The 72,089-nt window shown below is 36.4% G+C and overlaps 1 protein-coding gene across 1 annotated transcript; it reads left to right on the top strand.

Annotated features, from left to right (window-relative positions):
• Window positions 1-30,290: 30,290 nt before the first annotated feature.
• Window positions 30,291-32,033, top strand: Tusc1 (tumor suppressor candidate 1). Its single transcript, XM_075945699.1, has one exon. It carries the CDS (start codon window positions 30,714-30,716, stop codon window positions 31,341-31,343), a length of 630 nt encoding a protein of 209 aa, XP_075801814.1. The 5' UTR covers window positions 30,291-30,713; the 3' UTR covers window positions 31,344-32,033.
• Window positions 32,034-72,089: the final 40,056 nt, after the last annotated feature.

Genomic DNA, 72,089 nt, shown 5'->3' with positions numbered 1-72,089 from the left:
TCTGCATTTCTCAGTGAACTGTCTCCAGAAGTGACAGATCTCACACATGATCTTAACCTGGACATTAATTTTCCATGTTTTGTCCTTGTACAATTTCCATATTTTTATTTAAATCTTGTCTAGCAATTAATTAAATACTTGATATAGTTTCATCATTGGGAGCTCTTTTCACCCATGAGACTTTTTAAAGTTGTCCTTTATGGCATTATTTTCTATCAATTAGTAGTATTCTGAACACACTTGCACTGGCAAGATAATTTCCTAGCTTGGTAATCAACAGTTTTTTGAGGATTTCTACTTGATTTTATTGAAGAATCGCCACCAGGTGTTTGGGGTCCCATTACTCTTGTAAAGAGAAATAGGCAGTATATATGTGCACAGTAGCACATACCTCTGCATGTATGCATATGTTTATCTATATACTTTTATAATTGAAACCATGACTATCAGCTAATACTAGGAATACCAGTTCAGTAACACAGAGCTCATTCAGGACTTTCCATCAACTCTTTTGTGAGTCTCCTCCACGACAGTGAGCACACTGTGTTATCACAGTCTCCTCCCTGGCAGTGAGAACACTGTTATCATCCATCGCCATCTAATTCTTCAAGATGTTTTCACATACAGTTGTTCCAGAATTGCTAGTTCACAGGATGGTGAGAAGAAAATATACAAACTGGGATTGATTATATGTGTATAATTGCTTTAGTATTTTGTTTTTACAGTGTCTTATCAAAACATTTTTTTTTTTTTTTTTTTTTTTTTTTATTTTTCGAGACAGGGTTTCTCTGTAGCTTTGGAGCCTGTCCTGGAACTAGCTCTTGTAGACCAGGCTGGCCTCGAACTCACAGAGATCCGCCTGCCTCTGCCTCCCGAGTGCTGGGATTAAAGGCGTGCGCCACCACCGCCCGGCTATCAAAACATTTTTTATAAGTCGCTTAATTTAGGTATGTTTCTCTGACCCTTTCAGTGAGTTAAATTATTTGTAGAAGACTTAGACTTACTTGCTAATGTTTGTTTTTCATTTTTGCAACATATCTATGCATGTATTTATTTGGGTTTATTTATTGAATTTGTATATAAGACTTTGCTATAATCCTAAAAGTACAAAAAGTGTATTGTGTGCATATGTTTGTTCATGTGTGTGTGTGCTATTTAGTTATTTTTACTGTGTGTGTGTGCATGTACATGTATTCCTGTGTACATAGAACATTAAATCTCTCTGAGCTGCAGTTTTTAGGACATATAGTTTGTTATGTGTATGCTGGTCCTCCTAATCTCAGAGCCATCTTTACAAACTGTTCTCTGTTGACAGAGGTTTCTGTCATGCTGGTCCCACCATTCAGCCCCAAAGAAACACACAGAGGTCTACATTAATTTTAAACTGGTTGGCCTATTAGCTCTGGCTTCTTTATAACTCTTATAACTTATATTAGCCCATGATGCTTCTCTGTGTTAGCCATGTGTCTTGGTAACTTTTGTCAGCGAGGGAATCTCATCTTGTTTTCTGTGTCTGGGTGACAACTGCAGACTGAATCTTTCCTCTTCCCAGAATTCTCCTGTTCTCATTGCCCTGTCTCTACTTCCTGCCTGGTCGTCTTGCCTATACTTCTAGCCTGGCTGCTGACCAATCAGCATTTTATTAAACAAGTACAAGAAACAAATCTTTACAGGGTAAACAAATATAATCATTGTCCCACAGCACTACCTCCCTTTTATTGTCCAAAAGAAGAACTCTGAATAGAATCTCCCTTGTTTTGGCTTTCTTCTTGATCATTATCCATACAAATTGTAACCAACATTCTAAACAAAGATAAACATCTGTAATCCATAAATATTTCTGACTTGGAATCACCTGCGCTGGCTGGTACTTATCACCTCTTTCCCATTGCTTTTTACTTAATTTAGTTCCTGCTTCATCTTATGATCTCACGTTTAAAACTCATTACTGAGTTTCTGGTTTCCGCATCCTGTGACTCTGGAAATCAATCATGCCATTGATACTAGCCCTCTCTTAGCAGGAACGTGACTTCCAGTCTCAGAGTTGGCCAGTTTCAGAGCAGATGCCCAGTCACTATAGTCTTACTTTCACACTTCCGTGTCTGCTTGGAACAGATGTAGGTGATTCTGCCCCAGACTCTTGTCTGTTGTCCATAACTCTCTGTAGCACTTAAACACCAGAAATAAGATAACTGGTATATTGTCCAGTTTGAAGAATAAAGCTAGGGCTTAAACTTTAGCTTACTGAAACAAAGAACTGTTTCTTTTATGATTTTGCAGAACTTACCTACAACTGTTTAGGGTACCATTCAAACATCTCACTGATGAAATTCATTTATAGTGAGTGCCTCCTTCACTTCATGGGAACCTGTTGAGATGGAAAGGATTCTGAAAATAGATGAAATAGCCTATTTTTGACAACTATAAAAGGAGAGATTCAGCAAATGTTGATGGGTTAAAATTCTAAACACTTTAAAAGGAAGAGTGGGATATATATATTTCATATGTATATGCACATACACATGTAACTGGAAACTTCTTGCTTCTGAAAATAGCCTTATGTTTACTAACATGGTGATTAACACCTGGAGCAGTTGCCAGAGAGACTAAACTATCTGAGAGTAAAAGTTCCCAGTCACCCAAATAACTCTGAACACCACAAATAAAAACGTCATGGGATCTAACCTTCCCTTTTCTGTTATCAAACATAAACAATTCAGGCTCTGGGATGTAGGGTATGTGAAAATCAAAGGACAAGCATTAGTAAACACACATATAAAAAAAAGCATGATGCAAATGTTTGTGACAAAACAAGACATTTCATTATCCACTCATAGATGGAACCTCTGCTGTTCCTTCCTTCCTTTTTTCCTTCCTTCCTTCTTTCCTTCTTCCTTCCTTCCCTCCATTCCTTCTTTCTTTTTCTTTCTCTTCCTTTTTCTCTTCTTCTCTGTCTTATCTTCACCAAAAATCAATTTGACTATGTAGTACGACAAAATAGTATTTCGTAGATGAACTAGGCATGGGTAATTAAGAGACATTTTTTTTCATTAATGCAAAGCCAGTAAAGCCCTAAAGAGGAATTATCAGTATGCAACTTTTATTCATTTACAGGACTTTTTTATTATCTACAGAAAATAGAATGATGCTCCATTTAGTGTGGTATTATAGGTTGAAGTTGATCTGAAGATTCTAGCATGGGAATAAAGGTTCTAAAGATGAAAATAGCTCACAAGTCGTCAAGGCTGAAGGGTTTCTATTTTCAGATCCAGTTTAAATCGGCTTGTAATATGAAAGCATGCACACGTATTTGCTTTTCTAAAAATACACTGTGTATATTTGCTTCCCACAGATGTCTGATGAATCACTGCACAGTGTTTGCAATAGGTAAAAAAGATTTGAGCATCTAATGGGATTGCAACTGCAATAAATATTGTATTTAAAAATAACATGCACAAGGTTACCTGGGCAACAGGTTCTGACCTTGTTAACTTATAACACAAAACAAAAACAAAGAAAAAATCTATATAAACAAAGGATAAGAAAACAATATCACAGAGGTAAAATCTCTTGAGACATTTAAGGTTAGCATTGTCTGGTTAGCGACTAGAAAGGGCATCTGACTTTTTCCTTCTATTTCTCTTTCAAGATGTTGGAAGATGTAGGCTAGTTGGGAAGTGAACCATCTTCCCCCCCAATCTGTCAACTATCAAGTAGCTGGGGACTCATCCTATTATTAGTAGAGAGTGAGCTACATGGTCCTTAGAGACCAGGAATTTTGCCGTGGATGGTAAGATTCTGAATAGTAAAAAAGAATATAAATTATAGAACTTAATTTCACAGAGAACGTAACCAGTTAATTAATGCAGAGCAGAAATCTAATGATATTTCCAAAGGATGGATAATTAACGTGCAATTTAGCATTTTTATTCATATACAAGACATGTGGTCTACCCTTCCCATTGTTGGGTATTTTTAAAAGACATTTTAAAAGAAATGCTTCAGTTTTAGTTAAGGTCTCTTTGTGATATCATACGTTAATTCTGAAATAGCTTGACATAAAGAGATGGCTGAGCAGTTAGGAATGAGTATTGTTCTTCTCATAGAACCAAGTTCAGTTCCCAGTATCCATGTCAGGCTATTTCTATTATTATGGAGTAATATGTAGTAGTACTTGCAATCCAATAATTGTCATATCTGCAGCAGTGTTCTAATTATTCAAAATTGCTTTTTCTGAAGTCTTTTATTCTTCCATGTGGTTCTGGAGTACTTTATACTACTTATTTAAAAAACTAAGTTGAGTTTTGACCAAGATTGCATTGAATTTGTAAATTTTCTTTGTTGGAATCACCATTTTTTAAAATATTAGTTCTACAAGTTCACAAGCAAATGGGAAGTCTTTTCATCTTCTAGTGTCTTCTTCAACTTCTTTCTTTTGTATTTTAAAGTTTCCAATGTAGAAGGTTTTATTTTGTTCTTCTTTTTTTAACTTTCGTTGCTAGGGTTTTTCCAAGATACCTTTCCTTCCTTCCTTCTTCCCTATTTCCCCCCTTAGCTATCATTGATGGTATTGTTTCCCTGATCTCTTCTTTAGTATGTTTTTCTTTGGTACATAGTACAGCTACTAATTTTTATATGTGTAAAGGTTTCAAAAGTTCATGCCAGGTCCAGGCCCTCTCTTTTTGCCTCCAACTTGCAGATAAACTCTAAGATCTAAGCTAATGCTCTAGCACCATGCCTGCGTGCCTTCCTTCTGTCGCCTTACTCACCAAAACTCATCCTCTGAAATTAAAAGTAAGCCTTTAATTAAATGCAACTATTTACATTGCCTTGATAGAAATACAAATGGGGCTAAGACAATGTGTTAATCTCTTGGCTTGTCATTTACTGAAAGTGTTTATCTGCTTTGAAATTTCCATTAGTGTTAGTTTCTCTTATGTAAAGCATCATGCCCTTTTCAAAGAGAGATATTGATCTTCTCATTTCCTAGGTGTTACCCTTTCAATTCCTTCTTGATGTGGGATGTCCTTTTGTAGATGTGTTGCTTTTATTGGTTGATGAATAAAGCTGTTTGGTCAATAGATTATTTGTTTTCCTTGCTAGCCTTACATCTTGAATTAACCTTTCTCTTAATCTGTGTATTGCCACATGTCTGTGCCCTACAGGTAGGGTTCCATTTTGCTTCTGTCTCCTTAGGCAGCTACATGGCATCTCTCTGACTCCACCTACTCTCTATCTCTGTTTTGATTTTCCACCTGGATTTTCTCTACTAATCTACTGGCCCAAATGGCTTGGCTCCTGAACAACTGGGGCTAACAGGCATGGCCTGCCACCCACTTCAGTCAGGGTCCTTGTACACTCGCTCAGGGTTAGGAAAAAAAAAACAGCTGAGAGCATGCCAGCAGCTCAGCACTCTCTGCCTGGGCAACCAGCTGGATTGGGTCTGCTAGGTGTGCACAGGCAGGAGAGCATGGCTGATTCCCACCACCATACACAGACATATTTCCAGGCCACACAGTGTGCTGCATGGCAGATTTAGTTTTAACTCAGATAAAAAGAGTTTATGTGCTGGACACTCCTTTCCAGAGTTGAGGTGGTGAGCATTGCTCCTACCCAGCAATCCCAGAGCGGGTGGTAATGGTACCTCTGCCATATTGAAAGGTTGAAAGAGGCAGAGCCAGCATTCAGGGCCACTGTGACTACATTGCTTATTATTTTTAAATACTTCTTGTCAGAAAAGAGTTTCAGATACAGAATAAGACAGATTCAGACATAAAAGACCTCTAAACAAGACACAGTGTGTTCAAAACATGCACATAGACTTGGGAGAGAGAAGAAAAGGAGTATAGACTGTTATAAAAAGAAGTAAGTAGTTTTAAAGAGACAGTTAAGGTAATAAAAAAGAGTACAGACAGTCATAGATTAAAGGAATAAAAAAATAAGCCACTTAAAGATGGAAAATACACAGAGTCTGGATTATGTATATTATTTATTGTGTTTTCTTTGAATTTTTTAACTGTGATTAAGCTAACTACAGACAAAAATTTCATTGTATGGGCCAATAAGTTAAACCAACATAAAGGTATCTTGACTTAAATATTTGACTCTAAGGATGTGTTACTTTGGAAAAGAAGTTCTGCTTTTGTTTCCACAGAGGATGAGAATCTGTGAGGTCTTTTGAGGCTAATGTAGTTTGATGGAACAAGACCCCCTGAAAGGTCTCCATGAACCCTAAAATACTTCTCCCAAAAATATCAGGAAGTAGTTTGGAGAGAACTATGCCCAAAGTCCCAAAATGATTGTTTGTAAATGTTTGCTTTTATTTAAAGGGGGTTGGGCATAAATGGTTAAATGGTCACAGTCAATCTCTTTCTAAATGAGGGATATATATATATATATATATATATATATATATATATATATATTACAAAGATAAATAATGTACATTGGTATGGATCTTGGTCTATAAATACATATTTAAGGTTGATTTTGTTATACTGTGTATGAGTATTTCTGCTCTTGTGTAAGGTATTGTGTTTGTGTAGCTCATTTTAAAATGTAACTTATAGTTGAGAAATGAAGATTAATACATAGTCATTTATAGTATGCAAACTTGTAGTCATGATAGTTAGGGTTTTCTAGATGTACAGAGATATATTCCAGACGGATAGGTATTCTTCAAATCTTTCAAAGACCTACAGAACATGGTATTTAAAAGGTTTTAAGAACTTAGAGTTTTCTCGACAGTGAGACATGTCTTCCACTGGCACCACCAATTATTTCAGAGAAGTTGATGGACATTAAAGAAACTCATTATAGAGTTTGCCTTTAATGTAGCAAGGCTAGCCATTTGGGCAGGAATCAGCTCTTTCCTGGTATATATGTTATGCTGTATAAACTGGATATGCAGAACCACCCACAGAAAAGTGACTGCTGAACTTTGCAAAAGACCTCATGATCCCTCAGGGATTGCTGAGTGGCAGGCATATTCTCAGCTACCTTTCTTCTAACCCAAAGTAGGCATAAAAGCACCCTGACCCAAGTATGTGGCTGGCCATGTGGGTAAATCTTACAATGGGCACCATTTTGTAGGTGGAGACTGCTCGTTTGTTTCCAGGCCCCAGGCCCAAATAATCACACAGAAACTATATTAATTACAGTACTATTTGGCCAAAAGCTTAGACATATTCCTTACTAGCTCTTATATCTTTAATTAATTCATTTCTATTAATTTATGTAATTATGAGTTTGTGGCCTACTGGTAACGTTCCTTCTGCCATTTGTCTCCTTTGGCAGCTACATTGTGACTCTCCAATTCCACCTACTTTTTCTCTCTTTCTCTGTTCTGATTTCCCACCTGGCTTTACTCTACTAAGCAATTGGTCCAAATAGCTTTATTCATCAGCCAATAAAAGCAACACATATACAGACTGACATCCCATATCACCTTCATTGTCCAATTACTCTAGCTATGACTTCACTCTTTCAACAGGAGTTGGGAGAGTGGGGAATCATTTTTGTTGTTGTTGCTGAACTTAATGGGGATGTTTAGAAGTTTTTCTGCATTTAATATGATGTTTGCTATAGTCCCTCCAATGCATCCCCTAAGCTTTTGTCGTGAAGCATTGTTAAATTTTGTCAAAGACCTTTTCTGCATTTATGCAGATTATGTCATTTCCATAAAAAGCATTTCTGTGATGAATTACATCTGTTGATTTCTGTATGCTGAACCATACCAGTTTGTTTAGAATCAAGGCAGTATGATCATGGAGAGGACCCTTTTGATGTATTCTTGAATTCAGTTGCAGGTATTTCACTGAGATTGTTTCCACTAAAACTCCTTAGGGAAATTGTTCTACTGTGTGTGTTTGTGTGTGTGTGTGTGTGTGTGTGTGTGTGTGTGTGTGTGAGAGAGAGAGAGAGAGAGAGAGAGAGAGAGAGAGAGAGAGAGAGAGAGAGTCTGTGTGAATGTGTGTGTGTTTGATTGGTTTGGTTTCAAAATCAGGATATGATTATTTTGTAAAAAGAGTTTGGAAGCCTTCCTTCCTTTTCCATTTTAGTTTCTATTAATTTGAGAAGTACTGGTGTTTTCCTTTGAAAGTCAGATAGAAGTTGAGCCCAATCCAGCTATAGCCAAACTCTTTGGAAGTTTATAAATCACTGCTTACTTTTAGTTCTTGCTATATGTCTGTTTTAAGTGATCATTTCATCTAGGTTTACCTTTCTTATGATATATGCACATGTTTCTTTTAGATTTTCTAGTTTGGTAGAATATTTTTATGGATTTTATTGGTATCTGTAGAAGTATCTTCTTTTACATCACTACTTTATGAATTCAGTTTCTCTCTCTTGGTTAACTTGGATAAGGATTTATTGGTTTTGTTCATCTTTTAAAGAACCATGTCTGTGTTTAATTTGTTCTTTGAATTATTTTTAAATTTATGTTTCATTAATTTCTGGCCTGATCTTAGTTATTTCTTCCCAGTTGCTGATTTGGGGTTTGGATTATTTTTCATTTTTAATTCCTTAAGGTGCAAACTTAAGTTGCTTATTTGTAATCTCTCAATACATTTTTTAAAAATAGGCCCACCTATAATTTTTTAGAAATTTCTAGACGTTTTATGTAATTCTTATTAATGTTTTTCTTTGTCATTATCATATACGCATATAAAGTGTTTTGACTACTCTTGCCTCAGAACCTCTACTGTCTCCTGCACACACCTGTCAATACTTCTCTCCAGCTTGTAAGTCCCCTTTTCACATCTATGGTTTTGATTTTTGTCTTGTGATCCAAGGGCTGTTTGTAACCAGGAGTTTCAAACTATTCATTGGAACTGATGGCCTTACTTGTGGGTATAAAACTGAAAACAATGACTGTGTCTCCTCATAATTCATCAGCAGATAGTGGTTCAACAAGGTTGAGTTGTATCTGCGGGTCCCTCCCTGATCCAGGATTGACTGAAGAATAATTTAGTTCTGTGTATCTATGTGTTTGTACAATGTGTGTTCATGCATTCTTATGCAAATGTCTCCATGAATGTGCTATGGCTTGCACGAGGTAGTCAGAAGTCGGCCTGGGTATCAGTTATTACCTTCCACCTTGTTTAAGAAGACAGCCTGAGGGTCAGATATTACATTCCATCCTGTTTAAGAAATGCCTCTTTGTTGTTTTGTCACTTGTTTGACAGACTAGTTGGCCTCAGAGTTTCTCAGGAAGCTTTGGTCTCCACCTCCCATCTCCTTGTAGGAGTGCTGGGATTACAAACACTTTGCTGTACTTTTGTGTGGGTTCTGAGGGTTTAAACTCAGGTTTTTCATTCTTGTATAGCAAATATTCTGAGATATAGACTCATCTTATGAAGTAACTATTTCTTTTTTTTCTTTTTTTCTTAGTTTTCCAGTCATCACCTACTCATTATATGATGTAATTATAAACCCCTTCTTTTCTTTCAAATGTTTCAAAGGGTTTTTTGTTTGTTTGTTTGTTTTGTTTTGTTTTTCTTGGTAAAAAGTACCTGAAAATTTTTGCTTGTTTTCCTGACATGTTTCCCATATAAAATACTGGGCATGCACACCCTTTTGCCCAAGTAATCTTTTAAAATCTGTTTATGCAGGTCCTCCTACCTCATATCTCAGTTCTTTATTAACAGTTTAACCCTTCAATTTGTCTTCTCTTGTAATTTGACACACTTGTAAAGGACACCTCTCTTCGACATTGGGTTTATTTTTATCTTACAAAATGATTTCTCAAGGCTTAATCATTTAAGGTTCTTCTGTGGATAACTTTTGCAGGACTTTTTCCATGTTCTTTACATGAAGAGTTAAAATATATAACTTCACAGACTAGGGGGATTACTCTTGACCAACATGCTTTTCATGAAAGCATGAGAAGCTGGGTGGCTATTGAGCAACCAAATTAAAGTCTAACATGGAAGCACATGCATGAAGTTCTTGCAGGTTGGAGGCAAGGATAGAAGAATCAATGGGGCTTGAATAGCCCACAGTAGAATAGGTGAGCACCATTTTATGTTTGAGAATGTGTCTCAAAAAATATGGTGAAAAGCAACAGAGGAAGACACCTGATGTTTATCACCCCCCAAACACACTCACAGGCACATCCAGCACACACAGACATACACACACACCAACACATACACATGTACACACACACACACAATTTCCAGTAACATAAGAATCAAACAACCAACAAATTACAAATATTTGCCAAGATCCCTTAAATTCCATGACAAACCTAATTTTTCCAGGTATTTCCAATTGCTTGTCACTTCACCAAACTTAATCTAAGAGATTTTTAAAAATTTCAAATGAAATGATTAATCAAGAAAAAAAGAACACACTGAAAATAATCATTCTTATTCTCATAATATATTTATTAAACCACAATATCTATATTCATAGTAAACTACAAGTAAGTAGTTTATTTACAAAATAAATATAAATCGTATCACTTACATTGTCTATTAAAATATACTTTATATTGTAGAATCATCTTTGCTACTAGTTACACAATATAATACAACTCATTGTATACCTGGTATAAGGTTTTAAACTTGGGGATTACAATGTGTTAGAAGACTTTAATGAAATATTTTCTTTGACTAAAATTTAAAAACATCCAAGAGGGATAATATATGAAAGGCTTAGCATTAGTTTGTGAAATTTTTGTTTAAGTTGTGTGCTCACATTTACTCCTTTTTGGTATGTATTTTGGTATTTCATGTACTATGAATGTCATATGGGGTAATATTGTAGTGTGTACTATGTATTACTCACTGTTGTACAAAACTAATTCGTTTGGGATGTTAAATAAAAAAATGAATGTGGGTCATGCAAATATGGAAAAGGAAATATAAGCATTAATTCAATGGGCTGTGATTTGTGTTTAGCCCTCCAGATATCTAAGGCGAAGACCACCTAGTATTAGTCCCGGGAAGTAGACTCTACTTAAAGTACATATTTCAGTGTGGCCATGAGAGGGTTAACTAGGTTCAAAACATTGCTCAGTACCGTTTACGCCCAACATTTCACACTGGTGTGAAATGCCATTCTACCCTGTCTACTGTAAGCATCATGAAACAGAGACAATACTTCTTTCTGAAGACAAAATCAGTTTATTTTAATTGGTGGTGGAAAACTTGGGTATCTCTGCTGGGTTCATTACTTTTCTTTCCATAACTCACACCTATAAGGAGAGGAACCAATTAAAAGTTCTTGATTAGCAGGTATGAATGTTAATGAATACGAAATAAACCTTCATTACTTGAAAGACCTATTTCTTTGTCACATCTGTGTTGGACCGGACATTCACAGCCATATGTCATGTCTAGAGCACAAGATGAAACACAACTGGAAGAGCTAGATGCTAATCAATGCTTGCTGTAAAACTGGACTGTGACTTGCCAGGGTCACGAGTGACAAAGGCAGCTGGAATTTTTCGCGCATTTCAGTTGAACTCCCAGAAGTGCCACTAGAGGGCATGCTGATTATGCCAGGGCAAATGTGAGGACTGTGAGCTCATACAAGAACCTCTTTGCATAAAAAGTGAATAAAACTCAGGCTTTCTTTTTATACTCCCAAAGAGAACATATTTACATTGGCATGTTAAATATCCATCTCTGATCATTCCAACATTACTTTCTTCTTAAGTGTAAATGGAGGCTGCTCTTTCGTTTCCTGGCTACCTAGACCCAAATAATCACACAGAAACTATATTAATTACAACACTATTTGGCCGATGTCTCAGGTGTATTTCTAGCTTTCTCTTACATCTTAAATTAATCCATTTCTATTAATATATGTGTTGGCATGAGGCTGTGGTTTACTGGTGTATGGCGTGGGTCTCCTTTGGCAGCTACATGGCATCTCCTTGACTCTGCCTACTCTCTCTCTATATCTCTTCCAATCTGGCTGTATTCTGCCCTTCCATAGTCTGAAGCAGCTTCTTTATTTACTAATGGTAATGAAACATATTCACAGAATACAGAGGGATGTCCCACATCACTTAAGTATTTAGATTCCATATCTAAATTATTATTTTTACTGAAATTTTTATCCAGAATTATCAAAACTCTTAAAATTGAGTTTCTGTTTAGTGGTAATAGAAATGCATGGAAACTGAACAGCAAAATTAAAAGATTTTAAAAATACACTAAGGCAGTGATCATGGCTAAATGAAAGAGGAAAATTAATTTTCTACTTACTTGGAAAACATATCACTTCTGACAAATCCATACTTGGATGAACCCTAAACCACAGAGTTTGACTCTAAATTATGAAAAGTTTATTTATTTTTATTATTAGAACACATAGAGAATATTCGGAAACCATAATAAAAATTGTGGTTATAAATACTTTTCTAAAAATGTCATTACATTGAAGAAGTATGGATAATGAAAAACAATGACAGCTCCTCTGAGAATAGAAGAATAAACTGTTAAAGACTGTGGACTTTTAATCAAGCTATTATTTCCCTAACATGCCTTTATCTATCAAAATTCAGATGATCTCATTCAACTCATTTGCTTACCCTTCAAACTTGTGGAAGATTGCCTTTTTTAAATGGGAATTGTCAGTTCTTGCTGAGCAGACAGCTCCCAGCTGAGACGGTATAGAATACAGTGTGAACAAGGGACAGAGTTTTCTGGCCAGGAAGAGGAAACATTGCTTGTGGATGACTTCCAGCCCTACCCTACTTGACCAAGCAATCCTGGAAGACTCAAATGTCTGCCCTAAGTACCCTCAGCCTTGTTGGTGGCAATGAGAAAGCCTTCATTCCTTTTGTCTTCTTGGGCAGTAGCACCATCATTCTGTGTACCCAAAGCAGGAAAGAACAGATAGAAATGATAACCACTGAGTTGTCATAAAATACATTTAAAAACAAGCAAACAAACAAAGCAGGCATCACATTTCCTGTTATGTGAATGGAAAACACATTTGCACTTCCCAACACTCCCCATTGAGTTTTTCCTTCCTGTTAGCATACAAAATATCTGTCCAGGCTTCTTTCTACAGACTTCAATTATTTTATTTTTCTCAATATGAACAGTCTTTTCCCTTAAGTCATATTCTGATAGATAGCTCTGTTCTGACACCCCTTTGTCTTATCCCCAGACAGACGCCTCTTGCTTGTGAGGTGACTGAGAAAAAAATGTTTTCAAGTCAAAGCTGTTAAAGCAGACAGTGTTCCTTCTCCTGGCTTCTCCCATGAAACCTCTAAATCTCCAAGCAACAATAGGCGCTGCTGACAGACATAATCTGAGGCATTTAAGAGGATTTTAGAAAAGATTTGGCTTTTGTTTGTTATTTGTTGATATTTGGAGTAAGAAAAGTATTTATCTTCAGTCTTTCAAACAGAAGGTTGCAGAGCTTGCTTTGACAATAGGGTTCATGATTGGGAAGTGGTCAGCTCATCTTTCTCTTTGGAACATCGTGATGTTACATTACAGAGCTTGTCAGTCATGGTATATCTCTTAGTAATAAGCAAACAAAGACAAGCACATGGTCAGCTATTTTATGTGCTTGCAAAAACTAATTCAAATTACTTGGAATAAACAGATTTATTTCTATTATAGCTTCATATCAAGTGTAAAGGTAAGGCTGGAGAGATGGCCTAGTATAAAATGTGTTAGCCACCGAAACTTTAAATTCAGGGTTCCAGTTCTCAGAACCCATAAAATAAGTGAGTGTATGGTGGTCTGCGTATGATCCTCTGATTTGGAAGCTGGAGACAGGTACTAACAGGGCAAACTGGCTATCTAGGCTTATTAATTCCATGATCTCTCAGTTCACGAGGAGAACTTGCATCAAGTGGGGAGTAATGGAAGAAGATGCCCGACATCAACTGCTGGCCTCTACACACACACACATGTGCTCATAATACACATGTGAACACACATACACACATGCATGAATACACTCACATATAAACATGCAAAAATGAAGACAGATATAGATGGTACTGATCATTTTTAAATGCATGTGTTATTTTTCAATAATTGCATACTTTCCACATCTACATATATAGAATTTTCTCTATTAGGAAACTGTGACATCTAAAACTAATTTCTCCTATGAGATTATGGATGTGAGGAATATATTCAATGATTTTTTATCAGCTATTTGAAATCAATATTCTGAAGGGCTAGTTCTGTCTCTTTCCCCTGACTATAGCTAAGACAGTGGACAGCTCCATTCAAATACTGTAATGTAGTGATACACAAACTGTGCTGCTTTGAAAAGCCAGGACCAGGCTCAGCTCGGTTTCGTGAATTCCTTGCAGAAGACACTGAAATTAGTGGGCCCAGCGTTTCAGTAATCTGAAAGACAGATAAAGACTGAAGCATAAGTATCTCTTTAGAATATCTTAACCCTGACAAAGCAGTTATAGTATATCGAGAAAAAATACACTTGAGAAAATTGAAATATTGTACTATGTAGTGCCAGTCTCTAATTCATTTTCTCTTCTGTGTGAATTCCATCTCAGATGCATAATTTAGGTATATTTTCCCATTTGGCCATTGTCATTTGAGTAACATATCTATCTACCACATCTTACTTTTTTTTTTCCTCTCACACAATCTCATGTGAATGTGATTTTCTTAACGGGACTACTTACAGATGGACTCTTCCCTATGGCATCCATTTAATAGTGAGGTTGTGGTTACTGCATCTGACCTCAAGAACTTAACTTTACCAACTATGTTTGTCAATTTTGGGGTCCAGGAAGTAATACCCTAAAGATTAGTCTTTAGGCATGCTGAGGAGCCTTAGAATACACCTCAGCAGAGATGGCCGTCTGACCTTACCCAATTTCTTTTTTCTATGTAGGGCAAGGCTTTTTGGAATTTTCTTTATCAACCAGACTCAGATTTTCCAAAGATAAACAAAATTATCTCCATTCTTTACACTGAGACCCCATTAACTAAAAAGACTTAACTCTTCAAAGAATGAAAGATGAGAGTCTGTAAATACACCTGGACAGATATTTGTCACATACCATTGTCTCTTTCTATAGAGAATCATTTACAATGTATTGCTCCTGGATTCAATACACTTTGTCCTAGGTCATTCTCCAAGTGTGCCAAATTCCTATCGTATTCATTTGCCAATGCTCTGTCTTTAGCCTTTCTTCCCTCAACTCCTGCTTTAGAAAAGGAGGCACATATACATTTCAGAATCACATAGGATTAGTAACCACATTCCTCTATTTGCATATTAATTTTATGCTTCTTCTGCTTAGTCTGCCTTAGTGAATTTATTGCAGCAAATTTTCAGAGAGCCAAAGAGAAATTTGCATTTTCCTCCCTGCTCCTTTTGATGTCTAGGCTTTTGTTTTGCAACATACTCTTGCTCTCTTTTTTTTAAATCTGCTTGTTTGTCAATTTTCTCCCTTAATGGTCGTTTCAGGTTTCATCCTGTAAAGAATCCAGTGATGAAGAATGATGAAGGGCATGGTTAAAACCTAGAAAGTGGTTTTGGTTTGATCATGGCTGCTGCAGCTTTGCAAATAGAGAAAATGCTGTACTAATTCTCCAAACTGAAATTTCTTCAAAGTCCTAAGTAAACCCATGTTGATTTCTTTAAAGAATTTCATTGCATGCTAGATTCTATAATTGTCAGATATATTGCTGTTTTCCTGATATCAGACTTTCTCTAAATCTAGACATTTTGATTAAGCTGACCTAGTTTTCATTTACAAATATTGTTGTCAACAGGTTTTTTTTTCTTTTCCTTTTGGAAAAACTTAGCCAAATAGATTAATTCATTAAGGCAATTTAAAATAATTGAGGACCTTAACTTATTAAGGATCTACTCATTTATTCAACAAATATTTACTGAGCACTGACATTGCCATAGGTAACGCGAAGGTATAAAGACATCAAGTGCCATCTTTGTTCCACATGATTTAAAGACGAGTCGAGCAGGTACACAAATCGGATGGTATCTTTGTTTCATAGAACAGCCTCGTGCTCACTGATCTGTGTTCCAGAGGAACTCACAGACCACCAATAGTAACAATACGCAAAATACACTTAAAGCTAATTTTAACTTCCTGAAGTATATAAAAAAAATCGGATAGAATACAAGATACTTAAGTCATAAAAAAAAAACACTAATGGCATATTTTGAGGGCTGAAGAATTGGTAAGTAATAGTAATCCCATATGTTGAGAGGAGATTATGCTGCACTGAGATGGAATGGAATGCTGACAGTCTCTCAGGGAGAAGCAGTATGACAAGCTATAGGATAGAGCCACAAGAACACCAATTCATGTGTCAATGTTATCTAGAAATGCACTATATTTTTGAGCTGTCTATCATTTTACCACCAAACATGCAATTCTAGGGTATCTGAATCAAACAACTTTGGCATTCACATAAGCAGGGCTGTACTAGGGTCGAGTCTGAAACATACAGATCCATCCATAGCTCCTCACCTACCACACCCAACTTAGCTCTACACAAGGACTTTGAACATTAAAAAACAATTGTAAAGCACTGTTACAATAAAACTAAATTATGAAACTAAAGCACTAGCCCTTTAAGTTAAAGACAGAAATCATTAACCTCTTCACAATGAAATGCCACTAAGAACAGCAATATATTTCACTAGTATTGTCTCAATAACCCCTGTGCTATTTATTCTGTTTCAATTAAAACCCTCAAAACATGTTTAATCCCCAAGCCCCTGATGAAAAACAAAACATGAAATGTTAAAATATGAAGCCTTTTGGAAAAAAAAATGAATGAAAGTTCACTTGCCTTTCTTGTAACAGTAGAGAGAGCTATCTATTATTATTCTAATTATCTCATTCCCAAATACTTATTTTTTATTACAATCACATAATTAATAGTTGATTAATCTCTGTTCAGCAATGGTTAGTCCAACTCTGGCTTAAACAGATGATAACAATAAAAACATCAAAGTGCAAACTGGTCTCTTATATTGATTTTACTCATATTTTTTTAGCTCAGCAAACACATCAGAATTTGTACCCTACTCATTAACACCCACAACTCAATCAGAACATACTTAGGAATATCTATACCACTATGAGCAGAAACAAAATTCCTGGATTCTGCCAGAAAAAAAAATTACCTCACTTCCTACCACACCCTTTTTGTTCATTTCTCTTGTAGTGACTATCACACAATCACTCTTCTTTATTGAACTTCTCTACTTCAGAAGCCAACCCAACTGAAGTATGGAGCAGGTTACAACAAAAGTGTGTGTGTGTGTGTGTGTGTGTGTGTGTGTGTGTGTGTGTGTAGGCTAATGTCAGGCAGGTCTTGCAATTCAGGATAAAAAGCATGAAAGGAGTTTGGATTTTCTTAGCTATATGATAGGAAACCCCAGGGGTATTTTGTGGGTGAGCAACATGTGCACATTTGTGTTTGCAAAGCTCTGCTCTGTGAGTCATGGATATGAAAGGATAAAGATTAGGAATAACAAAACAGTGTCTGCATACACCAAGTAACAGGCAATATTGATTTGAATTAATCTAATATAAAGAAATATGTGAGAAAAAGAATTAAAAGTATGAAATGAATTGCTTGAGGCAGATAGTATGTGAAGTGAAAGAATGACAAGCAATAACCAGCAATCCAAGATGGCTGCCTCAGCCAAACAGTTACATGGTGGAACTGCTTGTTGAAATGGAAAAGTCGGAGAGTTTGCTGTTGTTTGAAAAGTTTGATATGCAATCTCAAAATAGTTTTGGTTTGCATTTTCATGTTGCCTAAGGATGTTGAACATTTCTTTGTTTCTCAGCCATTTGGGTTTTCTCTATTGAGAATTCTGTTTAGATATCTATCCCATTTTTAATTGTATTATCTGGTTTTTGGAATTTAGTTTCTTTAGTTCTTTATATACTTTGGATATTAGTTCTCTATCGGTTATGAAAGTGGTGAAAAAAAATTCCATTCTGTAAGCTGCCATTTTATGCTATTGATAGTGTTCTTTGCCTTGCAGAAGTTTTTCAGTTTTATGAGGTCCTACTGATTAATTATTGATCTTATGGCCTTTGTTATCAGTGTTCTACTCAGAAATTTATCTCCTGTGCCGCCGAATTCAAGGTAATTTCCCCCTTTCTCTTTTATTAGGTTCATTGTATCTGGTTTTATACTGAGGTCTTTGATCCACTTGGACTTTAATTTTGTACAGGGTCATAAGTATGGATCTATTTACAATCTTCTACATGCAAGCATCACCTGCCAGAATGACTAAGAACAATGACAAACATGTCAGCTCATGCTCATGAGGATGTGGAGCAAGAGAAACATCCATTGATGATGGTAGTATAAACTTGTACAGTCACTTTGGAAATAAATATGGCAGTTTCTCAGAAAACCAGGAATCAGTCTATCTCAAGACCCAGCTATACCACTATTGGATATATATCCAAAAGATGCTCTATTCCACCACAAAGACACTTGCTCAACCATGCTCATTTTGACTTTATTCATATTAGCTACAGACAGGAAACATCCTAGACATTCCTCAATAAAAAAGTGGATAAAGAAAATTTGGTACATTTACACAATGGAGTATTATTTAGGTATTGAAAACTTATATCACGTAATATGTAAGCAAATGAGTGGAACTAGGAAACATCATCCTGAGTAAGTTAGAGCCAGAAAGGTAAATGTAGTATGTATTCACTTATAAGTAAATATTAGTCATTAAGTAAATGATAACCAAATTACAATCTGTAGTCATAGAGAGGTTAGACAAAGAGGAGGATTCTAGGAGGGCTACTTGAATCTCCCTGGGAGTGGAGAAATAGAACAGATTTTACAAGTAGATTCGGGGATGGAAGACAATACCACGGCAATTAGATTTAGGAAGAGGTGAGGTGAAGGGAGAGAATTCAGGGAGAGACAGCTGAAATTGGAGGACATTTTGGGTTAATGTGGAAACCTAGACCAGTGGAAACTTCCTGGAATGCATTATTAAGGTGATCTTAATTAAGACTCCTGGTAATGGGAATACAGAGTCTCTGCTGGCCATCCAAGATTTCCAGTGGTGGGACTGGATTGCATTCCTTTGAGTTGCTGGCCAACTGAGTCCCATGGAAATTCCCCAACAACCCAGGCAGTTGCTAAGACATAGGGTTGCTCTCCTCAAACTGATGGCAAGACCCCAATGACAAGGACAACACCCATATAACTCACTGAGCACAAAGAAATTAAGGTGCTGTCTTTATGGAGCCTTCTACCCATGTTTTATTACTTTTAGTGCTGGAAGGTACTCTATAGGCTACCTAAAGAGGACACTACCTCAGCCATTAAATCTTTACCTACAATCTGTACAATCTGCTCTGCCTGAAAAAGATGCTAGGCTACTGGTAGCATAGAACTTGTGGGAAAATCCAATCAATGTCTCATTTGACTTAAGGACCATGCCATGATGGACCCCATGTCTGACACTGGTTGAGTGACCAAGAACCAGAGACTAGATAATCCAGAGACCTAAGGTTAAACCAAACCAGAACCTTTTACTCTTAAAAATAAGTTATCAATAAAATAATTCCTAATGATATTCTACTACACTCAGATCAGTGCCTTACCCAGTCATCATGACAATGGTTTCCTCTGGCAGCAGATAGGAACAGATGCAGAGACTGACCACCAGACTGGAGGGGAAATCTAAATGGGAGATCTCCATCAAATCCTTTCCCTCAAAGCTGAGAAAATCCCATGAGAGTGAAGGCAGGAAAACTGGAAGAACCAGAGAGACTGGAAGACACCAGGAGAGCAAGACCTCTGAATCAACTAAAGCAAGGTGCATATGAGCACAGAGACTGAAACTGCAGGCACAGGGCCTGCATGTGTCTGCACCAGGTCCTCTTGTATGTGTTATAGCTATTAGCTTAGTATTTTTATGGGTCTCCTGATTGTGAGAACAAGTGGGCATTTACTTTTGTACCTGCTCTTAGGACTCCTTTGCTGTGTCCATTTTCAATAAGATACATTTTATTTCATCATGTTATATTTTATTTTGTCACGTTTGGTTGTTATCTCTTAAAAGCCTGTTTTTTTTTTTTCTAATAAGAGACAAAAAGGGAGTGGATCTGGAGGTAAGAGAGGTGGTGAGAAACTGGGAGGAGCAGAGGGAGAGAAAACTATAATCGGGATATGTTGTATGGCAAAAAAATCTATTTTCAATAAAAGAAAAAATGAAAATGTTTAATATGGAAAAATTGCTTGCAAAACCAGTGAGATAGGTAAACAAATTAAATAAAAATTGGCTTTCATAAAGCTGGAACTTAGAGAAGAACTGTGGGTTTGAGACATAAATTTGTAAATCAACAGAAATCATTCTTAGTCATTAGAGTAAATAAAATATTTCATAAAATTATAAAGAAAAGAGGATATGGAAATCTAGAATAACCAGATTGCTTACAGATATAATGGCAAACAGTGCATTCTGTTTAAGTTCAGAAAATTTTCTAACACTTCAAATATTTTGATTATGTTACTATGCTATAGATGACTGTGAAAGCAAAATGTGCTTCACTACAAAACCACAGTGTAGCCTCATAAAAAAGGAGGCAGAAAGAAGGGATTATTGATGTCCTTGACTAACTCCAAAGGAAATATTGTCTATACTACCTGTCAAAAAAATTCTATTCATTTCATATCTCCTTTTCTCATCACATGAACCCTGGTGAGTGCATAACTGACAGTTGTGTTTCCATGAATATAGCCAGATTGAATTTAGACCCTTTACTAGGATAGGGGTTTTCCTTAAAGCGCAGGAGAAAGACAGATTGTATACTTTCTTTAGTAAAAGACAGTAACCAAAAAGGAAGCTTAAGTCTTGTGTATAATTCTGCACAGTGGAGTGTGATGAAAATGGCCATGAATCTCTTGGCATTTGAGAGAGAAAGACCTGGTACTTGGGTAAATCTAAAGGTTAAATGTTGGTGGAAGACAATTTTAACTGAACTGACAAGGCTGCAATGAGAGTAATTCAGACTTCTGGAGTTTGACTGGCATGTAAAGTGTTTGTCTGCCTTACTCTTCCCCAAAGGACCACACCCTCCAGAGGTCAGATATTCCATAGGAAAAGACCAAGCAGAGTTTAACACCAACAGAATATTGTGGGCTGGGGAATCATGCAGGATGGCAGAAGGCCACAAAGATGGTCTTTCGCAGAGAACAGACTTGCATGTGACACCTGACATCTGAGATCCAGTGCCAAACAGTTTCACTACCACTGCTCTTTTCTTACTTTATCTGAACTAGGCTTTAGGTTTATTCGTTACTTCCCCTCAAAGAGCTAAAAATAGTAACTAAAGAAAGTGCAGCAGTAAAGAGAGACAGAAAACTCAGTGCTTCCCATACATGCTCTTCATAGGCTAGTTACTCCTTGTTTAAGGCATGGAGCACGACACTTCACTGAGGATGGGAGACTCCATGACAGGAATGAGAATTTAAAGTTTTCAATTAGATTACATTAGCTCTTTAATATCTGAAATGAGAGATATTTACTAATGCCCAGAACTACAAACTAATGCTGCCTCTTGAATGGAAGAAAGAGCTCTGGGAGTAACCAAGAGGGACAAGAGAACATTTAAATTACTTATTTTCACAATTTCTGAGTTAATCTCCTGATTATCTTAACTCTAATTATGAGGGTTTTCAACATCCATACTGTTACTTCAATGAGTTGTATGCAACTTTGGAACTCAAACTGAGACATGAGTGAAATATTGTACTAGTTTATTTTCTGTTGCATTAAATATGTATATCAGGACAATTTGTGGAGAAAATGACTATTTCAATATAAATTTCTAGGTCACAGTTCATCATAAATAAACTTCAGAGCAGAAACTCAGAAAGGACAGGAACATGAAGCAGAAACTATGAAGAGATGTTGTTGATGCCATATTCTCTGGCTCTCCCATATAGATTTTTACATAGTCATGTGCTATGGGATAGTGGGCTTGCACCCTGTAAGGATTTGTCACTTGTATTGATTTAAAAAAAAAAAAAAAAACACTGATCGGCCAGTAGCCAGGCAGGAAGTGTAGGCAGAGCAACAAGACTAGGAGAATTCTGGGAAGAGGAAAGGCTCAGTTTGCAGTCACCAGCCAGAATCAGAGGAATAAAGATGAGAATGCCTCACTGATAAAAGGTATCAAGTGACATGGCTAATATACACAATAATTATGGGTTAATTTAAGTTGTAAGAGTTACTTAATATTAAGCCTGAGCTAATAGGTACATTTATAATTGTTATAAACCTCTGTGTGTTTCTTGGGTACTGAATGAATGTAGGACCAGATAGGACAGAAACTCCATTTATAACCCTGGACCTGCTAGTGATGGTACTACCCACAGTGGACTGGGCCCTTATCTATCAACTACAATACATATACATATGTGTGTGTATATATATATATATATATATATATGTATACATATATATATGTATATATATATATATCCCTCAAATCTATATGATGTCAATTCTTTTATTGTGGTGTGTACCTCTTCCTAGATATATTCCTTTCTTTTCGTTTGCTCTGATAAAACACCGTGACAATAAGAAAAAGATTATTTGAGTTTATGGCTCTAGAATATTAAGGGTCCATCATGGTAGGAAATCATGGCAGTCAGTGGCAGGTACAACAGCAAGAACAGGAAACTGAGAGCTCACATCTTCAAATGTAGGCATGAAACAGAGAACAAACTGGAACTAGAAAAAGACTTTAAGCTTCCAAATTTCTTCCCCCATTACATATATGCCATACCCCCTTGACCTTCCCAGGAAGTGCCACTAACTTGGTACCAAATATTCAGATACCTCAGACTGAGAAGAGGGCAGTTCTCATTTCAGCTAGCATACTGTGTCTCTCTATAGTATGTCAAATTAACATCAAGTACTAGCCTAGATATGTATATTTAAGAATAGGATGGATTTCCATGTGTATTCTTCGGAGAAAAGTATTAGCCAGCATGGAATTGTGCATACAGCAAAATGCAGTAAACACCTCTTGTACGTTTGCTCACTATAAATTTTAACATAGCTGCTGAAGCTGAAGCCGATAATTAGGGTGGGGAGTGGGCATGTGACTAGTCCCATTGCTGCCCACAAGATCTCATTGTGTCAACAACAGTTCACTGTACCTCCCCACATACCTCAGCTACATGTGACTGAGACACATTGAAATTGTGACTAGTTTAATCTAGGGACGACATTGAAAATTGCATTCAATCTTATTAAGCCCAAATCTAAAATGCACACACAGCTAACGAATAATACAGTTTTAGATCCTTTATGGCAGTAGTTCCTAATGTTGTAACTCTTTAATATAGGTCTTCATGTTGTGGTGACCCCCAGTCATAAAATTAATTCGGTGCTACTTCACAACTGTAATTTTACTACTTTTATGAATCATAATGCAAATAGATAGGCAAGATATCTACTTTGTGACCCCCCCTCTGGAACTATGCCCCACAGGTTGAGAAACACTGTCTTAATGATTAATATGAATTTCTGTAAACGTAGCACGAAGCAGTGATGTAAAACTAACAAAGACATTGCCACTTTAAGAAGTCTATTTGGGACAATGGTTTTGTCAATTATCTTGTGTGCAAAACTTATGCTCTCAGCTCCATTATTTTATGCTAGGATGTATCACATTTACCTTCTTTTATTAGTCTGGCTAGTGTTTTATATCAAGCTGGAAGAAGGGTATTTCCCTCAGTATAGAAAATATCCTAATTAAGACAGATAAGTCACACTGCTTTTGTTTATGTCACAATTGTCCCTGTAGCTAGAATTAAATGATGCTGTCAAAGGGCAATGCTGGTGTTTGATGGCTTTTAATATTTTTGCCCGTATCAAAAGACTAAATAAATGCAATCAATATTTACAATTCCTAACTCTCTAGTAATTATTCCAATAAAGAGGTCTTCACACTCCTGAGCATCGATACTTGCTCTTCATAGCCCTAATAAATCTGCTCCCAGAAAATGAACCAAGCTCAGCTAGAGCTTCAGGGAGAATATTAGCAAACATGAAGCTCCGAATGTGATTAACCAAACTCCTCAGCACATGGGGCTTACGGAATATGGATGTTAAAACCCAAACACTTAATGAGAACTATCCAGAAATAAGAATCATATAACCAGTGGGACAGCATTGTGTATTTAGAGTAGCTCCTTAGTCGAGTAGCTCAGATGAGGGTTTTAAACAGCATTGACTATTCACAAGAAATCATCCTACAAATGTCTACCTTACAAAATAAATTCAAGCCATGAAAGAATAATATCCATGAATTATTACATACCTCTTGTTACCTGACTTTGCATTTAATATATACACGACAAGAACCCCATGAAATAGATTCTATTTTTATTCTCAATAAGTGACAAATGAGTATACCATGGCTTTAGGAGACTGCTCTAGGCAACAGATCTAGGAAGGGTATGGCTTGTATTAAACTTGAATGTGTCTTAATCCAGACACAAATTCACTATTCATTACAGTTTTAAAGCAAATGTAAAATACTTTTAAGTAATATTTATTTGGTACATATTAATACTACTTATTTTTTTTAATTAAAGCAAAGTTTAACAAATATTGGCCAGAAAGATGGACACTGGCCAGGTCCATAACCAGAATTCCCAGAGAATGGTGCTGAATTAGGTTAATCAGGTGCTCATAAAGGCAAAATCCACAAGGTTACTTTGTCCAATCAGGGGAAAGAACACCTCCTGAGCACTTCCTGCAGGTGCAACTCCTGCCGGCCTGGCCTTGTGATCAAGCACATCCTGAGCAGTTGGGGAGACCAGTTTTGTTTACTGAAGCGAAAACACAACAGCCCCAGCATTCCAGGAAGTTATTTGTCCTTGGGCAAGTGAAGCTTACAAACATTAGCTCTCTCAATAATATGATCAAAAACAAGAAAAAGCGCAGATCATTTGTTTGATGAGAACAGCCTTTAATACTACTTATTAACAAAGCTTATTACTAAGAATGAGTGCCAGCCACTTTTTTACTTCAGTTTTAATAAGGCAAACATCCTACACAACTTTTGGCATAAATTTCAGTTAGAAAAACTTCTTAGAATGACTAATAGCTATGTTTTACCTAGTAATTCATTTTTCTTGGTCTAAGTTCTTGTTATATAGGTCAGGCTGTTCTCAGACTAATTGTGACCACCTTACTAAGCTTCCTGAATTCTTCACAGTAGTCTAGACCTATAATCTTAGTTGTTGGTATGGGAAGCAAGAGGATTAGGAGTTAAAGGACAGCCTTAGGTCCTCACAGGGAATTCAAAGACAGCTCAGGCTACATAAAGCACCCTAACCCTGGTATAAAAAAGTAAAATTAAAATAAAAAAATGTATTATGCAGGATAATAAAGAATAAATGAATGAATTCTTTCAGTATTCCAATTATTTAAGAACTAATTTTTTCTCTCTACCTTTCTTACCTCCAACCCCATCTCTACTTCTGCACTATCAAATAGTTCCTTAAATCCAGGAATTCATGTGTTATTGAAGATCAATTTATGTGAGGAATGTTTAAAATATAAGACACACTAAAGAATTTCAGTACTAGATTAAAAACTATTGATTAGATATTGTGGAATAATCTTTTTGTACACTGTGAAGATGTGTCACTAGGATTGGTTTTAAAAAAGAGCTAAACAGTCAATAGTTAGGTAGGATTTTGGGGCAGAGAGAATTCTGGGAAGAAGAAGGCAGAGACACTGAGAGACAGAGAATAATCAAGACATACAGGAGGAGAGGTAATAGCCATGAGCTACATGGCAGCATATAGATGAATATAAATGGGTTAAATTATAAGAGCTAATAGAAACAAGCCTAAGCTATTGACTAAGCTTTCATAAGTAATAAGTTTCTGTGTTGTGATTTGGAAGCTGACAGGTGGGATAAAGACTCCCAACAATTATCGGCATTATCTGACCAACATTTCCCCTGTTTTGTTGAGGTATGATTGCATATAATATTTGCATATACTTCTGGTCTATAATATGCTGTTCTGATATATGTATGTATTGTAAAAATGAAAATGTGGTAGAATTCTCTGAAGGAGAGGAATTATTAGAATGAATTATAAAAATGGAATATTAGATTGACTTACATAACAGTGGCTGGATATCATAACCATGATAATCAACAGTGTCTTAGAGTTTCTATTGCTGTGATAAAAGACCACGATCAAGAGCAAGTTGGGAAGGAAAGGATTTATTTCAGTTTTCAGTTCCATTGTACAGTACATTACTCAGGGTCATCACAGAAGGAACTCAAAACAAGGAGGAGACCTTGAGACAGGAGTTGATGCAGAGGTCATGCAGGAGTGATGTCTTCTAGCCTACTCCTTATGGAGTGCTTAGTCTGTTTACTTATAGCACCCAGGACCACCAGCTGTGAGGGGATTGCTCACAGTGAGCTGGGTCCTCCCACATAAATTATCAATCAAGAAAATGCACTACAGGTTTGCCCACAGGCTTATAGCACCCAGGACCACCAGCTGTGAGGGGATTGCTCACAGTGAGCTGGGTCCTCCCACATAAATTATCAATCAAGAAAATGCACTACAGGTTTGCCCACAGGCCAGTCTGGTGGAGTTACTTCCTCAATTGAGGTTCCTCCTTCCCAAATGACTCTGACTTATGTCAAGATGGCATAAAAGTAACCAGCTCAAGCATGCCGGAGAAGTAGAGAACTACTCAATCCATGAAGCTGGGTACCTCAGGAACCCAAAGCTGGCACCGGAGGTCTGGAGGATTCCTGCAGAGCTGATGGCCTTCAGTCTGTGTTAGAAAGCTGAAGAAGTAAGGGCCTGGTATTAGTACAGAACGGCAGTCACAGAAACAGCAACTGCAGTAACAACAAAACAACAGAATAAATTCACTCACCAGGAAGAAGAAAAGGCAGGCAAGTAAACAGCATTTCTTTTCCTTGTACCTCTCTATATCTGGTCCTTCACAGGGAAAGTGGGACACATCCTAGACAATTCTTCTTTCTCCATTTACTCCTGTCTGAGAAACCTCTCATAGACCTATGCAAAGGCATGTCTCTAGGTTGATTTCTGATTCTGTTGAATTGTCTTTCAAGAATATCTGTCAGAGGCCAAGCACAAGAGAATATCATATGGGTTCTCCAAAGCTGCGGAATGTACCTTGAACTGACTCAGATTTAGAAGTAGTGCGATATGAATTTCAAATTAACATATTTTTTACAATCCAAATAACCAAGCTAAAACATAGAGTAATTATTAGCTCAGGTTGCTATAAGACATTTTTAAACTGAATGGCATATGCAACCAGACTTTTCATAGTTTTGGAGGATGACAGTTCTAAGATCAAGATTTTTCATTGGGCTGATTTAGTCCACTGGTGAAGATCTTGCAGGTTAACAGATGGCCACCTTTTCTCTATGTCTCAGTAGGAGAAGCCAGAGTTAGAAGCAAGGCCTCTGCTATCTCTTCTCATAGGGCATTAATCTAACTATGACAGGATGATTAGACTATAAATGTAATATATTCAATAGCTGAAATCTCAATTTTTTTTAAGAAATACTAAAATATGTCAAGTGCAGGCCAAATAAAAACTTCTCTCCAATATGTGGACATAGCTTTTCTCAACTACAGGATTTATAAAAGTATTTTGAGGCATTATAGACTAAAGAGCACAGTGATGGTAAACTTCTAATTTCTTTTATCAAATTCGGAGACTGCTTTTAAATGCAAGATTTAGGTTGATAAATAAGAATGGGCATGGGGTATAAGTAGGGAGCAAATAACTAAGAAGAATCCTCTTTACAGAAAAGAATGATGGAGCTAAAGATTGTTCAAACAAAGCAAACTACTCTTAAGGCATTTTTTAAATTCCAAACCTCTTTTAAGAGTCTTATAATTATTCTTTGATGTTTCTTAAATGAAAAGTTGAAAAGTAGTTGACTGGAATTCCCCACAGCTGTTCACTTGACTTAGAACTGTAACATTTATCCAGAAGCTTTCCATTTGCCCTCTTCTCCAGTGGGCAGACAAGCCCTCCCTGCTCTACTGCCTTGAGTCTTCCTTAGTGAACACAGCTGAAGAGAAGTGTGTTTTCAGGAAAAGAATGACCTATGTTCTTTTAGACCTTTCCAGGAAGCCAGCAGGTGATGCTTCTCTTCGGAAGCATCTTTTCATGAAATGAAGGAGTCTGTTTTTCTAGGAATTCTTATATTTTATACATTTTCTTCTTCTAAGCTCTATTGCAACACCATGCTTTTAGCATTAGCGAAGTTCCATAATTTTCTATAAGTTTTTTTATTTTCATATAAATGAAATACTTATTATACCCACTATTGTAGTATTTTTATGTGTAGACCACTATAAATTATATGAGGAAGTATAATGTACTAGTTACAATTTCTATAAATAAATGCAATATTGATTTCCAGGTTATACAATTACTCTAAATAAATCTAAATTTAAATATACACCAATAATTTTGGTAGTGATCATTTGAATCACTCTGCTGTCCCCAACCCCTTTTTAATTTAGAACTTACATTGTTCTCAATTCCAGTTGAGGAATACTGATGGACTCTCCTTTATCCATAGGTGAATGTTCATTAATAAGGCAACCTTCAGGATTTTAGACATGACTCAGCAGTTAAGAGCACTGACTCTTTAGCCTTCTAGAGGAACCAAGTTCTCTTCTCAATCTCCAACAGATGCTTACAACCTACTGTTCCAGTCCCAGGGATTTGACAATGTCTTTGTCTTCTGGTCTCTGGAGGCACCAGGCATACTTAAGACATACATACAAACATGCAGACGAAGTACCCACACATTAAATGGTAAATATTTTATAAAAGACAGTCTTCATGAATTTTACTCATCTTTTTGGTTGTTACTCATCTTTTTCTTCTTTGTTTTCATTCTCTACCTTTCCTCTTCTTTTACAAGAAAATGCACATCACATTTTCACAATCACAATATTAAGATTCTGTTCTCTTGTGAAAATACATATAATTATTTGCAGTAGTAAACAGACTAGTAATATAACTGTGATCCTCTCTAATCTGTTGTATCTGCTTGACAGGACATCAAGCAATACTTCATAACCAAGACAGAAGTATTTATTAGCTGAGTGGGGTCTGAATAGGAGACCATGGAGGTCTGCCTTCCTATTCAACCAGAGCCAGTATTCTTGAGCAAAACATTAAGAGACAAATGTGGCATTTGATTGTATGATAGTGTACAAGAGAAGTGGCACAAGTTGAATCTGGAAAATAGTAAAACACTATAATTTTATAGATGAGATAAAATGAAGAAAGCTAATAAAAATGGGTTGTTACCTAATTTATAATATGTAGGTGGTGATTCCTGTCATATTTTTATTATACTTTCTTATGAGGCATGCAGTTATTCCAGACTCTTAATAGTTGTCACATCCAAACCAGGGAGCGAATCTTCTCCGCCCTACTACACTCTCTGGATACAACAAGAAAAATCATATTCTTGGCTCAGTAGTCTACAGAGAGGTCAGGTTCTGTCTGCATTTAATGTACATAAAGAAATGACAGCTTTTCTTTAACTAAATCCACTGAATTGGTTACTTATTCCATGAAATGACTGTTTAGGGCTGAAGTAAATTTGTGGTAGTTTAGCGTTTGCTGGAAAAAAAAAAGAGGATCATAACTGAGTAACTATTTGTTCTCCTAGCAACTTACTTCAATCATAGTTCTTCTATGTGCTACTTGTTCTTCTCCTTGTTCCAATGGTTTTGGAGAACTTTTGGAATTTAAAAATTTAACAGAACCTTGCTTGAAACAGATTGCTACTATATATTTCTCAAAGACTCTGACTTCAGTATGTAATCCTTTAGTTGCAATAATGCAAGGCATTGGTAAGCTGAGATCCTTAGGAAAACAAGAAACGTGCTTCCAACAATGATATGTATCCAATTCTCTCCAGATAGTTTGGAACCTGAATGTCAGCATCTCGACTAAATTATGAGTCTTGAATTTCATATATCATGAGGACTGTCCTGAACAATGGTTCCCTTATAGCTTTATTATAAAGTTCCAATGAACAGGATGGCCAGAAATTGGGATCTACTCCAATGCTTGGAGTACAGCTACCTGTTGGATTCTAAGCACCCCATGGCAGATGCTCAGGCCAATAATGTCCTGTGAGTCTTAAACATGGGCGTGGTTAAGCGGGTAGCTTCCAAAAAGTGTAATTATAAATTCAATTTGCCCCATAGTCGTCTCAGAACTCATTTTATTAGTTCTGAGCCTCCTATGTAAGTGGCGAGGTAAGCACTGGAGGCTGTGCAGGACAGCAGGGCGAGGCGGGCTTGTTCCCGCAGTGCCCAAGTCCGCAGGCAGGGAAGCCCTGGCAGCACCCAGCGGAGGACACTGCTGTCCCTGGCGCGGACACCGGGCTGAACAGCAGAGCGATCCCCAGGGGCGTCGTGTGTGCGCCAAGCAGGGACCGACCGCAGGCCCGGGGGGCCGCTCAACCGCCAGAGACTAGGACACGCCTCAGCTCGGGCCAACTCCCGGCCTCCACTGGCCTCCCGCCAGAGCCGCCCCGCCACCTTTCTTCCTCCGCCCGCCACCGAGCGCCCCGGACGGGCCTCAAATCGCCCGCGCCCCCGCGCGCGCGGCCCCTCGGCCCTCGGAGCTGGCGGCTCGACCCGACCGGACCGATGTGGCGCATGCGTGGTGGCGCCACCCGGCGCGGGAGCTGCGGCGGGGCCAGCGGCGGCGGCGGCAGCCGGGGCGAGTTAGGCCGTGAGGGCGGCGGCAGCGGCGGTGGCGGCGGCGGCGGCGTGGGCTGGCGAGGCCGCGCGGGCGGTGCCCGACGACAGCTGGAGGAGCGCTTCGCCGACCTGGCCGCCAGCCACCTGGAGGCCGTGCGCGCGCGCGACGAGCGGGACCGGCAGAACGCGCGGCTGCGCGAAGAGAACGCCCGCCTGCGCCTGGAGAACCGGCGGCTGAAGCGCGAGAACCGCAGCCTCTTCCGCCAGGCTCTGCGGCTGCCGCCCGGCGACAACAACGCCGACGAACGCGACGCCACCCTCGGAGGCCCGGACGAGCCCGCCACCCACCGCAAGGCGAGAGGCGGAGGCCCCGACGACGAGCCGGGCAGCCCCCGGGCGCTGCGGGCCCGGCTGGAGAAGCTGGAGGTCATGTACCGCCGGGCCCTGCTGCAGCTGCGCCTGGAACAGCAGGGCGCGCGCCCGCCACAAGACGGCGGCGAGCAGCCGCTCAGAGAAGCCGCCGCCGGTCTGTGCGACCCCGACCCGGACCCGGACGGCCCCCGGCCCTGGCCTTAGCCGGAGGGCGTGGCGCTGGGGCGGGGCCTGCTCCAGGCCCGCCCCCCCTCTGACCACTCAGCGCCCCGCCCCTCGGGACATGCGGAAGCTCCGGATTTGCGCTCCAGGGACGCCCGCCCCACCCATGGGCACTTCCGGGTGCCCCAGTCTTTGGCCTGGGGTGTGGTGGAGAGAAGTCAGAACTTCCTAATTCTCACCCGTGCAGAGCAACTGCCAAGGACCCTGCTAGTGTCTTGAGAAGAGAGAGACCTAGCTACTCTAGGGCCAGTTTTAACCCAGCAAGAACTGGGTGCCCAGCAGCACCTCCTACATCCCAGAAGTTTTCAAAGTGTTGTGAGGACCAGTTGCTTTTCTTTTCCTTCCTCTGTTTTGAATTCTTTGAAAGATGAATAGTGTGTTCGAGTGGGTAATGCCTATTCAGTCCCTTAAATCTGCTGTTATCTCTTTTGCTGACCAACATTTTAAGTATGTTTTATAAATTGGTATTACTTGGCTATCCCATCTTCTTTATACCTTTTTATAAAGAAGACAATATTTATAACTTCACATCACTCCAATCCACACACGTTTAATATATTCTGGTGTGTTGTTGACCTCCAGAGACTTTTTTTTAAAGAATGTCTTCTGACAATTGATCATTGATAAATAAAAGTGGTACATTAAAATCTAAATTTTCCGTGCCTATTATTTGATGCGTTTTGAAAGCTTTATAGGGTCCTTTAAGATTATATATGCATATATGTCACATATTTTAATATCTGGCTTTGTTTATGTTTTGTAATCTTTTGGATTATTTACACAAGATCTTTAAATATCTCAGGACAGTTTGAACAATATTATTTCAACATTTTGTATTATCATTAGTTCTTATTCAGTTATATCATGGTTATTTAGCTTGATTTTTAACAACTTTCAAGAAACTTGAAGATTTTTAGACAAAAATCCCCTTACATTTCAGTTGTGTACTTGGTATCAGAAAAAGAAACTAATGACACATGCTCTGAGCTCTTCTTCTTAAAATTTATTTATTTATTTGAGACAGTAAATGCTCAGTAGTCCACTGTGGCCTAGAACTCTGCCCTCCTTTCTTAGCCTACTGAGTGCTAGGATTGCAGGCCTCTACCACCAGCAACGTCTCCTCTTCTATCTTTATTTTTAATGCATTTTTTCATACTAAGCACTGAAGAAAATGCAATGTGTCTGATAAAATTTGTGGAAGCAACAGGATGTGCTGTCTTTATTACTCAGCATAAAGATCATTGACATTTTTGTAGCTAAAGCCAGGCCAATCAGAGAAAAGCACAGTCACGTGTTACATGATCCACAGGTCCAAGGGAAGCTATTGAACTCTCCACTAAATGAATGCACAGCCCTGGAGAAGTGGGTGAATGGGAGAGAATAGGTATAGAGTAAGGAAAACCTAGCAAGGCCTGGTTAGTGGTTTCTCGACTTCTCTGTGTGGCATTCCATGACTCTTTCCAAAACATGGGTCTTAAGACAACTCTCAGGTTAGACCAGAAATTTTCTTTATGACTATCTCAATCAAGAGCATGAGTTATTTAAAGTAGTAATTATATATTTTAGAGCTGTGTTTGTCGAGAGTTTCTTGAACTTGCCTTAGAGGGATTATTATCAATTTTATAGCTTGCTTGTGGGAGGGAGACAACTTATGAAAGACATGCAGAAAGTGCAAGAGATGTGGCTTCTGAGATTCTTCCATGGTTTTCAGCAAAGATACACTGCTTTGGAGTTTTGTTTCTGAGTCTCCTGTACATCATGTGTTCAAAAGTAAACAATGGAAACACCATGAGGGGGGGCAAATCAGTAGAGATGTGAAGAAAAAAAAGTGTATGCTATATACATCATCTCCCAGAAAAGTTTAAATATAAAATACTTCTTACAAAACAAGGGTCAAGGAAACTGTGATGTTCCTTATTAAAATATTTTGAGAACATTTTCTACATTGCCTGCAGGTGACTGATATTCAGTTGTGAATATTAAAGTCTCCCCCTGTGGCCAAAATACATGAGAAAGACTTTGCTGAGAAGGAGTAGGTACATGGAAATTAATACTACCCCTATTCATTTCATGTTTTTACAGGGAGTAAAGCATTTATGGAAGTCATAAGAGTTTAAAAATAAAATGACAGCATTGTTTTCTTATGGGTATTTCCCTTTAGATTTATATTGAATTTAGTTAATTTCACTAAGACATTTTTTTCTCATTAGCAAAATGAACACAATATCTACCTTAGACTATTGTAAAATACTTACTGAGATATTAAAATGAAAATGCCCGCTTTAAAGTAAGTGCCCAATCAGTGAGAATGGCATTCTCTAGCATGAAAATATCGAGTCCATATTTTATTTGCAAATACTATTACTTTGTGGGTCTTTCTATATGACATTGTAGGTATTTTCATAAAAATGTTGATGCTTTTCAATGCTTACAAGTGAAAGGGAGATATAAACCTTTATAATAAAATAATAATGTCATACAGTGTTTAAAGATGTTTCTGACTAATACAAAATGGAGAAATTCACCAAGGGAAATTTTTTTTTTATCCTTCAGCACTTTTTTTTCTCAAAGCTGTGTATATTGCTACTGTGAATCAATAGCAGAGTTGTCAGATTTACTGTTGGGGAAAAAATGTAATGAGATACAGACACGGATTTACTTTTTGTGCACCGTTCATGAAAGATGTTGAAAATTCTCAAACCACCATACCTGTAACATGGGAGAAGGATCATTCACATTTCCCACTTTAACGACTTCCCTGTCGGCCATGGGTGAGGTGCCCTGAGGTGTGAAATATGACTTGCTGTAAGAAAACATGTAGCTCTTTAAAAAGTGGATAAAGTGGATATTGCAAAATTTACCTAGGGCCTAGTTTAATCTGTAGAACCTAAAAGTGCAGAATCCCCTATTAAAGGAACACTTTGTTGTTGTAATTTTACATTAGTTATGCATTGAGAAGAGGTTTTACAGCTTATTGATATAAGCAAACAAAATATATGTTTTTGGCAAAAATGAAATGGAGAATAATTGGCTTTTAATAGGATTTTTATAGCTGCTATGCTAAAAGTATATTTTATGGTTTTCTATGTATGAAATTGAGATGGAAAAGAAAGCAATATAAAATATGATCTTACACCAATGTTCAGACAACAAGCTATTTTTGCCACACTGAAGTATTTTTAAGACACCTTTGCCAACTCATGATGTTACCATAATGGAAGTAATATTAAATTAATAAATTTAATTAATAATTCATTCTAAAAATATTAGCACCATGGACTTGATTCTAACACAAAAAGAACATTTTATACTTTTTTTTCTAAAAAGAGGAAATTTTTACTGAGAATCTGACATAAAATACTTGGAAAATTTTTATGAATTACAATTTATATTTTTATTTAATGATGTGTTGATTAATCATAGGCTTATCTTTCTACCATAATCATGCTCTTTTTATGTTTATTTTGTTTTTCCTTTTGGAGACAGGGTCTCATTGTATATTCTTCCATGGTCTGGAACTTGCCGCATAGACAACTGGCCTTAATTTCGTAGAGACCTATCTTTTTCTGCCTCTGAGTGTGGTGATGAAGGTTTGTACTAACATGGAAAAATTATAATATACATATGTATTTATAGTAGTATAATATATGTGTGTAATTATATACTTGGATATACAATATGGAGCATATGCAAATATATTCATGCAATGGAAATAAAGTATTAAGAAAAGCACATTGATTATAGCCTCATCTGAATATAAGAATTAATCATGCTCATTTTCAAAAAGTAAAGCTTAAAATAAGATTTGCATATCTCTACAATGTGAATTAAATTTTGACATGTTTAATCCAGAGAAGATATGGCTTATTATAAAATTCAGAGGTAGAATTATTTGTTATTGTAGTTCCTATAGTTTTTATGTTTATTTGTAGCCCAAAGGTTTAGCTGTGGAAGCTCCAGCTACATCACTGTGATGGTCTTAAGAGGTGGTGAATCCTTTAAGGGATGGCACATAGTGAAGGAGGTTGTTTCACTACAGGTATTTCCTGTTAAAGTATGTTAACAAGTGGTCTTAAAATGTTTTCTAATTTTTTTCTATTTGCACAGAATTCCTAAAAAGATGACCAAATGAAAAAGATATGTACATATGTACATGTGCGCCAGCCTGCATGTGCGCATGCCTACACACACACACACACACACACACACGTGATATTTTGTTTTGCTCTAACAAATAAAATTTGCCTGAAGATGAGATGGTGGAGCTAATTCCTAGTTAACCATAGGGGCCAGGCAGTGATAGCACATATCTTTAATCCCAGCACTTGAGAGGTGGAAGCCAAGAGATCCAGAGTTCATGGCCACACTGGGCTACAGGGGATTTAACCAGTATGAAAGAGAAACAGCTCACACCTTTGATGCCAGCACTTGGGATTACAAGCCTTTAATCCCAGCACTAGGGAGGTAGAGACAGGAAATGAGATGGCTGGGCAGAGAGAGGAATATGAAGCAGGAGGAGACAGGAGCTCAGCTCTTTTTGATTTGAGGATTTCATAGAGGTAAGAACTCAGCCGGGTGGTGGTGGTGCACACTTTTAATTGATGTGGGATTCTCTCTGTATGCTGTGATTATCATTAATGAATAAAGAACTGCTTTGAGCCTACAGCAGAGCAGGGCGGGGCAGAGCAGGGCAGGGCAGAGCAGAGCTAGGTGGGGAGGACTGGACTGAATGCTGGGAGAAATAAGGGCAGAATCAGAGAGAAGCCATGGAGCCCCATGGTAAAGGCTAAAGCACAGCCATGTGGCGATACACAGATTACTAGAAATGCGTTAAATTAATATGTAAGAGTTAGCCAATAAAAAACTAGAGCTAATGGGCCAAGCAGAGCTAATTGGCCAAGGAGTGATATAAATAATATAGTTTCTGTGTGGTTACTACATTTAATCCCTTGGGAGGCAGAGGCAGGCAGATCTCTGTGAGTTGGAGGCCAGCCTGGTTTCAGGACAGACTCCAGACTCCAAAGCTACAGAGAAGCCCTGTCTTGAAAACCAAAAAAAAAAGAAAAGAAAAGAAAAGAAACTACTACAATATGTATGTGTGTGTTGGCAAGCGTGCATGTACGTGCGTGCGTGCGTGTGTGTGTGTGAATTTTCAGTGCATACTACCTATTTCTCTTGGTAAAAATGATGTTATGTATTACATATTACACACACACACACACACACAGATGTGTGTGTGTGTATGAAAACAGATATGCCAAATGACCCCCTGTAATAGTTCTATTTATTTATACAAAAGGATAACAAGCAAACACATCACAGAGACACTTGCACATCAAGTTTACTGCAACACTGTGAACACGACCTAGGTTACAGGGCTAACCGTGCTGTCTAGCAACAGAGTAGTGAGTAAATAATATGTGGCCCATATACCCAAGGTTATGTCACTTTCTGGAAAATAGATACAACTGGAGATCATCACAATAAGTGAATCAGAGCAGTCTCAGAAAGATAAATGCCTGTTTAGTTTTTGTTTTTAGATTTTATACCTGTACATGAAAATGTTTGTGTATGTCTGTGTGTGAGACATGAGAGGGGGAAAACAGTTGTTTTCGGAAGCAAAGGAGACTGAGAGCATGGAGGGAATGGAAAGACAAGTGCAAGACTGTAAGGAGACAATGGGCAACATGTAAGATGTTATGTTTGATAGCTAAAAATAACAAAAATAATTTTCCAAAAGTCTGAACTATAAAAGCAATTCCTATTGAAACTGTAAGAAAGGAATACAGTTGTTTTATAGATTCACTCAACATTTCTTTCATACTTGTTCACTTCTTATGAACATGCAAAACAAATAAAACTTTCTTATAATGAGCAAGAAATATAGCCGTAAAACTTTGCGAGAACAATCATGCAATTATGACCATTTTAATGATTGTGTTGTCATTAAGATGTAGTTTTCAGAGCCTACAGTTAGGAAACATTATTCTCTTTCCTATGAATCTCTAAGGATGTAACTGTAGGGGCAGTTTGTGTTTATCTTATTTCATATATGCTAGAATCTGTAACTGTTTGTTCTGATTGGAACCTAAAAGTTTTCATCATGGTACTCCAGACATTTGTCGTAACAGCTTAGCTTTCAAGATACCTATATACGTTGTACTATGGTTACACACACGCACACACACACACACACAGGTGCATGCACACACACACACACAGAATAATTTGAGATTAGATAATTTGGGTTTAACACATACATCTCCTTTTAATTAAAACTTTTCCTGGAATATTATTCTGCCATTAAATAGGTTTCTTTCAGTTTTTAAAAATGATAAATAGGCTATAAATGTTCAAGGACTAAAATATTAATAAAGCTTAACAGATTATTTTGACTCCAGATATTTCAGATATTAAAATATTTGTATCTTGAGATTGAAGAACAATTCATTGGTATAGTCTAAATATGTTTTAAATTCTATAAATATTATGCTATAAAGTATCATCTGTGCTTTGTTCCTTAAATATGCAAGTGCCTAAAGGCAATCAAATATATAACAAGATATCTATTTTAAAACTATTCTCTCAACTTTCTCAGTATTATTCTGTTAATGTAATTTCAATAAATGTAACTGATTTAATTACATGGAAGTTTACTTTCTCCCACAATTAAAAATTCAAGATCACTTTCACCTTTCAATTATGGTATTGTAATTATTGAAATAGCGGTGGGTGGAGTAATGGCTCAGTAGTTAAGAACACTTTCTGCTCTGGCAGAGGGCCTCAGAGCATAAACAGAGTTGAGCAGACAATAATATAACACAACACCATGTACAATTTTCCTTTTACCCACACATGGCAGAAGGGGAGAGCGCTGGTTATTCCATCCCCTCTGAGCCAGCTACTTCTGTTCATGAAGTTTCCACCTGCTTCTCAAAAGCCTCACTTTCTAATTAATACCATAAGAATGAGATTAGTGTCTTGATATATTATAACCTTCAGGGATGATTCATTCACTACAAGCATTGGCTAATACTGAGTTACTACACGATGAAATATTTTGCTCAATAATAGTGTCCAAGATCATCCACAAGCAGGATAATCTGTTTCTCCCGTAACTTGCTTTTGGTCATGGTGTTTTATCACAGCAATAGAAATTTTAACAAAGGCATATACTCTCTTTCCTCAATTTTTAAATATCTTTTATGGTGAATAGCAAGGAATTTACTTCTTGTTTTAATGATAATGCTTATATTTTATCTATTAAATATGTTGTGACCATTTTCAGCTACTCAATTTGTAAGGCTTTATCTTGGGTATTGTTGTTTCTACTCCATAAAATATTTTTTTATAAACATGACCAAGAAATAACTTTAAGTGTTAAGCATCCCTGGCAGTTAAGGGATACAAATTTGTTACTTTGAAATGTCATCTTAAGCCAGTCAAATAGCTAAAATAAAGAAAACAACCCATAACAAACGCTGGGGTAGATGTAGGGAAACAAGAACCTTTGTTCAATGTTTGAGGTATTGTAAATCAGTACCCCCATAATGGAAATCAGTATGAGAATTCTGAAAAAGCTAAAATTATATCTAACATGTGGCCCAGCTATATTACCCATTGTTATATGACTACCTGATTCAAAGTCCTACTCTACTGATACTTCTTCATCACTAATCATTGTAACTACATTCACATTAGCTAGAAATTGGAAACAGACTAGATTGCTCATCAACTGGTAAATGGATAATGAAAATATGGAACATTTACACTTCAGTTTCAACGAAAAATGAAATAATGAAATTTTTAGGTAAATGAATGGAACTGGGGCATATTATACATAGTTATTATACAGAGAAAGGTAACCTAGACCCCAAAAGACAAGCTCCACATGTTCTCTCTTATTTATGAGTTCTATCTCCAAATCTTTAGATAGTGAGTATATATATAACTTTGAGTAATCATGAGAATCAGGAAAGTAAAGGCAACCATGCTGATAGTAAAGAAGAATCTCAAGAGGGTGAGTATAGCAAGACACAGATACTTTGAACAAGAATTAGTAAAATGGGGGTGATGTTAATTGGGGAGGACAGGAGGAGAGAAACACTGATGGAGAGAGATGGAGAAAAATACCACTAACAATGGTTAAAAAAGCAATGATTATGATTACTTAAAATGCATCCATAGGGTGATATTTCTCCCAAGAGATATAGACTCTCTAACAAAATCACAGTGCCAGGCATGAGAAATCTACTCTCTAGTTGTAGATCAAGGGATTAGAAGAGATTCCCTGAACAGCATAAGCTATTGCCATTGCCTTCGGTTGCTTCCTGAAACTTGAAGGTTCGAGCCTATTGTTGAAGACATCACACACTTCATGGGACTTAAGGAATCAGAATCAATCTAGAGGACGGACCTGGAAGCCTCTTAATGTAGACCAGCATATATAATATCTGAAGGTGTTAGGCAAATTACTAAGGGAGAAAAGTAAGCAACAGTTTTACCCAGCTCTGAATCCTGTGAGCTAGAGCAATGGCCAGCCTAGCAAGATATCCCCAAATGTGCAATAGTGGGACTTATAGTTTAAAGAAACCAATAGTTGTTCTACCAAAGTATTACTCAAGAGAGAAAAATCCTGTATGTAAACCAAGCCAACTACCTCTGACTTGTGAATTTAGGAACTTTAGAAGAGAACCTACTATTGCCACTGTCCTAAGTTAGTATACATTCTAACTGAATTATAAATGTCTACTATTATACACACAGATGGGTATTATACACACAAATGGGTATTGCCCACATCTCTCATCAAAATAACAGTTTGAACAAACAGAAGCTAATGTAAATATCCAAAATTGGTCAAAATGCTTAAAATTGACTGAGGTTCCTAATCCAATTTTACATCTACAACACAACCCCATACCTAATACTGAAGGAATATTAGAAAATGGGATCTGGAAGATTTTAGGGTCATTAACAAGTGCTCAGGGAGGAGCAATCAATCTTCTTCGGGAATTAGTCTCTCAATAGGTTACCCAACCCCAGGTAGTCATCCATAAGCTCATACAAATAATAGAAATACAAAATGAACTCTACTGGCTATATTTATATATGTATTACTGTATGTATGAATGTGTGTATATGTATAACAATAATTAAAGAATAATAGGTGAAGAATTTGAGGAGTGGAGGCATGGAAATTAGAGTAGGGAGAAGGGGCTGTGCAAATGATGTAATAGAGTTATTATGCATGGACTGCTCAAATAAAATTGGATTTAAAATTTTTACAGTATGAACAAGATTTGAAAATGGAATGAATCTATTTGCTAAAATTTTTCACTCAAGTGGCAAAATAATTTAGACAATAATGGAGTTATGTGTGCTAGTTCAAGTTTTGGTAAAAATTCTATGTGGGAAGTTGGGAGATAAAAGGGTAGATTATTGTGGGAGTAGAGTAGACCTTTGCAAGTTTATCTGCTTGATAGATATATCTCAAATAGAGAAAAAATATACCTTGATGTGGGGCTGAAAGGTATTTCTTGCATTTTTCTGAATATAGAAATAAATAAAATGTTCTATTGTTCTAGGACGTTATCTTGTGCTCTTAAGAATGAAAGGACTGGAGAGGGAAAACAACCTTGTGAGAAGCTGGGGAGATGATTCAGTGGGTAAAGTGTGCACTGTAAAACCATGAGTACTGGAGTTGGGTCCACAGTACCCAAGTAAAAGCTAGGAACTTTCTGCTGCTCTTAAGTCCAAGGGATGGAGACAAAAGGATTGATTGCTGGGCATTGCTGGACAGTCAGCTCACTGCATGATAAAAAGATGAGGGTTTAGTGAGAGGCCTGTCTCAAGGGAGTGAGGTAGAGCCTGATAAAGGAGGACATCTTAATCTTCCTGTCGTCTTAACTTTCACACATGGGTGTGTATATGCACACACAAGAATACCAACACACACACATTTTTTTCCTAAAATTATTGCAGATACAATTGCATTTTGATAAAAGAAATCTTACTTTAGACATTGTAGTTCTGAGTAAGTTCATTTTTTTTACTGCTTGATCCAGTTGGAGTACAGAATTTTTTTTTAAGTAATGAAGAGTAGATTGTCAAATGAGCACTTCAATGATATAGGTGTTTCACTTGATGTATTATTGAACAAAAGAAATTACACTCAAATGCTCTATGATTAAGTTTATTTACATAAAGCCTAAAAGGGGCTCAAAGTTATAATAGGTCTGGATAGTAAATGTAATAGTATATTTTTAAAAATAGAACCCACACAAGAAAAAAATGAGATGTGTTATTACAATATCTTAGCAATTAAACAGTATTTTTGTTGTGTAATAGGGTTAAAATGAAGAGCTCAAACTAACACATGCTCTACACTGGAACTTGAATTGCAGATTTTTATTTATTGCTTTTTTGAGGTTTATAGGAAAAATAAAAGGTAAATTTCCAAAGAGAAGTGTGAAATACATATATAATACATGCATCTATAATATATCACAATATGTAATGTATATTTATATGTATATTATATAATCATTTATATTTTCCATATGAGAAAAACAGTATACCACATGTATAATTTTTTCCTCAAATTTCTCAAATTTGAAATGCATTCTTCGTACAGCCCTAGCATGCAATCTCAGAGCATTTGTTTATGACTCAGGACAGTAAAACATTCCTTACAAAAGCCACACATGAAAAAAAGTTACTGACTTCACCGATTCTAGCAGGAAATTCTTCCCTGAAAAGTTAGCATAAAGTGAGTAGCACGAACTAAGTAAAAGAGGATGAAAGCCAATAGCTCAATACATTGAGCTCCCCTAAATCAGAAAGGAAAAGCATCTCAGGACGGAAAAGAGCAAACAATAAACCAAGGAGACAGAGAGAACAACAACCTTCGAAGGTACCCGTGTAAATCCTTTTAATTGAGGAGAAATCGAATATACAACACCAAAGGAAATTTTTTTCAGATGAATACTGATAGAAAATGAAACTTTGGGTCCTCATCTCTTGTATTTCATGACCCTGACAACTAGCATTTGCCCAATGAGTGAAGCAAACTGAATGGATTTCAGGGGCATTCTGACACTGTTTCTTAATCTTTACATCTAAATGCTTATTAAGTCCTATAACTTATAACCTCAAAAATGCCATATGCAAAAAGTAACTTTTTCTTCATTGTGTTGGAATAACATATTTTGAAAACTTCTGATTTGATTTTTTTTTTCGAGTCAGGCTTTCTCCGTAGCTTTGAAGCCCGTCTTGAACTAGCTCTTGTAGACCAGACTGGCCTCAAACTCACAGACATCTGCCTAACTCTGCCTTAAAGACATGTGCCACCACTGCCCAGCTTGATTTCTTGTATGATAAATATGGATAAAGGCAAATTTACTTAATTTCACAGGTTGAACTGAGGATTACCCTGCATATTCATGATTCTCACAGCAAAGTAGACAGGTATGTGGGAGATCAGATAAAAAACAAATTAAATTTGGTGTGTGCCCAGATGCTTTGTAGATCACAGAGATCAGGAGTCAAAACCCTTTTTGTCTTTGCAAGTTCAGGACCCAATTTCTTTAACAATTATCTTTTTATCTAACAAAATTTCATAACAATGTCTCCCCAAAATAGCAGAAATTGTTATGAGACAATTTAAGTGTTATGCCTACACATGCTTTGTATGCTTTATAATTGTTTCATTTTTGTGACAAATTTTCTTTGTAGCTTTGGCTGGCCAGGAACTTGCTCTGTAGACCTATCTCTCACTGTACTAAGAAAGACTTACCTGCCACTGCCTTCTGAGAACCGGAGTTAAAGATGTGTGCCACCAGAAGTCAGGACCGCAAGGGGTGCATCCACCCACTGAAACAATGGAACTAATGTAATGGGAACTCCCCAAGGCCAGCTGGACTGGAACTGATGGAGCATGTGATCAAACTGGACTCTCTGAACATGGCTGACAATGAGGGCTGACTGAGAAGCCAAGGACAATGACACTGGGTTTTGATTTTACTGCATGGACTGGCCTTGTGGGAGCCTAGTCTGTTTGGATGCTCACCTTCCTAGACCTGGATGGAGGGGGAGGATCTTGGACTTCCCACAGGGCAGGAAATCCTGACTGCTCTTAGAACTGAAGAGGGAGGAGAGGGAGTGGAGGGAGTGGGAGGAAAATGGGAGGAGGTGGAAAATTTTAATAAATAAATAAATAATAAAAAATGTGTGCCACCTTGACTTTATGGCTTCCTTGTAGTTTTTAATGAACAATATATAAGTAAAAAGTTATTTCTAGAGGATAAAATTACTTTATGTTTCTTGTCTTTTAGCACAAAATTAATTGCTCTTATGACAGCAAATTTTGATTTTAATTTTGGTGGGATTGAGTCACCATGGAACCGAACCTATGGGAAAGCCATAAATGTTCTTTTAACTGAGGAGGAAAGACTCATCTTCCGTGAGGGCATACCATGAGCCGATGGCCTGGACTAAATGAAAGGAGAAAGCAAGCAGACCTTTCATGGTCATTGGTCTGTGCTTCTGGAGTGCAGACACTACGTGACCAATTATCTAGCTTCTGCTGCTGTGCTTTGCCTACAGTGATGGACTGCAACCTCAAACCAGAAGTCAGAACAAATCCTTCCTTCTTCAAGTAGACCATGCCAGACATGTTCTTGTGGTAACTGGGAGAAATATAGTTGGTACAGAAAATGGAACTGTCTGTGACAAATCTAACTGGGTTGTTCTTGGGTTTTTGTTAATGGTTTTCTGGAGGATGTGCAAAAGTTTGAGCTTGTGGGCCAAAGCCTTGGGATGCTGCAAGCTGACTCTAACAGGAATTTGTGGAAAGAGTTCAGAAGACAAGAAAGACAAGAAAAATGTTGTCAGTAAAGGCATGTCTTATTTAGTATCATAGAGGATAAAAATTGTCAGGAACTTAACTACTTCAGGATAAACAGACTGTTTTTTCTATACCTTGGTACGGATTCTAGCTGCCTTCTTTCCATTTCCTGGGTAAGGTTGCATGCAAAGGGAATTACTAAGTTACTTGGCTGAGGAGACTTCAAGACAGTATAGAATCTTTGCATAGTAATTTTATCACAGAAAGGAGGAAGTGTAACAACTGGTTTGTTTCACTGGCCTATGGAGGCATAGTGGCCATGCTGGGCATCTTTGGGTTACTAGAGTTCATACTTTGACTCTAAAAGTTCCAGTGTATGAAGTGAGAACTAGTGAAGCCCAGAGAAAAGGACATGCTTCTCATCTAAAATCTAACTGAAGATTAAACTTGGTTTTGAACACACAAAGAAAGAGAGATCTGTATTATAATAAATATGCATTCAGATGTGCAAAAGGGAGAATGGACACAGGGGACAAAGCCTTGGTATCTAGCCATGATGCACTGAATATTTTGTTTTGCCATAAACCTGAAATTCAAAGGAATAATTTACAGGAATTAATTTTATCTAGAAAGATATTGGTTTAGCAAAAAAAAAAAAATACAAAACTTCCTTCCTAGTTAAAGGGGGTTGGTAGATCCAATTATCTTGCATTTTTGAAAAAATTCAATATGTGCACCAAAAATATAAAAAAAAACATTGTGAAAAAGAGTGGGTTCAGAAAGGTTTTTGATTATAGCCTTCTACTTGAGTACATAATCAACTTCACAGTCAGATATTTTCAAGCCTGAGAATTATTAGTATTACTGATGTGTCTTATTAAAAGCATAAAAGTGCTTTAATCCTTCTCAGAAGGTGTTATGAAGCACATAGATTTAGTAATATAGCCTTTGGGATTTTCAAGTTAATTTTGTAGTCCTCTTATGCTTGATAGATAAAAACATGTCCTGGGCTTTCACTTGAAATGTATAAAAAGAAAAGAAAAAAGATATATCAAAAATTTCGATAGATTAACTCTGATCTTCAGGAACCAGAGACAAGAGTTTTGTTCAAACATAGTTTTAATGTCATACAGGTAGCAGATAACTACAGAAAAGGGGGACAAAGCTGGAGCTAAAACTTCCAGGGAGAAAACAGACCAAGGGAAATGGGGTCCAGACAAACAATTCTTCCAGAAGGATGTGTTTCCAAGTTAATTTTCTCTGAATGCAGAGCCTAAAATAAGACAGTAGGTAGAGATTACATAATCATCAAAGAAGCATAAAATTACAACAGATAAAGGACAACTAATGAATTGGAGAAGTGCTTACATGGAAATACCAAACAAAAACCAACTGAAGAGATGAAGAGACTGAAAGACTAAAAAATAGAAGGTAAAATCAGAATTTGTAATTTTCTTTGAAGTGTGTATTTGTTTTAAAACTTATCTCTTCAAAATAAACAAGTTAGGCAAGGTGGGAAAAATATAGGATTGAAAACAACAACAAAGCAGACGGAACTCAGTGGAAGAGCACTCATTCAGCATTTTAAAGGTCCTGGGTGTGAAAATAAAGTTCAAACAGCAACAACATCAACAAGACAAAAACAGCACAATTATTCATTCATCCCCATGTCTGTGGGTTTTTTTTTTTTTTGTAACTGTACAATATCACCCATAAAAAGGTGGAATAGATTTTCTTACTTTTTACTTTCTTTGACCAATGAAATATGATAGACGTATTAATGTACTAGTTTCTTCTAAGATTCTGGAGACCATGAACATGAGTGGTTGCAAATGTGTCTTAATCTACCACAAGGTAAGGGTTACAATTATATCTTTTTTTAAGAGAGTCTTGCTAAATGACAGTATTAGTTACTCTTTGTTGCTGTGATAAAATTCCATGGTTAAAAGCAACGTAAGGAAGAAGTTACAGGGTCAGATGGCTAGAACCCATAAGATAGGGTAGCATGTTAGCAGAAAGTAGGAATAGAAGCAGGAAGCTGAGGGACATCACGTAATTGGAAATAGGGTAAGGCTATAAATGAGCAAAACCTGCTAGTGATGTTCTTTGTTCACCAAATCTCCACCTCCTGAAAGCCCCATAACCTTCCCAACCAGTGTCAGTACCAGGACCAAATACTGAAATACATAAATGTATGAAGGACATTTCTTATTTCTCATTCGAGGAACCAACTTGACTAATTGATGGCAGGAATCATTTTATTTTTATTGCAGTATGATGTCTATTCTTTCTCTACCTTGTTCTGATTCTATTTGGTTTCATTTTAGCATTTAATTTTATGTATTTTAATATTTGAAAAATTCTTTTGTAAATAAGATTAATACATAAAGTTTTAGCATATAAATTTGAGTGGCTTACAGGTAATTGACAACATAGAACTCATGTTATATATGGATGAAAAATCAGTGCATACCTAATTTGGGCAAAGTTATTTTAAGTTACTGAATCTAAGGTTCTATTAATTTAAAAATAGTATATAATATACAGAGATAAACAATTCTACATCATTCTCTCCTTACTGGAATATACAGTTTTGTAAAATTCCGAACAATTACATGGATACTTTTGAATATTCTTATAGCTACAGTGAGATCATAAAGATATAGTTTCATTACTTACTGTATTATATATAATAAAATAAATCCAAAGGTTATAATTGTAAAATGTAATTAAAGTAAAATAATTAATACTATATTTCACTTATTCTGAATAATTATTAAAAGTAGTAATTTTTATACTTTAGCAGTTCTCAGTTCAGACTAGTTGTATTTACAAAACTCAAAAGTCACATTTACCTAGTGCCTACTCTGTTGAACAGTATAGTTTTAAAATGCCTGAATTGAATATTTATTTAATGCACAAGAACAGTTAAGAGAGGAATTGAAAAATGTCTCAGATTATCATTATGTAAAATGCACAGAAAGTCTACATCATAAAAACTGATACATTCACTTCTTCTGAACGCTCCTTCAGTGATTCCATAATACAGCATTTTAAAGATTTCTCTTCAAATAAACATGATTTTGTACTTTACCTCCTGCTGCAACAAATCTAAAATGCTGCAAGTAAAAAGCTGCTAAAAATTACAAATTACCACCCAAGCTTCTTTGCCTTCATCATGATAATTAGTCCTATTTTTGAAGGACCAGAAATTATTGCCAAACAATTAGATACATCTCTAGGAAAACTCATCACTTTGCTTTCGACATACCTTTTAGGAAGAAGAGAAAAGTAATCTGTTTCCATTTATAGTTGAGCCTGAGACTCTTCACTTTGCATTGTCTCTAAAATTAATAATTGAACCTGAAAATCTGTACAAATTAAGAAAATAAAATGGGAGGAGAGGGTTTTAAACATGGCAACCAGCAAGGCTAAAAGCATGACTCACAACAAAGTGCCTGGACTGTTTTTCCTCCATTACGTCTTTCAGTGCAATCTTACACTTCTGCCCTTTCAAAAAGAAAAAAATCTAACCCAAAATTTTGAAATATAATTTAGAAATAGAAAGTAATAAATTCTTCTGAATTTTATTTCTTGTTAAAAATTAATTTATTCATTTTATTTTGCAATTCATATTTTGCTTCCTAGCACTTTATTCTTGTGCAACTGAATCCCCTGGTGATGGGGTTACAGATAGCTGTGAGCCACATGAGAGTGCTGGCAATTTGAACTCAAGTTGTCTTCAAGAGCAACAAGTGCTCCTAATTGTTAAGTCTTCTTTCCAGTCTCTTTTTCAGTATTTTAAAACACACACATACACACACAGAGTTATTTTGATGTAACTCCTGCTTCTTTAATAAAGTGCTACATACTAGATAAATTAAAAACAACAGAGTTTAGTATTCATACTAATCATCAGTTATAACTGATGATAAGTGGTGATAAATGCCCAGATCAAGATAGCAACTGATTTGGTGTGACTGGTTGTTTCATTGATAATACTTCATCTACAAATATATTTAAAAGAAAAAGTGGAACTAATACTCTGTTCTCATAGGATACAAGCAAGAGCAAGGAAAGATAAAACAGCTCTCTGAAGCTTCTTCATTGATGCTACCTCCATTCATAAAAAGGCAGTTGTTGTGGCCTGATTGCCTACCAGTGTTCCTATCTCTTTATGCTGCCACCTTGGGCTTAAGTTCTAACTCTTGAATTGAGCAGGGTTACAAACTTAGAATTTTATGTAAGATTCCAAGTCGTGAAAATTATATTTCAGAGCTCTTAGTGAAACTATCTGGCAAAGCATGTACTCGTCATGTGTTTAATGTTAATAATTCTGGTTTGTTACTGGAAGAAGAGGAACTGAACTCTCATCCACTCATCATTTATGTTCATTGAGGTCCAATCTCTGTCGTGCTAGGATTAAGTAAGAGTAACATAACTGTCTGTCTTTATGTACAGAAATGAAGAAAATACATAAATATAGAAGTTTATGCTTCATCAATATCCATGTGAACCAACAGAGCAAACACTCTTCAGCATAGGACTTACTTTCTAGGGGCACAAAAACTGATAAGGAAAATAGTTTGTATAAATTGTGTTCAATAGAAATACCAAGATACATAAAGTTTATGGAGTGATAAGTAATTACATTTCATTTTCTTCAGTGAGTGTTCCACAAATACAGGGGCAAGAGTATATTCTTAGACTTCATAATATATAATAATTCTTAGGGTATTATTTAATCTCTTTTGACTAGTTTCTTAAATGAATTGCTTTGGTCATATTGAGTCAGAACCAGTAATTTTAAAATAGTAAAGTAATATGAAACATGTTCTTTTAACAATTAAAAATAAATTTTAATAAAAATTATATTAAATAATGTTGCCTTTAGATTTAGTCAATCCTTTTCACAGTATGGGTTTTAGGTAGTCAGTGAACTACCTATGTGAAATTCATCTCAATTTGTTTCTCATCAATCCTATGGGTTAACAGTTCTGTGTTCTAAATTAACATTAAGTACAGTTGGTTATTCTGTCTCTGGGTTCAGAGAGAAATCCTAACTCGATTCCATAAGAAATCAATATTTCATTTTTTTATACATTTGCCTACATCTGATCCCTTGCTTTTACCAACACCATCCTTTGATCTGCATATTTTGGGCACGGAGATAAATTGCTATCTCTGTACAGAAGAACCATGGAATCTCTCTTATCAAATTTAAGTTCATATGTTAAGACTGATATGAAAAATTAGGGTAGCAAAAAGAAAAGAGAAGCAAAAAGTCATCAATATTTGATTTTGGTATATCGGATTTTCCTCTTCAGCATAGATCCTGGTTGCAAAGTCTCATCTTGGTCCTCTCTCTGACCTTACACATGTGCCCTTAAAGTGGTATGCTGTGCCAGATAGTTTTATTTTAGAAGGGAGCCTCAAATTAAGAAAACACTTCCAAAAGATCAAGCTGAAGGAGATTTTCTTAGTCAGTGGTTGATGAGAGAGGGCCCAGCCTGTTGTGGGTGGTGCCATCCCTAGGCTGGTGGTCCTGGGTTCTATAATGAAACAGGCTAAGCAAGTCATGGGGAGCAAGTTAGGATGCAGCATTCTTCCATGCCTGTGTATCTGTTCTTGCCTTCACTGCCTTCAAGTTACTGTGCTGCTTTGGTTCTACCCTTACTGTTTTTGATGATGAATTGTTATATTGCACTGTTAGTAAAATGAACCTCCCCCCCCCCCAAGTTACTTTTGGTCAAAGCAATAGTAATTCTAACTAAGACATATACATACTACATCTACATTTTCTACTTAATTTTAAAGAAATAGCTCAATACCTACAGCAGTTAGATGAAGTCATCAAAGTAGACTTATCTGTTTGATGCCTAAATGGAATGTATCTCAAGAAATAGAATGCTCTCCTGACTTTATTTTTCAGAGTTATCTTTTAAATAATGATTTTGGTTATGCCCCATGTGATCTGAAGCTTTAATAATTCATAAAACTCCAACAGCTTAACTTAGTATCACATAATCACTCCTGCTTTTTCCTGTATTCAACTATAATAAGCTACCTCAAAACACAATTCTGAAATAGGCATTAATTGGTGTACATGTAATCACTTGATTAGTTGCTCAGAAACTAAACATAGGGAAAGTAGCTGTGAGCCATAGCTGCTTTGTTAAATGAAAATAAGCCTGTATTTTATTCTAAATGTAATGCTAAGGCATTACATTTTCATATTGGAAGTATAAAATTTTATTTTATGTTTTAAACATCAGTCTGACTAATGTGGGAGAAAAGAGATAGAAATTGACTAAAATGAAGGTGATATCTTTAGGTAGAGCTATAAAGATACATTCTTGTGTGTGTGTGTATATGTATGTGTGTGTATTTGTGTGTGTGTGTGTGTGTGTGTGTGTGTGTGTGTGTGCGTGTGCTAGTGCACATGTGAACATGAGGGCGCCTGTTTGGGGAATCTTGAAAATGAATTTCAGTATCATACCCGAGAGGGTGATATTCACTTTATTTTTTTTTAGATAAAAGCTTTCCCTGTCCTGGAACTTGTTAAGTAGGTCTAGAATGACTAGCCTATGCCAGGTATCCTCCTGTCTCCACCTCCCAAACTCTGGAATCCTAAACACTTGCCACCAATCACCATTTTTTCCCCATGGTACTAAGCCTCTCTTAGACTAAGCCATCTTCCCAGACAGACCATTAATCCTTTCGGAAAAGAAGTTTGAGCTTGGTAGATAGGTCAGGGTGAGAAATGCCCATCTTAGTTGTGTGGGTTTGATCAATTCTGAAGAAAGTGAAGGATGAAGGGTTTATTTTGCTTAAGTTTCAGAGCTTTAAGACCCTGACCACTTGATTTCATCATTTTTTGGCTGTGCATGGTGGGGAGCAAAATGGCTCACTCGATGATCAGGAGGCAGAGAGCAGACAAAGCACATCTGATGCTGGGCTTTCTCCTTATTTACATTTGTTCTACCTGGGACCATCTACCCCTTTCAGTTGTCCTCAGTGACAATCATCTCTGCAAATGCACATAAGTCGCATCTAGAAGTACGCCATACTAATCTCCTTGGTTTATCTCAATACAATTCAGTTGACAATCAGAAGTAAGAAACATCATAATAGACAAATCTGCACATCAGCACATAAAATGCAGAAGAAACCTGAGAAACAAACATAAATCAAGTAGAAGACACTGAACACCTAAATATTATGATTTACCCTAGAGATGCTGAGGTCAGAAAAATAAACTTTGAAGAAGCATAGCTATGAGACAGAACAAAACTAGGACAAACAGGAAACAGGGAATTATCAAGAGTGGCAAAGCCTGTGGAAGGGCTAAGGTGGAATGGACACAGAGGTGGCCATGAGAGGTAAGGTAACTGAGGCTCCTGGGCACACAGACGAGAAACATTTCATTAGTTTAGATGAAAGACAAGATTTGGAATTACAAAAGTGGATCCTGTATGCTAAAATTTGAATCACCATTTTCAAGACTTTTCTGATTGAAGGAACAAAAACAGCAAAAAGAAACTGTAATGATACAGAATCAGGAGAAACTTACTTTGTTAGGTGCTTTGTTCTTTTTATTTTTTTTAATTATAGACTGGCTGTCCTAGTAGCTCAGGCTTCTTATTAACTCATATCTTAAATTAGCCTGTAATTCTTGTCTGTGTCTGCCATGTGGCTCAGTACCTTTTATCAATGAGGCATTCTCATCTTGTTTCCTCTGTGCCTGGGTTACAATTGCAGACTGAATCTTATCTCTTCCCAAAATTTTTCTGTTCTTGTCACCCTGCCTCTATTTCCTGCCTGGTCACTCCACCTATACTTTCTGCCTGGGTATTGGCCAAACAGTGTTTTATTAAAACAATATAATATAAGTGACAAGGTACAAGACCATTGTCCCACAGCCACACCCCTTTTTTTCAAAATCAAGAACTCTGAATCTAATCTCCTTTGTTTGGTTTTTTTTTTTTTTTTTTGAGACCATTATCCATAACAATTTGTAACCATCTAAACAAAGATAAATATCAATAATCCATTTTGCGGAATGTGGGGGCAGTTTTCCAGGATACTTTCTGCTGATTGGGAGCACTGATAATCTTATGGGGACCTAAAGAAAATTTAGAATTATGATCAAGTCCTGACTAGAGTACCCTGTAAAAACTTTGCAACTCCTTTAAGAGGTCCCACCATGAAACCCTTAGGAGCTGTTGATGAATAGCTGACCACATGCTTTCTGGTGGTGGCAGGGATATTGAAACTCCATAGAGTTGTGGAATAAACATGGTTCCGGCCAGTACCTCTGCCATGAGGCTAGATTCTCAAAAGGCTAAGGAATGGGGTGGATTCAGCCATTAAAGTCATGGCTTTAATCCTAGCCATACGACTTAGCAAATTAAAGACTCGTGTGATCAGAAAAAAAGAAGAGATATACAGTAAAGATAGATTCAGATGAAGAAAACCTATGAATGGTCAGAGTGTGTTTAAAAATATATGTAGGCTTAGAAGAGGAAAATAAAGGATAAAGTCCTTAGGCAGGAAAAAAGAAAGAGAGTAGTTGGGTGTGGTGGTGCACACCTTTAATCCCAGCACTTGGAATGCAGAGGCAGAAAGTTCTCTGTGAATTCAAGGACAACATGTTCTACAAAGTGAGTTTTAGGACAGCCAAAGATACACAAAGAAACCCTGTCTCAAAAAACCAAAAATTAAAAATAGAAAGTAAAGAAATAGAGTTTAAAATGAAGCCATGTAAATAGGAAAAATACACAGAGAGTCTGGATACTGTATATTATTGTATTGTCTTTGAATTGTACGACTGCTGAAGAAGGAGCAACAGTTGCTAAAATCACTTGATTATAAATTCTCCTGAATTAATCCAACATACACATTTTGAAAATACCTTCAAAATTTAAGTCAAAAGATATGTTACTTTGGAGAAGTTGTTTTGTTTTTATTTACACAGGAAATAAGAGGCTGTGTATTCATTCCTGGTTAAAAAAAATATCAGGTTGATCAAGGAAGATCCCTTGAGATATCTGTGGTAGGAGTGGATGGCCCAGATGTCTACGTTCTACATCCAGAAAAGTTTCAAGACTACTAGCTGAGATGATCAAGCCTCATAGGGTGCTTCATTCTTACCTAGTAAAAAATGTACAATACAGAATGAAAGCTGATCCTGGAGGAAATACAGGTGGATCCAGGTTCAAGGTCTTCCAGAATAGGATACAGAGAAAAATGGCAGCAACCTCAGTACAAAAAGAAAGTTGAGACTGGAAAGCGCAGGTATATCTCATTCTCTTCACAAGAGAAAGAGTAATGATTGTAGGCTTGCAGATTTATCACAGGGCATCCAATTTTTATGTCTTTTCCTTTCATATGAAAGGAAAGTTAGCAGATGAAATGGACATGTCTTGTCTTGGTAGAAAATAACAAAACAGTTGACTATAGAAAAGAGCAGAAATCTGGGCCTGTCTTCAAATTTGGATGCAAGATTTTCTTCCAAGTACAGCTGTGTACAGAGTTTCAAATGTTTTGAGAATTCCCTTTCAAACAGATGCATGGAATTTCCATGTCCTTTCTTCTTGTGGGGTTTAGGGATGAGTTATGGAGGCTGGAATATACATCAAACACTCATATGCCCTTTATTTTTTGAGTCATCAGTATTTATAGCAAATCTGAAGCTCAGCCAGGAGATGGAGCATTAAAGGTAGGCTGAGGTTTAAAATAAAAGTGATTGACATTTATGTTTCCCTGAAACAATGTGTGTGTAGAAATTGAAAAGAGAATCTATTTCTATTCATAGACATAAAAGATATAAAGACATGTCACAACAAAAGCAGGCTGGATTAATAGCATCTATATTGTTTTTTTGGAACTATAGAAAATCTGATTTGAAATGACAAACATGAACATCATTGTTTGAAATGTGATCATTATATCTTATTGCAACATGTTTTAAAGGATAGTCCCACCTTGATATGAAAATCTCAGACTGAATTATAATAAATATACTGCATGTATTCTTGACCTGTTGCAATTTAAGTGAAAATTGCAATGTGGAGTTTGCAGAGTCCCCCATTGTGTTGAGAATACACGTGGACTTTCAAAGGTCCGTGTATACAAGGAGGGTCTATATACACCCCTCTAAATAAATAAACCAAATATTTTAGCTTTCTGCAATATATCAAATTATTTGGTGACTTGGTATTATGAATCTGTCACTTATCAATAACATAAAAGTTTTTGTGTACAACTTAAATGTGTTTTAGAATAATTGTTTTTGGATTACTCATTGTTTACAGCTTAATTCTTAAATGATGTCCTGTTGGAAGACAGACCAATTTATGGCTTCTTCAGAGGCCCTGATAGAAGGACAAATGGAGCATAAGTCTGTATCCTTGCTCAGGAGTTGACTTGGCAAGGCCAGTTTGGGACTGAAGCTTGGATCTTGTAGGAATTTATGTTTCTTTTCTGGAAATTTGACTTTTATCCCTGAAGTGACAAGAGTTATAAGTTCCAAGACCATTGTGTGCCAAGTCTGCAGTGCTCTTGAGATGCCTTGCATCCCTTTTGTGGAACATTGCTTGATTAGTTTCCATTGTGTGATAGATTCTACTTACACTGACTCATTTCTCCAAAGAAGTAGCATGTAAAAGGCCTTATTACTTAATAAGTTTTCTAGGCATAAGATATACCTTGTACAAAACTTCCCAATTGAAAAACTTCCTTAACTTCTCTCTTTTTTGTCTTCATCTTCTGATCTCTCTCTTTCCTCTGTCTTTCCTCTGTCACTAAGAAACACCAGTTAGTCCAGGTCAATGTCGACTTGGAGTGAGACAGCTGGTCCCTGGAAATCAATGGGAACATTTAGATCTCAGTTGATATAACTTGGTATCTAAACGTAGGAAACGCAATTCCAATTGTGCCATCTTTGCTAGGTCACTTAACTCCTTTTAACGTTTCTCACATGCAAAATTGGGGCAATAATAATATCTTCAGAGATTCTAGTACGAATTAAGGAAGTGGGTATTGGACACATCTGCAAAGTGTTTACACATCTGTGCATTGAGGATATTGGCAGAGGCTGGATGTGGTGGCATACACCTAGACTCTTGGCTCACAGAAGGCTGGAGCAAACTGATGCCAAGTTTGGTTTCAATTTTACAGCATTGGGTGATTTTATATTCTGAAAGTGTCCTTACTTGTGAATACTGAATTAGGAACTGTAAATCTCAGAGCACTGTAAACCTGTATCGCATGAAGTAGTCATATTTGCTTTACCAGAGATCTCCCTACCCTATTTACCCATTAATTAGTTAATTAAGGCAAATTGAGGCAAAGCATTATGTAATCTGGGCTGACCTCACACTTGCCTCTGGCTTGCCCAGGCTCCTATGTGCTGAGATATGTCTATATCCAGTTTAATTCACCTTATTTCATGTGCTCAAATTAAGTATTTGGGATTACTTAAGCATTTTGCAATAGCTGTTAGAAATTATTTGAACACAGTAATAGAAATTCTTATGTTCGTTTAAAAATGTAATTCAATACTTTCTTTTTATTTTATTTTTTTTTAAGTATGTGACTCTTTGTATGTGAAATGCTGCTGTATGTGAAGGTGCCTGCGGAGGTGAGAAGACAAGTCAGTTCTTCTGAAACTAGAGTTACAAGTGGTTGTGAGCTACTTAACAGGGGTGCTGGGAACCAAACTCGGGTTCTCGGCAACAGTGTCCCGGCTAGTTTTCTTTAAATTTAACTCAAGCTATAGTCATCTGAAAGGAGGGAAACTCAATTGAGAAAATGCCTCCAAAAGATCCAGCTGTAGGGCATTTTCCTGATTAGTGACTGGTGTGGGAGGGCCCTGCTCATGGTGGCTGGTGACATCTCTGGTTTCGTGGTCCTAGGTTCTATAGGAAACCAGGTGTGGGAGGGCCCTGCTCATGGTGGCTGGTGACATCTCTGGTTTCGTGGTCCTAGGTTCTATAGGAAACCAGGTTGAGTAAAGCCAAGGAAACAAGCCAGTATGTTGCCCCCTCCATGAATCTGCATCAACTCCTGCCTATAGGTTCCTACCCTGTTTGAGTTCCTATCCGTCCTGTTTTCCTTCAGTGATATACAGTACTGGGGAAGCCTCTGTATTGTTTTTGTTGTTGTTTGTTTCTATTTTATTGATTTCAGCCCTCAATTTGATTATTTCCTGTCATCAACTCCTCCTGGGTGACTCTGATTCTTTTTGTTCTGAGTTTTCAAGTGTGCTGTTAAGTCGCTAGTGTGAAATTTCTCCACTTTCTTTATGTAGGCACTTAGTGCTATGAATTTTCCTCGTAGCACTGCTTTCATAGTGTCTCATAGAAATGGGTATGCTGTGCCTCCATTTTTTTTTTAATTCTATGAAGTCTTTAGTTTCTTTCTTTATTTCTTCCTTGACTAAGGGATAATCCATTTGACCACTATTCAATTTACATGAGTTTGCAGGCTTTCTGCAATTAGTGTTATTGTTTATTTCTAACTTTAAACCATGGGCATCTGATAAGATACAGGGGCTATTTTAATTTTTTGTGTCTGTTGGGGTTTAATTTGTTGTTGACAATGTGATCAATTTTAGAGAAGTTGACATGACTTGCTGAGATAAACATATATGCTTTTGGTTTTGGGGTGGAAAGTTCTATAGATGTCTATTGTTCATTTGAGTCAGGACATCTGTTAGTTTTCTTATTTCTTTGTTAAGTTTCTGCCTGGTTGACCTGTCCACTGGGAAGAGTGGATTGTTTAAATCTCTTACTACTAATGTGTGGGGTTTGGTGTGTGCTTAAATCACTGGTGAAGCCAGTGTTGTTGCCTCTTGGTCCAATCCTTGCAGTTGCTTTCTGTGTCTTTGGAAGCTGTTCTTGGTCTGCTCCGCTCTGTGGCTGTCCATGTCTCAGGGAGGTCTCTCTTGATCCACTCTCTTGGTGCACACTCTTGTTCTGCTTTCTTGGGCCACGGCCTGTGCTTTATAGTTCCTCTCTTGATCCTCATCAGTCGAAACCTGGGCTTCTGAGTTCCCCTTTCGTTCCTCTCTGTGCAGTTGTAGGCTGTGATCCAGAATTCCTCTACAGTTGCAGGGGATAGAAGGGTTTGGGGGTGGAGTGGTACTTATGGCTTACAGGGTCTGATTTATGGTGGGGGTGTTGGAGCTGGCCACATGCAATAAGCTTGCCTTCTGGCTGACTAGAGACACTGAGGCTGGTGGGAGAGGGGCCTGGGGTTTGCCTCTGTACCAAGCGCCTAAAGAGTGGGGTGCCTTGCTGTGTGGGTGATCACTCACCTCTTGGTCCTCTCTGTGCAGTCTCAGCCTGGGTTTCAGAGTTCCTCTGAAGTCATGGGTGATGGGAAGGTTTGGTGTCAGAGTGAGAGTTATAGCTTCACCTGCTTAATTTTTTTAACACAGGGTCTCTCATGGGAACTGACACGCACCATCTAGACTGTATGGCTAAATGGATCCTCCTTTCTCTGTCTCTCCGATGCTAATGTTATGGGCATAAATGACTATGTTCAACTTTTTACATGGAGTTCTAGGGATCCAAAATCGGATCCTCATACTAGTACAGCAAACATTTTATCCACTGAGCTGTCTACCACACTCTAATAGTTTTATCATTTCCTTTACAAAGAGGCTCATGCAAGATTTCTGAAAGTGTGTTGAGTATAAATGATCATATATGTCTTTATTGTATTTCAATTTGAAAGCTCTAGTCTTATAAAGACACATTTTTATGATATTTGAAATAGCCGCACAAGTTTCTCATTTAATTTTCTAAGCAATCAAAAACATGAAATATTGAGCCCCCTTTATATTGATTTATGAACTCGAATTCATCATGGTTGTCTGTCTTTTCAATGCAGTGCAGACTTTGGTTACCTAACATTCTGGTTTAGTTTTGTGTCTACGCTCATAAGTGAAAATGCAATGGGTCCCCCATTACTTACATAAAACATATGCATGTTAAAATTTCTTTCTCATATACTGTTACATCCTAATTATTCTGTACCCATAGTTTCTTTGAGTTTACAATTTTTTCTCTCGATGTAATTTAGCATCTCCTTATTTTTATTAGTTTAGTTAAATTACAACTACTCAAAATGGATTGAAGGGTTTAATGTCCTTCAAAGTCATGTATATTACTTATATGGACAGGGGTTTAGAAAATATGAACTTGTGGCACTGTGAATGAGACTACCCCTCACAGGTTCATATGTTTAAGTGCTTGGCTCCTCGTTGGTGGAATTGTTTTCGGAAGGACTAGGATGTGTGGCCTTCTTGGAGGAGGTGTGTCACTAGAAGTGGAGTTTGAGGTTAAAAAGATTACACCAGGTTGATTCTCTCTCTCTGTGTGTCTCTCTCTCTGTCTCTCTCTCTGTTTCTCTCTCTGTCTCTCCATCTCTTTCTCTTCTCTTCCTGTTGCTTGGGAATGAGAAATATGTTTTCAATACTGTTACAGCACTATGCTCGTTTGCCTAGTGCCTTATTCCCTACTATGATGGTCATGGACAAACCCTCTGAAATTGTCACCAAGCCTCCAATTAAATGCTATTTTTTAATAAGCTGTCTTGGGCATGGTGTCTTTTCACAACAATGGAACAGTAAAACAAGACTCAAGATTTTGCTGTTAATTTATTTACCATAAAGGTTATATTTTGTAACCAGTTAGATACATCATTTCAATACTGTACCTGGAAATTCAAGGTACTAAGTGTACCAATACCAGTAAATTAACCGGGAACTATTAGTAACAAACTTATGAAATATATCTGTGCTGGTTTCTCATTAAAACTATGATAAATCATCACAGAATGTATGGTGTAAAATGATGCAGATTTATTGTTTTATACTTCTTAAATTAGAAGTATGGTTTGGACCATGAATCATGAATTAGAATCAGGATAGTGCTATTCCAAAAATAATCTGTATCCTTGAGTGTTACAGCTTCTAGAATCAGCTTAATGCCTCCTCAGTATTCCAGGAAAACAGAGGACAAATAATCATGGAGATTTTGCCATGTTGTGCTACTCTAGAACTGGTACTTATTTCTTTCTTTTATGAATAAAAATCATTGTTATTGACTTAGGATAGCCTTATCAAAGAGTCATAAAATTATCTTGTAAGAGTCATCTAATCAGTAATCTCAATTCCAAATGCAACCTCATAGGAACAGTGATTAAAATATGAAAATCTTTGGGAGATTATTATGTCATCTATACCAATTCCCTGCCAAAATTTAAATCTAAAATAAGAAATTCAAGTTTCATCTCCTATTTTGGTCTAAAATACCTTTTTCATTTATTCATTATATGCCAACGTTTCAGAACGTTGGTTGATTTATTTAGAAAATTGCCTCAATCTTCTTGTTAATTTTGCATAACTTAAAATCACATAGATTTAAACTCTCAGCCACACATAGATGTTCTAGTTTTAGAATTGTATTAATTTTAGAAAGATGGTACAGTAAGCGAAACTTATGAATATTAATTAAGCTGCCTCTAAAATAAACTAAATAAAATTTCAGAATCTAATAATTCAGCTTTTGTGTAAATTATATTAAACATGATAGTATAGCTTCACCATAGTCTTTTCTTTTGTCTTTTCTGATATTGTTTATTTAACTTTTCAGGGTCAAAAATTATATTTTTGATTTGAGTATATAAATTTTTGTCTGGAGGATTCCTGACTCCAACTCTGTCAAGACATGACCTTATAGCTCAGAATGATTTGATTTAGTCAGGAACAAGATGGTCATCATTTCATGTATAAGCAAAGGTTATTTTTTGTCTTTCAAACTAGATTTAAAATTCACTGACATGGTTGAAATATAATTTATATGGAATATGTTCACATAATTAACATTATATTTATGTTGGGATGAAAATTACCATTTTCATTGAATCTGAGCCAAGATAGATTGCAGCATGACTTTCCAAAAGGTCTTCAGAGTTTTGTGCTATTTATCTCTAAGATCCCTGGGTATGTTTTTGCTAACTCATTGGTTTAGAGCATGTAATTTAGGAGACCTCAATGATTCAGGTATAGGTCAATGAATTATGATTGATTAAGGAGCCTTTATTTTGTAAACTTGTAGAAAAAAGTAACCTAATAATGTAGGTTTGCTGCTGTAGGTAGTTTTCCTAATTGTTAAGAAATAAGTAAACATTGGACAACCATGAGTACACATTTTCTGCACAGGTGCTTTTGCTATCACTGTGGCAGATTCTGATAAGGCTCTAAAGCAATACTTGCATTTCTCCCTTATTAATATAAGATTCTTAGTTATTTTCTCTTAATTCTTATTATGTGACTAACTATTGAATTATAATCATTTGTAACAAGTGTTGAGGCTAAAAGAGTCTGGATTTCTATTTGTGAAAGGAAGCATTTGGTCATCAAATTAAAATCTAACTAAACTGAATCTTGCAGGTTCCAAAAATTTAATGCCTAAATACAACATACAGTAATTGTATAAAAATGTTTTATAGATTTCAGTCAGCTATGTTTGACTTTGTTTAATTAAAAATCTGTTTTTTTCCTCATCAAGGTCTTAAAGAATATTATATACCATTTTACATAAAATATGTGGGGTGAATCAGTAGTTAATAACATTTGTTCTTTTGAAGAAGACTTGAGGAGTTAGGTTCTCAGCACCCAAGTGAAAAGGAAGAAGAAAAAGAGATGAGATTGGTTGACAGCTTTAACTTGGAAGACTCTGAAGTGGACAGCATGACTAGAAATGAGCAAATCAAAAAAAGAAATTTTTGTAGAACACAAATAACCTCAATGGTGTCTTATTCTGAGAGGGCTTTTAAGAAGAGATGACTAAACGTAAGGATGAAACTACAATTAAATGTCTGAAGATGCAGTGTTAAGCAGTAGTAAAATACAGTAGGGAGACCTAGTTCATTACCCACAAGAGGACAGAAGGCAGTGAAGATCCATGAGAGCATTGGAAGATATATGCCGAAGTTGCATTAAGTACAAAAAGAACGTGGAATAGGAGTTTTTAGGAGAGTACTCAGAAAGGGTCCCTGCCACCTGAGGGGAAATGGTAACTGAAGTTTTAGAGAAGCATATGTAGACGGTGGATAGAAAAGATACAGAATAAGAATAGGACTCCAGGGCTGGAGAGGTGGCTCAGTGGTTAAGAACACTGCCTGCTCTTCCAAAGGTCCTGAGTTCAATTCCAAGCAACCTCATGATGGCTCACAACCATCTGGTGCCCTCTTCTGGCCTGCAGGTGTATATGCAGACAGAATACTGAGAATACTGTATTAATAATAATAATAATAATAATGAATAGGCCTCCAGAAACTTCACAGTAGTCACAGTGAAGAGCAGAGTATGAACAGTCAGATTAAGAACCTGATATGAGAGGATGAGGATGTTAGGGTGGAAATGTTGAAGGAGTTTGAAACACAAGTTTTACAATGAGCAGATGTGGCTGGAATGGAAGTTGGGAAGAGCCGGCTGCAAATACCACCACCTCATCCCTACCTTTAGGCTTTAAGAGAGATGACTGATGAAAATAATGTCTCTCAACATCCTTTCCATCTTTTGTATACATTTGCTCATGTCATAGGCAATTATTTTAGGAAAGAGATGCACAGCATATGTGCTTCATTTAAATTTTATGTAACTTTATAAATTCTTTCTCAAGTGCCTTGTACACAATTTCATATTCTGCTGTAACTAGTATTGTTGTTTGCACAAAAGATTTGCTAACAAGGTTTCTGATTTCTCAAGTGAACCCAAACATTTCTAATTAACTATGTACTTACCATCTTTCAGAGGAACTCGATAATGCTCCCTTGAAGAATGGTAACCAGCACATGTCTACATTAATAACAGTAAAACTTGGAGACTTTAGTCTGTGAGTAAAATATTCCCTTTGGTAATTAACTGAGAAAGTCTTATAGAATTTTTGTGATTCATTTTAGATAATTTGTTAGAAGTACAAGGACTGATTAAAGCATGCTTTCTCATAGAAATTAAAGTTGGGAAGAAAGTTTGTCTCTAACTGAAATTACTTGACCTTTGCTGTCTTTTAAAGGACATTAGCTGATTTTCTAATTCTTTCAGTGTTTAATGCATTTATCCAATTTTAATAATAGATTATTTTCATCAAAGGCCATCGTTATTTTTTCAATATATTATTTTATTGTTTAGGCACTTCATCTATGATTCCAATAAAATAACCCTTGACTTTTAAAGTTTAAATATCTATTATAATACTTTTGTTTCTAACCTAGCAGACATTTAAAAAATTCTATTTATTTTATTAATGATCTAACAGCCCCTGTATCTTATAAAAGAGTTGCAACAATAATATGCTGAAATGCTCTATAGAGTTTTCTATGGGTCCATGTTCTCTATAAATTAAGAGCAATTCAGAGTTATTCATTATTCATGGGCACATAAGAAAGATTTTAAAATGGCTGTATGGCTGCCCTATTTGTATATAAACATAAAATTTCATACATACATGTATATAAAATTTAAAACTAAGAAAATGATGCAAACATGGAAAGCTTGTGAGTCTTAACATAACTTCCTAAAAAAGAAAGACATCCTAAAACATAAATAATTAAAAGGTCAAGACATTGCAAAATAGGAATAGGATATGGCAACAGACTTTATTTTTTGTTTATTTTTCATAACTAGGAAATAGCTCATTTTTTACCCCTGACAGTAACACTTGTGCATAAAGGTCATTTTCATTAACCTTAGATTTGTAATTTCCAGCCTCCTTGCCCAAAGGCATTGCTGTTATTTACAGTTTTTCTTAGTTCTATGCAAAACCAAACAGTCATCAGTGTAAGGCTAATATATGTTAAGTGCTTCAGGCACATTTCAATTAAGTATCAACATAGATTGGAAAATTTCCAAAAACATTTAGTGAATATTACTTTCAATCATTTTCATTAAAATTAATAGCGAATGTTAAAATGCAATATGCCAGGGAGCTCAGAGAATTGAAATCTTAGTTTCCAAAGTGCTACTTGTACTAATGTAGAAAGAATATAGAAACAATTCAACCAGATATTAGCTACTTCTATAAAACACTGAGTTTTATGTTTGTGAAAGGGTGGAAGTTATTTGCAAATTATTATTATTTTCTGATAGTGCTGGGGATTGGATTTAGGGAGTTGAATACGCTTGGTAAGTGCTCTGCTGCTAAGCCCTTTCCGTAGTCACAAATTAATTTTGCATTAATACTCTTACACGGTAAGCTCATATTCAATGAATATTTACTGGAGACCCAAAATAAATAATTGGCATATACACAAGCTTAAAACTTCCAACCACATGCATGCAAACTTAATTATGTAATCAAGGAATACTTACAGACTGACTTTGAATACCACTTTGCAAATAAATAAAACAGTATGTCTAAAGTAAATGTGATTAAACTAACAAAGATATCACACAGTCATTATAAGATGAACCCGGGAAGGAAGAATTGCATATAAGATTCATTTCTTGTTATTTTTGTTGAGACAGGATCACACTGTGTACCTTGGAGCTGTCCAACTTGCAGCAATCTTCCTGCCTCTGCTTCTACATGCTGGAATCCAACTAACTATGAGAGATGTTCAAAACAAAACAAAGACAAAAAGTGTAGAAATATTGCTGAAGTAACTGACAAATCACAATGGCCAAAACTGTCTCTCATAATTAGTATTACATAGAACATGACTTGTAAAATAAAACGAAAATCACCTTCACTAACAAGCTTATTTTCTGAACAGCATAAAGGGCAGTAGTGGCTTTTTCTTTATTCCTAATATATTAAAAGTATATTGATTCATGATATATTCATAATGTCTAACATTTCCACTTTTAGGTACAGACCATTCATCCCTGCAACATGAGTAGACATTATTTAAAGTCAATGATATCTATGATCAATCTAAGTTGATCACAGTAGAACATGAATAAATTAAGAATGTTTTCAAGTTTGCCTTCTTGAACAGGAAACATTCAGATGGCAATATTTAAATAAAAATAATTTTCTATTTTGTTCTAATTTTTTCAAACCTAAAAGAAAATGACATAATAAAAGAAGATAAAATTCCTGTATATACAGTGGAAATGCCTCCTTATTGTCAATTTCATGCATATTCACCTTTGAAAACAAAACCCTCTAGAACATTAAACTGCCTCCCCAAGAACATAGAATGTCATGATCAAAAGAATAATCACCTCAGAAATAATCACATGGGAAAATTAATGGCATCTTAATGAAGTGTGAAGATCAGAGCAACATACCACAGGCTGAGTCTAAAGCAATAGCCTATGGTGTAGAACTGGGACAATCACCAAGACGAGATACTTGCTGAGTAACTTGCTTACTCCATGATAATATAACACTGAAGACTCACATGCTGGTTCCCTGGAGATCAAGGTGATGGAGAGCAGGGATTAAACCTACTAAAAGTTTCTCTAACAAGGTTCATATTTCCCATTGGATAAATAACACTGAATGAGAATACCAAGACAGGTACAAATAATTTATCATTAATTTCCATCATGTAGGATAGCTTCTCTGGTCACAACTTTGTTGCCTCTGGCGATTCCTTTTCTCATACTCCAAATCTGAGTAGAAATGTACTGTTTCTAGTCCCTTATCCTTCAGATCCCAAGTCTAAGTCATTTATTTTACTAGGTTCAGTCACATGTCACACATAAAGATACACACCTGTTTATGACTCTGTTTCATTTTCTTCTTTATGAACTAGACATTGAAGTTTATATTCTTGGCCTCTAGTACACTTACTGATGCATAGCAGCTGTTTCGATGTATTTAATGCATAAAGTAATAATGTAAGCTCATAGAATGAGATGTAAGGGTAATAGGTTCAAAAGAGCATGAGTTATTTTTAAAGCAAAACTATCCTGTTTGTAAATGACTCTAAATAAATTCCAATAGAATTTACAAGGCTTCTGATTTTCATGGAATAATACTACAGGCAGAATATAGAGTGAATGAATTTTTATAAAGTTAACTAGGGAACATTTAGCACTATTTTGCCGTATTTACCAATATTTTAATAATCTACCATTAGGAAGTGATGACAAAGGCATTATATTCACGCTAAATAAAATGTGATCAATTAAAACAGCATGAAACGAATAGTTTGTGGAGAGCATTGTAACCTTTTCAAAAGATATGATGTCTTATTGCTCTTAACTATATTGTTTTATGTAGTTTCAAACTGAAATGAATCATATTTTTGGAATGATATATCTAGTTATTGGTCTGATGTCATAATAAAATCTATAGTAACTTATCATTAAGCTTAATAAAGATTTCCATAGATGGCTTTATAGAGACATATTTTAATGGATTTGTTTGAAAAGAAGGTATTTTGTACATTAGATGGTTGTCTTTAATTATATGAAAAAGAGAAATAATTTAGCTGTGTAATATTGACATTATTAATTTATCAATAAATGTTGCCTAATTTTATGTCAACATGACACAAGTTAGAGTCAGTTGTGAAGAAGGAACCACAACTGAAAAAATACTCCCACAAGGCTGGCCTGTGGCCAAACCTATAGCAAATTTTCTATATAAATAATTGAGATTGTTGTGGAAAGGCTTAGCTCACTGTGGGTGGTCCAATACCTGGTTGAGTGCTCCAATACCTTGGTAGGTGGTCCTGGAGAACATGAAAAGGCAAGCTGAGGCAGACATGAACAGGCAAGTAAAGAATTTTCATATATTACCTTTGCATCAGTTCCTGCTTTCAGGTCCCTGCCTTCAGCTCCTGCCCTGACTTTTTTTTTCAGTGATGGAGTGTGACCTAGCATTGAAATGTGAAATAAATCCTTAAATAGAATATGTTGTATTGGTTAAATATTGTCTGATGTGATTTGAAAATGGTTTGATCCTGAATGGTATGTGTGCAAAAGGCTTTGTTTCCATTGCTACTGAATCTAGACGTGGGAGAGAAGTGACTGGACACTAGACTCAGAAGGGACTAATGCCCATCTAACGGGACTGTACTGATCACAAGAACTACAGGTTGCAAGAAACTGAGTTCAGCTTGCTCTCTGTCAACTTCTGTTTTCCTATGTGCCATTTGCTGCCTGCTTCTGCCATCTTAGGATGCAGCATAAAGCCTAACCTTATCTTCTTGACTTTAGAACTGTTAGTTAAATAGCCTCATTTTCTTACAATGCTCCCGATCTCATGTGCTTTGTTATAGAAATAATAAGCAGTCTGAGGTATCTTCTATCAAAGCTGCATATTTAAAAAGTAATAAAAACAATTTTCCTTTTATAAAAGGGCAGTGGGAACTTAAATTTTATTTGTTTGAATCCTGGTCTCATCTCTAGAAAAAGGGTTCAATAAAACCTTTTCCTACATGAGACTTGCTGCTACATTAGCTACATGATGAAATAGGGACAGAACTGCCCCCAGAGAGTTTATGGATGAAAAGAGCACTTCTATAACATTTTTTTTCTTTAACCTCACTTTAAATTGTTAAAATTTTGCTAGTGACCTTCAAAGTATAATGTTAATGCATCATTACTAATATGTCTTGGAGTTGAACTTGTAACCTTTGGACCAAGAGTTGTATATTGGAAATCTATACTTGTGATTCCGATATTTTGGTACACACCTTTAAGGTTACTAGAGAGCAGACATTAGGCTGTTTGCAGAAACACGTTTGTTCAATAATTAATATGAAAATTACATATAATTCAATTATTTTACGATTGGTAATGCCCATGGGGAAATATGAGAAACGTATTAGAGAAAAGTCAATGGCTGTTTTGCTGAGTAATTACAGCATATAGCTCTACCAGATGGCTCTTCTTCATATATAATTTTAATTTTAACTGATTCGTAGTAACTTAAATCAACTGTGTAAATATACATGGTCCAATTGAAGGAGAATTGGTGATAACCTTAGCAATAAATTTTTATTAATACTAACTTAAATCATTAAGCGAGCAATTTAGTTGTAGCAAAAAGAGAAGCCTGGCTTCTTCATAGGTGTACGGCAGAAAATGTACAGAGAGGCTGCTTCGATTCATCTACCACATTTATCATTCCCAAGAGGTGATTGTCTTGGGACAGGATTAATGGGTGCACACATGGACTTTGTTAGCATGAGATATACCCTATGGGAATTCAAGGCTCTATTCTGAGTAAGATTGATTTGGTCACTGATACTTTTTTTTAGATAGGAAATAAAAATTTGCAAATCTGTATAAACAAAGGTTTAAATGAAACCTGTTTCAAAGTTACATCTAATCAAGTGTTTGTCTTGTTATCTTTTCTAACTGTAAAGTATGCAGCAGTTTCATTAGAATCAAGTAAAAGAGCTTTGAGAATGTATACTGTTTATAGAATATTGTGCTTGTAGATAAAAACTTTTGATAATCATTTATTAATTAGTAAGCAATCTTTCTTTTCATCTAGACATGAAAAAATCTATTAAATTTTTTGACAACAGGTGATTGGTGATTATTAATAAAATATTTCTTATGAAAGTAGAAATATTAGGTTTCTGTTGGATGACTATGTAAAAAACTAATATTTTCTTATACATCCCCAAATTTTCCAGTAGGTTTGAAATGATTCTCAATATTATGCTGGGTCATTTTAACAAGTTCTGTTTTATTCTGTGGATTTTCGCATCCCACAGATTTAAAGTCTAAAAGTCAAAGACTGAGTGCCCACATCTCTCAAGATTTTTTTTTTCAGTATAATATGGTAGACGACATTACAACAAGAGGTCCAACAGAAGTGAGGGAGCGTGTATGTATCAAAGCCCCGAGGAAGGAAGACAATAGACATAACAGGAATGCCTTTTAGAAACCTACTTTTGATAACCAAGCTTATCTTTTAAGAGTGAGAACTCCCTCTCTCAAGAAAATAATTAATCCAAAGATTTCATGTTACTTAGCACCATTAAATTAGGCACCAAAATTTTAGCTCCTGATCCTTGAGATGAATAATGCCCAAAGCTACTCACTGTGTAAGTCTCCCCTTCAACCCTTCTACTCTTCTGTGCCATTGTTCTTACTTACCTATGATCTTTTCTTTCCTTCCCTCCTTCTTTCCTTTCTTCCTTCCTTCATTCTTTTCCTCCTTCCCCTCCCCTTCTCTCTTTTTCTCCCCCTCCTTTTCTTCCTTTCTTTCTTTTAAAAGTTCTTCTTTTAAAAAGAGGAACAGTACATGTATATTTCATCCTAGTAATAGTGTGACTGTATTTTTCCTCCAATTGGAATTTTACTCATTAAGAAAATCCCTTTCTTCCTATTTTACATATACTTGAATAAGCCACAATATGATAGAATTATGGTTTGCTTTGAGCATAGAACCACTTGAACCCTGTCATATAACTGTCTTAAATCGTGTGTATCAGCTTTGAATATAAGACTTCAAAATCCAATGTTTGCTTAGAAGTGATATCTTCTGTTTTGTGCTATATCATAATAAAAGGCACAGTTACTAAATTATTGGAAAATGTAGCATCAAAGCTCAGCAAAGAGACTCCAGAATTTCCCAACATAAGCAATTTGACCAACATTTTTGTCTATTTTTCAGAAAGTCAGAATCAAAAGATAAATAAATATGTATAATTGAATTTACTGGCAGAAATATTTTTAAGGGAAAGAAATAATTATAAAAATAACCATTTGAGGGACAGAGAACATCTTAGATAAGATATTAAAACAAATGCAGCAATTAATTAGATGCTTAAGAAGCATGTTGAGTGTGTTGAAGTCTTGTTTTATTCCCATAGAGACATTTATTATTATAGGGAATTAACAAAATGCTATATCATCCAAAGTAACTAGGCTGCAGCGATCTTATACCTCACCATCATGATGTGATAAATTGGCTAATTTAAATTCAGTAAACATTTCCTGCATATTTGTTATTAGTTCAGCACCCTGTTACACGCTATGAAGCATGGCAAACAGCTAAGTCAGGGGTTCATCTCATATGGAACTTTCAAGTTTATTACTATCTTCTCCATAAGAGAATTGAAAGAATGAAAGCCTTCTTAATTGTATTGACCAAGGATTAGAGCTAATGGTGATGAAGAGAGTCCAAGGCTTCATTTGTTAATTTATTTTAATTTTGAAGGATTTATTTCACTATAAAGTCAAAGGGAGAGGAAAATGGGGAAAAAAGAATAATCAAGATTAGTGCCTATGATTTTTATTGTACTTCCTAGGTGAACAGCAGGGGCATTTTCCTCCTCCTCGTTCTCCTCCTCCTCCTCCTCCTCTTCTTCTTCTCTTGTTCTTCTTCTCTTCCTCCTCCTCTTCTTCCTCCTCCTCCTCCTTTTTCTCCTCCTTCTTTTTCTTCTTCTTATTTGCAGCATGGATAATAAAAACCCAGAGACAGAAATTGAGGTTCCATCTGAAGATCAGAAAAGCAAAGTAGCCAGGCCATTACTTTTACCTCAGACCAAAATGGTGATCCTGCCTCCAGGAATTCTCAGAGTGGCACTGGGCTGAGAGCTGTGTCCTCACATTTTATGTTCCTCTTTACTGCTGGAGTTAAAGGTGTGTACCACGACCCCCTGGTTTCTATGGTAAACTAGTGTGGCTACTGGGATTAAAGGTGTGTGCCACCACTGCCTGTTCTTTATGGCTGACCAGTATGGCTGTTTTACACTCTGATCTTCAGGCAAGCTTTATTTATTAAAATACAAGTGAAATATCACTGCAATTCTTATTAGTAGTAGTAAGTAGTAGTGGTAGTAGTAGTGGTGGTGGCAGTATTAGTATCCAGGTTAAGAAGACTGGGCAAGAAGATAAAACAATCATGAAGTGCTCTTCTGGGCATGTTTAGTCAGGGCTGCTTACTTATCTCCTGTTTAAGGTTGTCTAATTTGTGGTTGCTTCAGAACTCTTTTCTCTTTAGGCCTTTTCACTTTATAGTTATCATTTTTGGTGTGTTTGTCTCCTTTTTGCAAATACTGCTTTTCTCTTGCTTTCCTGTGTAATCTCCACCACAAAGAACTTTTTACAATTATTTGCATGCTAATGATGGCAAAATATTTTTAGTATGCACCTTTCTTCTGAAAAAGAAAAATATTCATATATCAACAAAATTCAAATTTTACTTATCAACTGTTTTCAAATTCCTATTCCTTTGTTCCATTTATTGAGAGCAAGCCATATGTCGAGTGTGCTGCTGAGCATGTTATATCTGATGATTCTGTACCATCTTTTCAGAGGGAGATGCTCATTCCTGTACCATGAAGAAAGCAGTGGAACTTAGATATGGCTGAGGGGTGCAAACTCTTAGATTTCTGGGGAGTCTGGGTGATTGACAGCTACAGAGCACCTTTACAATTTAATTCAAATGGTCGACTAAGAAATCTGGGTACCACTTATCCAAAATCATGTAAATTACATGTTTACGTCCTCTTCTTTTTAGAACTTGAATCCATCCTCTTTGTTCTGATTTCACTGTTAATGACTAAATTCAAATATGTGTAGTTTCTAAGATTATTTCCATAACCTACAAATGAGTTATTTCCTCAGTATCTTATATCATTTACAGTACTGTATATAAATGTTCTTGTAAAATGCAAATCTAACCATATTCTTTTCTCAGCTTCAAACATTTTATTGCCTTTTCAGAGAGAGGCAGCAATACTGTAGTGGTTATGAATTTAACTGGGCCATTTGAGGGTAAATCCTATTTTACTTACTCAAGTTCAAGTTTTTCAACATCTCTGTTGTTATTTAACAGTCACAATTTAAATGGGGATTATGATACTCTCATGTCACAGACAAATAGACTGTCTAGGAGAATGTTTATAACCCACAATAGCAACAGCATCGGTAACAATTTGTTATCATTTTAATATCTAATGGAAAATGCTAAGTAATATGGCCTGCTAAGTCCCTTAACCCTGTGACATATATCTTTTTTAGTTTCATCTTATGTTGCCCCATTTCTTCTAAGTACTCACGAGGCTCAGCGAGATATTGCCCATTTCATAAACCATGCTTCTTTTCCTCTAGCTTGTTTGCTTTGAATCATATACCCTGGCATAGAAACTTAGAAAACATTTTGTTTTTGTTGTTGTATTTTAGGGAACATCTTTAAACTCTCTTCCTCTTGACTCTATCTTTCTCTTTTCCTCTCAAATCTCTATCTCCCCTCCACAGCATCAATTTTGCTTTCAGGGCCCATGGCTGCTAAAGGTACTGTTGGTTTACTTATCTATTTCTATCTCTTAGTCTCTAAATTCTTTACGTCATAGGCTTTTATTGACCTTTGTATACCTCAATGGAGGTCAATATCTAGAATAGTGACTAAGATGTGAGACATACGCAAAGAACCACCTTCCTCCAGTGGATAACTTTAGTCCACCACCCAAACTGTCAGCTCATTAGGCCAAGCACAGGACAATAGCACTGTCAAGTTTGACTTTCGAGAGCAACAAATAACCACCTTATGTTCTAAAGGATAATTTAGGGATATTTGTTTTAGGACAACACTTGATTGATATAGATACATAAATAACATACTAGGGTAAGCATCATTTTAATTTTACTTCTTAATTTTTCCACATAACATAATAAAGTGAGATTACAGAGAAAAAATTGTCTTTGTAGACAAATACATGTATTACATGGCAGGAGTACAAACTACTACTTTAGGAGATGTTATCCACTTATTGAAGTTCTAGTTGAAGCTCGCCACTTCCTCCTCCTCAGGTTTCCTAGTTGGCTACTGATGAGCATCATCAGAGACCCAGGGCATCCAGCTATTTTGTTATAGTTGAAAGCAACTATGTGTGATGAGTGTCTCGGGCACAGTGGAAGTCAGTAGAGCTACATGTACAAT

This window comes from Microtus pennsylvanicus, chromosome 13, assembly GCF_037038515.1.
Source record: "Microtus pennsylvanicus isolate mMicPen1 chromosome 13, mMicPen1.hap1, whole genome shotgun sequence".
NCBI classification, from domain to species: domain Eukaryota; kingdom Metazoa; phylum Chordata; class Mammalia; order Rodentia; family Cricetidae; genus Microtus; species Microtus pennsylvanicus.
Note: the sequence above shows the minus strand (reverse complement) of the source record. Positions and strands in the feature narration are given on the sequence as shown.

Coding starts and splice junctions, on each gene's coding strand:
- Tusc1 (XM_075945699.1), top strand. CDS start 30,714: ATGTGGCGCATGCGTGGTGGCGCCACCCGGCGCGGGAGCTGCGGCGGG.